This window comes from Berghia stephanieae, chromosome 1 (assembly GCF_034508935.2).
Source record: "Berghia stephanieae isolate SIO BIC M18660-M18661 chromosome 1, UCSD_Bste_1.3, whole genome shotgun sequence".
Taxonomy (NCBI): Eukaryota; Metazoa; Mollusca; class Gastropoda; order Nudibranchia; family Aeolidiidae; genus Berghia; species Berghia stephanieae.
In genome coordinates, this window is record NC_088360.1 from 70,193,100 (window position 1) to 70,262,670 (window position 69,571).

At 36.6% G+C, this 69,571-nt stretch overlaps 2 protein-coding genes across 7 annotated transcripts in view; both read left to right on the forward strand.

The window, feature by feature from the left end:
- The window catches only part of LOC144980708 (uncharacterized), a 30,973-nt gene extending 21,979 nt beyond the window's left edge, over positions 1–8,994 (forward strand). For both annotated transcript variants that reach the window (XM_078928428.1, XM_078928437.1), the window contains exons 8-9: positions 311–361; positions 5,696–8,994. In XM_078928428.1, coding sequence (XP_078784554.1) covers positions 311–361; positions 5,696–7,171 — 1,527 coding nt within the window. In that variant the 3' untranslated portion in view covers positions 7,172–8,994. The remainder of the gene's footprint in view (positions 1–310; positions 362–5,695) is intronic.
- Positions 8,995–30,720: 21,726 nt separating this feature from the next.
- LOC144980722 (E3 ubiquitin-protein ligase MARCHF4-like) lies at positions 30,721–60,259 on the forward strand. Of its 5 annotated transcripts, none has more exons than XM_078928471.1 (5): positions 30,721–30,817; positions 53,055–53,303; positions 53,614–53,836; positions 54,629–54,718; positions 55,283–60,259. In XM_078928471.1, the coding sequence occupies exons 2-5, from the start codon at positions 53,122–53,124 to the stop codon at positions 55,637–55,639; spliced, it is 852 nt and encodes a 283-aa protein (XP_078784597.1). In that variant the 5' UTR covers positions 30,721–30,817; positions 53,055–53,121; the 3' UTR covers positions 55,640–60,259. The 5 variants fall into 5 exon arrangements, with proteins under 5 accessions (XP_078784597.1, XP_078784572.1, XP_078784606.1 ...); XM_078928446.1 differs by lacking the exon at positions 30,721–30,817 and adding an exon at positions 37,618–37,667; XM_078928480.1 differs by lacking the exon at positions 30,721–30,817 and adding an exon at positions 50,023–50,218.
- The last annotated feature ends 9,312 nt before the right edge of the window (positions 60,260–69,571 follow it).

Here is a 69,571-nt window from a genome sequence, read left to right on the forward strand (position 1 = left end):
TTACAATAAGCGGGAAAGAGGAAAAAGGGATGCCCAAAGACTAGATGGTTGATGTAAAGGACGATATGAAAGAAACGGGCCTGGAGGAAGATGATGCTCTGAACAGAATGAAATGCATGAAGATGTAGCATTCATTATGGCAACCCTGCAAAATGCGGGATAAACTGAAAGAAGAAGTAGTCGTTGGATAGCTCATGATCTATGCACTGAAATCGCTGTTATTATGAACTTAGAAACAAATTTAACTCCTCTTTTGTGACCAGTCATTCTCACCTGTAATACATTATCGATTTTTTATTTAATTTCACAGCTCCAACGAATGTCATCAAGAGAACTTGCTGATTATGGGATTGAGGTGGTTGTAAGTATGACATTTCTTTATAATTGTTTATTTATATTAATCAAGTACAGCAGAAACTTGATAAAAAAAAGTCATGGTGTTAAATTTATGAAATATTGGAAATAAAGTAAAATCAGCAGTTATATTAGTAGATATTCCAGACCAAAATTCAGATTGCTATATACAATCATTTAAGACTACTTATCTTCAACTGTATGTTGTTATATGCACAGGATAGAAAATAATATTTACACAATCAGGGCTGAGAATCTTCTGCCTAAAGGTGGAAATTTGTCTAAATCGTTGTTCATTTCCACCCACAACAATCACAACTATACCATTTTTAGTTTTCGTTGAATTTAAAAAAAAATAATTTAAAAACCACAAGTGCTGGGTTGAGACTATTTTTAGAAATACTCGATTATTCTGAGTCCAGTCCTCTGAATCTCTGAGACATATTGATACAGTTGGAGATTTTAACGTAGATTTGCTATGAACCCCACCAGACTTTGGGTTGGTAGCATAGCAATACTCAGAGACTCCCAACCATGTTGTAGACTCTGTTGTCTAACATCTTATTGATGAAGAGTAAACCATGTCTCCAGATGGATCAGCGTTGGCACTGGATGTGACAGAGTGAAATAAGCTACTTCTCCCGATACACCCCCATACAACTAAATCTACCCTGTCTGGAGTGAAGAAATGTGCTTACCCAACCATCTCCCTCATTAATCTACTTCTCATTTGTGTGAAAAATAAGATTGACATACTAATGAAAATGCATATTTTGGTCAATAGAGAGATACATAAATAAAAGTTAATAGAGAAACAAAAACATTATAAAAATTAATTGAAGATCCAAAAAATAATTTAAAAAACAGCTTGTTTAACCCTCCTCCCCCTATTTCCATTTCTCTTTCTTCTTCTTCTTCTTCTTCTTCTTCTTCTTCTTCTTCTTCTTCTTCTTCTTCTTCTTCTTCTTCTTCTTCTTCTTCTTCTTCTTCTTCTTCTTCTTCTTCTTCTTCTTCTTCTCTCTCTCTCTCTCTCCCGAACAATCAATATAGGTTCATTAAACAACGTAATGATTGATCAGAGATTATTTAATGTGAAGAGTGCTTATAGAGTCATTAAATGATTTTAAAATGTTTTATACACGTTTTTCAGCATTAAAAAAAACTTATATGGAACACATTTGCTCTGAAGTCTATCATAATATTAAAATCTCTTGTAGCTGTGACTGAAACATCATTGAATACAAGTAGGCAGTTGATCAATTTTAAAGGGCATTTAATTTTCAGTTAAATAGTTATTCTAGGCCTCTGGTCAATAACATCTCTCCTAAAAATTATTCTTATCACAGTAATGAAGGAATAAGATAATTGGATTAGTATTTAATCTTTGCTGTTGAAAGACTGAAAATGATAATAATATGATAACAATAATAATTATGAGAACAATAATATATATAATGATGGTTATTGTGTTCTTAGATCATTTATTAATAATATGTATATTTCGAAGTAATAACAAACCAAATTGTTACAGTAAGATCATCTATTAAACAACAACATCAGATACTTGTATACAGCATGACGGTTGGATACAGAATGATTTCCAACAAGGTAGCCAGTAAAACACGCTAGTTGTGAACTTACAACGGAAGATGGACGATACAAGTTATGATATAGCAATAACTATGAAAATTTGTGTTTTCTATTTTTGTAGGAAATACTACTCTTAAATCAAAGCCCTATCTCCACTGAGTAAAAATCTTTTTAAATTTTGAAAATCCATTAATATATAACAAAGTTATGCCGTTTCAAAGCTGTCATTTATTTGGATGACTCACAAAGAGAAAAAAATACGGAAAATATGGGACACTTTTTCTGCATTTTATTCTGGTTTGTGCCTGTATCTCGCTTAATACGTGGAATTAGATATTAAAACTTGGCAATTTTATGGCAAAATTATCAGAAAATATGATGAAGACATCAGAAGAGTTCTAACTTGTATAGTTTTAGAGCTGTATGGCTAGGGTCAACTATAATTTTGTTTTAAAATATACATAATATTGATCATTTGGAACTTTTCCGAAGTGTAATTTTGTGTCTACAACCCATACAAATGACACGAAAAAAGCCTGCTAAATTATTATCAATCAGTCCCGTGAGACCATGGTTTATGTTATTTCTAGTAGTTATTTGAGAGAGAGAGTGTGTGTGTGTGTGTGTGTGTTAATCTTCTATCCCTATGACATAACAATGAAACAATACCTTAATTTTTAAAAAGTGCGCGAGGATTTGTGTCATCACTCATCGCGAACAAGGTTGCCAGATGGCCACGTGTGAGGCCAAATATATAATTTTGTTTCTTTTATTAAATTTTATTCATCTATTTTTGTCTCAGTGACATTTATCCTAGTCTCTTCAATTTTCTGTTTGTTAAAATTTAGTTCATTTTAAGTGGGCCAGTCTTAATAGTGAAAGCCATATGATTTTCTATTTAGCCACTTTTGAAGTCGAATTCTGTCAGGTTAAAGTCTGGCCATCTGGCAGCCTTGCCTCGCTCACGTCATTTTCGTGTCGCGCGATGGTGGAGCAGAATGGCCGTCTCCATATTTTCACTCATTGAAATGCAAATTGGGTTGATGTTTTGTGAGAATACGGGAAAAGTACTTATCACAATCCAATGAAATTTGAAATATAAATAGAAGAAATGTGCATATATAACCTTATGAGGGACAAAATCTCTCCTCTTTGTAGTTTTAGAAATATTGTACTCCAAAGAGTAAAATTCTATTTTTAACGGTCTTCTGGTAATCGCACACGAGTTTTGTCGCTTGACATAATCTAAAATGACCTTTTTTCTAACTGTGTGCCAATTTTCAGTCATATTCATCGATAAACAAGGTCGTAATTAATTTTTTAATATAGCATGTACGGAACGGCTTCGTCCCATATTTTGTCATGAATTTGGGCACTTTGTGAGCGAAAAAGAGGCCTAAAGATTTGTGCGGGATAGTCATTGCTATATGATACTTGAATACAATAACTTTTAATGATGATAATAATAATAATAAAAACATGTCCACAACAACATATCTCCTAGTTCCTTGTCCAGCTTCCAACAAGTTTATCATCAATACAACTGAAAAGCATATTAAAATGGTTCTGATTCATCAATAACTTCAATAATTTAAGCTGTTGTGACAAATGCTCACTACCATGTTCAGATGACAACTAATAAATGGTGTTTTGGGAAACTATGCTGTTGTACCTATTTTTGTACCATCGACTAAAACTGAAATACTCCCACTATAAATGTTCGATAACATTGGCACACACACATACACACACACAACAACAACAAAAAATAACATGCTAATGAATGAAATATTAAGTTTATTATGAAATTCTGGGCAGGATGATTGTCTTGTTACTGCCACATTTGCTTCAAAAGCATCCTGTCCTCCCGACTGTTTATTATGGTTTTTAGTGTTGGATAGATGGAGTTGGGTGTTTTACTGCCTTTGTCCTTTTAGTGTCAACTCAAAATATTCTGATGTGTACTACCAACTGTGAGGTTGACCTATTTGGCTGCTTGGATGGACCAAAGGTAGCTATAATCAAGCATAGCATCAAAGGCCACTGAATATGGATCACAAACAGTGATGATAATTTTTTCACAAATTTTCTGATGATTTTGTTATGTCAAGATTTGTTGTGGTTAAAGTTCATTCTGCTAAGTAGTAGTTCCGCAGAAGAATTACCACATATATTGGCACCTGTGTTCAGTTGCATGAAGTTTGGTGACAGTGTAGACAAGACTGGAGTCAAATGTCCACACAAGACCAATGGAGGTCTTGGATGAGTGGAGGCCTGTCTCCAGACCATCCAGGATTAATCTTAGCCAATGAAAATCATAATGGTATCATAATGATGTCAATGTCATGAACAATTTGTTAATTTTTAAAGATCTAGTGATAACAAAAGGGCGGGTGGTTGGATGGGAGCATCACCCTTGAATCATATACCTATGATGTTCGCATGGGTGTACGATCCGATAGTGATGTCGTTTCTTCTTCTCTTTACTAGCCTATCCTGCTTCTTTGGTTTGTGATTGTATTTTTGACAGGGGATATTTTTTTTCTGTAAATCTTCTGCCTGTTTGTTCTTGGTTATTTATAATTTAGCTTATGATATCTTTAGGTTATGATTTTGATTTACATTTGTACTATTTTTGTTGGATTGCTTGTTTTTTTGTTTCAGCGGTCTCTCATATAACCTCAATTGTGTTGATAACAAAAGGCCTTTTAAAAATTTACGATAACTGAATAATGCACTATAAATGCTTCGCCCTTACTTTGAAGTACGAGACCAGTTTCATACATAGATATTGGTCAATGCTTTGTCCTTTCCCCATCTAATGATACTGTAAACATATGAGACTAATTCTGTACCGGGGAAGATGGAAATGAGAAGTGATGTCGCAAGCACTGGCATGCCTGGTAGATAGTTGTTAGTGATGACACCTGAGGTAACCATAATCATATACATTTATGGCAAGCAGTGTTTTGATGATTTTTTTTATTATTATGTTGATAGCTTTTTTTCAATAATCAATAGAAATTTGTCATGAAGAATTTGGGAAGGTTGAAATAAAATAGTATATAAAATATAGAGAGAGAACTCCACTCCATAAGGTTCTGTCCCTGTTTGAATACGGGTTTCCTGATTTCTAGGTTTCTCTGTATTGGTAATAGTTGTTGCAGCAGCTTAAGAATTAATACTAGTTGTTATACGAGCAGTGGTATAAATAATAGTTATTGTAGCAGCAGTACAATAGGTTATATAATATTTTAGCATTGTAGAATTTTTTTTTAAAAGAAGAAAAAAATGGACAGAGTCTGGGATCCCTGTTTGTAAGTAGAAACAATCAGGCTATGATGATATATTGTTGTATCTTGATATATTGTACTGAAAATATAGAGGAAAAGAAAATCCCTCTTGTCTTCAGATCCCAGTCTGTTTTCCACCATTTTAACCACTCTTGAAACATTATGTAGAATTCTCAGTCCATTAGCATCCAGACTACATTCCACCTTGACGTTTTCCTTGGTTTTGAAAATAAACTCAAAGGAATGTCAAAAAAAAAACCCACAGTTTCCTGCTCCACTTAGAAAGAATTTTGTGATAGTTCAGTTTTATCAAGAAAGGATTAGAACCGAAAAGCCCATATAATATGGATCTTTGTGGATTACTTTTGATGTCTTCATGATCTGTCATGATCGAACATAATATAACTATAATGTATTATCATTTTGTTCATTTTTGTTTCTTTTTGATTTCTTCTTAGCATTCTATCAAAGACGAACCATTGGACTTTGATGGGTATTCTGGACAGTCTCAAAGAAACAGCCCAAATAAGCGACTTATGAAAGATGACAATCATAAAGCTAAAAAACAGTCAATGGAAACAAAGTCAACACCAGATATGACAAAAAGTCGAACCAAGAAAAGGTCAATTGCACCCAACCAGAATCAGAATTCATCCGGAACAGATACTGGAGATGAATCAACAGAGAAATTTGTTTCCGGAAGTGGAGGGAAAAAAGCAAGCAAGCCTCCAAGAAAAAGAAAAGTGCTAATGGAGTATATTCCTTCAAGTAGTGATGAGGATGAGAGTTACTCATTACCTGCTGTTACTATTGGACATAAAGCTGTGACAAGTCAAGATTTGAGCTCAGCAACAAAGAGTTATAAAAATCAATCAGGTACAGCAACAAACCAAGGTGAAATAAGATCAGAACCTACTGATACAGAAGATACAAGCAATTACACAGAAGTGTTAGAGTCCATCAAAGTTTATGTTTTTACATGTGGCCATGCTTGTGGGTTATGTAACACAGAAGCATCTAAAGAATGGTTGAAGGAAAGTGGTTTTTACACAGCCAAACCCTTGGTAAGACCTAGCTCTGTCAAAAAGAGTAACCCTGTTTCATCTACTACTTCCGCTAATCCTAAACCAACTACCCCCTTTATGAACAATTCAACCCCAAAGGGAATTCCCCCATCAGGTTCTAACAAAACACAACAAATTTTATCCTTGCCGGTAAATGTTTTACAAAACCTTTTGAGGTCTGCCAAATCCTCAGGGGGTGCAGTTCAAATTCAGTTATCAATTCCCCCAAATCAATCTAACTCTACCACCACCACAGCTGCCCAAGGACAAAAACAACCTTCAGTGCCTGATTTATCAGCCAACAAAAACTCTTCTACAATTCCTCAAAATGTAAGTGACAATGTTAAAATCATCCAACAACCATCTACATCAACTACACTCCCAACTTCACAAACATCCGTCACCATGACATCAACTATCTTGTCTTCTACACCACTTGACCAGAGTGTCAAAACAGTTACAAAAGAAGTCGTGTCAGGAAGCAAGGTACCAGTTGTATGGAACAATATTCTAGAAAAAGTGCTGACTACAAATCAAACTGCTCCTTTAATACAGACTGTTACACCTGAAACAGTGCCAGCTACAAATCTAACGGTCCCTGTTTTTCAGAATGTTACCCCTACAACTGTAACAACAGGAAATTTACTATCACAGTCAGAGCAAGTCCAGTTTGCACCAACACCAATCGAGCAGATGCTAGAATTTCAGAATCAGTACAATGTTTTGAATTCAATTTCCTCCACTCAATCGATGGTTGTAGATCCAATCGGGTCAGATGCCACTCGGACCTTGGTACGGAGTCCAAACGGACAAACATATAGTGTTCTTGTTGATAATGGTTTACCACCAGTTTCTTCCAATGGCTCTTGATTGTTGATGTCAGTTTTGTTCATATTATACTTTCATTTGCATATATTCATTCTATAATAATAAATGTACATTTATATAGTGCTTATACCGAAGCTTCGTAAAAAAATAAATTTCTATTTGTATTTATAGAATTAAATCACATGTCATGAGAAATTTCTGAATGTCGATCATCATATCATTTCACACCATTTCATAACCTCTGGGCTGCACCTTACTGTCAATCAAAAGTCACCACTTTAACATGTTCTGCATGGTCTTCCCCACTTTAGTTCTTGTCCAGTTGAGTGTCACCCATTCTCTTCTGGTTAGTTTTGTTCCACATGGGAGATTTTCCATTGGGCTGTGGATGGCGTCGTCATTGTAGCTGTCCCATTCTGTCCAGGTATAACTCTGTACGTGGCTGCATGATCGGGATAAATACTCTCAGACTCAGATAACATAAAGCTGCAAGGTTGCCTATTTTCCATATATTTACGGAATTCAGTATGTCATAAACCCTCCGTGAATTTTTCAATCACCTGCTAAACGGAGAAAAAATAACAGAATGTCTTTTTACTGGAGTCCAATGCCCCGAAAGGGATTGTTTAATGTGTTTGTGTAAAAGTTCAGTAAATTTTTACCCCCTGAATTGACAACCCTGAAACTGCTCCTTGATTTTAGTCTTTTGGTTAAGATGGTACAGTCATAGAGAGGGTGTCTGGTGTCACTTTCTTGTTTGCATTTTTGTATTTTAGTGAGTGTGTCCCTGATATGTTGTTCTTTTCCTGAAAGCCTATAAACTACTGATAAGGGTGTTGGTTTCAGTGTCCTTGTTATTATAAGGCATTTATTCTTAATTTCAGGATCAACACGTTTGGCATGGCTTGATCTTGACCAAACAGGAGAGTAATACTCAGCCGAGGGGTAGCAGAGCGCTAATGCTGTTGTGTTAGAGTTTTTGGGTCCACACCCCATTTGGTGTTAACGAGTTTTTCCAGTAGCTTGTTCCTACTTTTACTTTCACCTTTTTTGTATGTTTGGTGAAGGATAGGGTACGATAGACTATATGAAAATATGAAAGTGAAAATTTTGGATGAAGTGACATGTAGAATTGTATAGGATTTTTAGTCAGTTCAATGAATCACACAAATTGGTTTGGTTCAATACAGTGCAACCTCTGGGTAACGACACCCCTGGATGGCGACATTCACCTCTGTTTTTTTGTTTTTTTGCTATGTTATTTGTAATTTTTAAAAACACATTGCGACATACATTTTAGTAAAACCCCTGTTTAGCGACATCGTTATACCAATAATCAACAGTTGATACCGATGCTTGATACCCGACCATCTAATCATAATCATACTCTTAACCATTAAAAAACGCTTTTTTCTCCTCTTCCAATGACATCGCTTTGTTACCGACCAATCAGAACACATGTTTACTACACAGAGCATATGGAACCACACAGTAAAAGAAGTGGATGGAAATCTCAAGAGTCCATTAACCCTCCCTTTTAGCTACCTGTCTAATATCAGGCAATGCCGCGTCCAAAGGGGGCAATTAAGGATATTTATGGTCCTCTAATATTAATATGCTGGAATTAGCTGGGAAAACAATAACAGCCTCTTTCACTTTATTGTTTTCATTTGAAAAATCAAATGTTTTTCTAAATATCAGTATCAGTCCAAATTCGATATTATTGTGGTTAATAGCAGGTTGTTTTTGTTGTTTTTTTTTGTTTTTGTTTTTGTTTGTTTCTTTTTTTCTGCCAGATGTGGATCTAATAATTTTAAGTGCTTGTAAATCTTGGTGCACTTAAATAAAAATTTCGGTATTCAAAATTCATCAGTGTTTTGCATGGATTTTAATTAAAACCAAAACTAGACGTCTTGTATTGTATTATCATATTGGCACTTGGTCTTCTTGATTTATTATTGGTATTAGTTTTGTTAATTAAATGGCATTTGAGCATATCCAAAGATATATAAACCGGGATAAAGTCCGGCTCCACGGGCCTATGGCTTTGAAGGGCTACTTTGATATATTGATCATTGATAGCTTTGTCTAAATCTTTTTACAATTCTTCAATCTCCCTCTTTATTGGTGCTGAAGTGACCTAAAAGTGTCACAAGTGAACACTGCAAATTTGCTAAAGATAAATCTATGCTATTACCATGTGCTTAGTTAATATTTTTTTGTAACAACTGGACGTATCTCTCTTGGTATCATCCTGTTGTAGGGTCTGGGTTGGTGCTTGGGGGGAATTCCTCTGGAACTATAAGTATTTCTATAATTTTATGTTCTTTTTTTTTAATGACTTTCTATTCATTGCCTCGAGTGAAGTAATGTTCATGGTTTTGCTTTGGCTCTACCTGGAGAGCTGGGTGGGCTCTTTTGACCTCTAATGTCTTCTATCCTAGATGTTTTCCGTGTTGCTTTCTATCTTTGTCTTGGAATGAGATTACTTAATTTGTCCTGGCACTGGCCGGAGTCGGCTGAGGGGAAAACAGTAAAATGTATAGTATAATTTATGGGAGATGATTTTTTTCCCCTTGTAAATCATCTCTGTTATTTACTGTAGTATAATTTTTTTGTTTGTTTGTTTTTAACATCTTGTTTTGTAAGCATTTGGGTGTATTCCTTTTGGTGTGATCCTGTTCTTGTGTCTGGATGAGACTTTTGGTGATCTCAAGCTAAGTACACTGATGATGTGTGTCATGGTCTAATGAGCGCTCAAGAGCTAACTCGACTACATTCATAAAATAAAGTTACGTATGTACTTTTTAAAAAAAAGAACAAATCATGAGTTGGTTTAATAATAATAATTATAATAATCTTTATTGTCCAAATAGGCAATTATTGTTAGGTTACAGCTCTTGTAATAGGCGAAAAAAAGTAATTAAAATAGTGGTAATACTGATGATAGTAATGATGATAATAATAATAAAATAATATAATAATAATAATAATAATAGCAATAATAATAAGAAGAAGATGATGTGAATAAAAAAACAAATCATGGGTTGGTTTAAGATGATGTGAATATTTGAAAGATGAAATTTAATGAGATGAATGTTCTAATGAATAAATAGCGATCACAGTTACATTGATAACATGACAGTATTACTTAACTTCTGTGATCTTGAGGGTAATGTTGTATGGACTTGTGAGGTCCTACTTCCAGAGGATCAACATCCGTACACGACAATCCCGACAGTATATGGCTGGCAAAGGTGACCAATGAAATAAATAATGGAGTTTTCCACCAAGTCCCGATAGCAAGATATAAATCTTTAAAATATAAATGATTTGAGGAGTGGCGTGGTCTGGCCGTCAAGGCATAAGTTATTGAGAGAAGTGAGTGAGGAAGATTAAATCAATCAGCTTTTATAATAAATGGTTACGTGACAGAAGGTAGAAAGAAAAGTATTCACTAATTTGAAATGAATTCAAAGAGAAGGCTATTAAAGGAATGATAATCTAATATTAGAAGTAGAAGGTAAAGTTTTTCTAAACCTACCGAAATATAACTGGAGTGAGATGATTTCCGTTCTTACTAAAATTAAAATAAAACAAATAAATGTGAATCATCGGTATGTGACAGTGAGCTCTCGGAATCTACATCTGTTACCTATTTGAACCATTCCTCTTTGTCTTACATTCTCGTGTGCTTTTAATAAATCTAGACTTTATTTTTTGACGATCCCATTACTGGTGCTGAAATGACCTAAATGTGTCGCAAGCCCCGTAAAACGCCTAAAAACAAACAACCTGGAAACCTCTTTGTGAGGAGAAATATATGAGAATGAATAAGGTGATCTGCAATCAATATTTATGATTTCTTATGATCTTGTCCGCTTTGGTTTTTTAAAATTTTTCTTAGGTTCTTCTTTGCTTGATCTAAATAATTTTTTTTATGACAAGTATAACATCTCTCATCACTACTGAAATATGCTGAAATGACGCAATAGTGTCACACGTTTAGTATAACCAAAAGCTTCTACCATCGTTGGTATAACCCCTAAAAACAAAGCAAATAGTCCTCTCCAGTCTTGTTTCATTGCTGCTTATAATTATAAGTATAAGCTAGATTTCGACTACTATTGACTCTTATACTTATTGCGGACTAAGTGGTCTTGTATGGTTCGAGGCTTTGGACCTGTTGTCTAGTTTGAGTCACAAGTTCATGGAAAAAGTCTATTTACTCAAATTTTCTCACCAGGGACTGAATGGTAAAGGGATCAGGAAGATCCCGCGTTCAAGTCCTACGTCAGGCACTTTTCCCTGGGCAAGATTATTAACCCCCAATTTGCTCACTTTGGATAACATTGGTGATTCCAGTTGACATTTAGACATCTTGTTTGATGGATTATCTAAATCTAAATATTCCTTAAGCCTAGGCGACGGTATCTAATGGTGCCGTAGGGAAAGGCGTATTTTTTTTCCTTTCTCACCATTCTCAGGTTGTAAATGATGACCTTGCAAGCGACAGCTTTGCCTCTGTTGGAAGAAAAAAATGTAATATCCCCTAATGTCATTCTATAGTGTTGCAGTTGGCTTGGGACTTATTGTAAATCGCTTTGAGCACATATTATAGCATATACTGTGTGCTATATAATATCCTTGGATTAAAGTCTCCTAGACCGTTGGTGTCGTCCAATTTGCTCTAGGTGGTTTGTAGATGTAGTGCAAATACAGCCCACCCACCTTCACGGACATTCTATTCACCCCGTTGCTCTCTATGACCCTTACTGCCTTACCTTCGAAGGCTCTTAAGCGTAAACGCTAACACCTCCTTTGAGCCTTGAAGTGTCCTCTCGCTGGACCACCGTATAGCCTGGGATCTGGAATCGAGAGATTGTGCGCCTGAGTAAAGATGGGTCTCCTGTAATAGGAGAATATCAACGCTATGGACGGCCAGCAGCTTTGATAAAAGCTCATTTTTGGCCATACTCTGACTCTCGATACTGCGGGACAATACGGAGTTATCGACTTGCCCAACACGTGACCATTTTTTTTCTCGCGTCCTCTCGTCTAATCTCGTCACTCCGGAATAGAAAGAGGAGGCGGAGCTCATATGATATAACGCAATGAAAGTTCTGTCCGATGACGAGTGGGGGGATATCACCTCTCCAAAACTTACCTTATTATATGAGATCTTGAGATTCTTATCCAATCATCGATTGCTCGTTTGACAGTTCGCTTGTGAACAGGTAGGAGATCATCTCTTTGATTTATGGGCAGGCGGCTTTGCGTAAAGGCGGTGAGTGTTGTATACATCAAAGAGTACCGCTGACCGATGGGTAAATAGTGGTTGTGTCACCCAAAAGCCCTGCCGTCTCGACTGCAAGGTCTTGTATGTAATAGTTGCGTCACCATCTCAAGGCTCAGGAATTAATTAGTGAGCTGATTCAAACAATGTGGTTTTCAAATTTATCGTATACGTAACCATTTGGAAGCTACAGAGAAAGGTGTTTTTGTGTAATCCCATTCCCCACACACACACACACACACACAAACATATACAAACAATACACATCCCTGGTCATCTATTGCCTATATTATTAATGTTAATATATACATCCCATGCTGATTGTCACTACCCCCACCCCACACCCCCAACCATTTCCACCATCCAAGTACCAGCGGCCTTTTCTCTTTGATTTCGTATCATGGTCTACCCGAAGCCCAACACCTCGATCGTTTGTGGGTCAACCCCCTTCCCCCACCTTCCCCCGTAATCAATTTATAATTTTCTCTCTGTATAGAGCGCCACATGCACAATTATATACTATTGAATGACACTGACCTTGCCCCTCCCCTAACACAAGCCAACAGCAACCCAAGCTATCCTCTATCACGTGACCTTAGATCCGATGCTGCATACCGCTTGAGAGTCTTCACTATCCAGATCTCGTTCATGGTCACGTGAGAAGGCTATATCCGTTCGGGTTCGGCGTTCGGCGTCTCGTTCGGCCTGATTTCGTTAAAAGCCTAATATTAATATGTGCGTCTGATCGCTGACCCCAAATTTTCCAGCAAAAAATGTGCTGGGACGTTCGCTTATTTCCCGACCGCGCCGAGGACCCTGGTGACACATCGCGGGGTAATATTTGGCTAGGCGGCCGACCGCCATTGAGGAATTTGTATTCTGGACTTGATCATGATGCTATAGTAGTGTGGTGCCCGGGATGGCCGAGGCCATTCGGGCACCGGGTTGGATCTCTATTAGTATTAGTCACGTATAAGGGCGGGCCGTTCAAGGCGCCCATTGATAGTTCCGACATACGGGATAGTCTAGTGACGGTCAACCGGAATTACTCCTTTGCCCGCGATATGCCTCAAGCACCCACCACCAACGACAAGGTAGGTGATCCATGGGGGTGGTCCTGGAGAGAGACCGCTATGGAGGAGTCAGTTTCACGTTTGGGGAGGTATAAAGTGGATTCGGATGTCAGACCTGCGTGTTTGTTAACCTACAATGCAGCACAAATCCCTTTCGAAATGGTATTCTTTTTTGCACTATAACACAATAAGCCGAATGCTTGGCAGGTCTGTATCACTGCGTACATAGACACGTTAGTTGTAATAATATCTATTGAAATACCACCTTGAGTGGCGATAAGCCAAATTACACATCTGGAATACAACATTTGCATACAAAGCTGTTTGAGTACAGAATTAATGAGAAAAATCGTGGATTTTTTTTTTGTAACCATTGTTTAAAATATATCAATCTTATTATGTATATATTTCCGTCTTTCTATTTTTTAATTTTAAACTAAAGTTAGGAATTTGTTTTTGGCCAGTAATCGTAACTTTATCAGACCCTACCCAGATAAAACAACAACCCCAACCCCCTGACAACATTACCCCTTGTTCTGAGTTTAAGAACATAGGCAAGTTATTGTTCTTAGGCCGAACTGGGCTTTTATGTTCTGTATCATTCTATTTCACCCAGTTTCAACCCGTTGACATTTTAAATCCCAGCCCATTGACATTCTAACTTCTCGTCAGGGCAAAAGTGGATACCAAATACTTAATAGTATTAGCTAACGAACGAAGTACTGAAAATATTGAGGACTTGGTATTAGTGTCCTTTATTAATCTTTAATATATTGACATCGTCTATGGAGATAAGTTTAAATGCAGAGGTTGTGCTTTCGGCTTTGGAATTAATTTGCGTGTTGTAAAGCCGCCAATTCCATCCCGTCTATACAATTACCTCGTTTACTGCCAATTTGATAACGCATTGAATTCGCCATGAATTAAATCTATCATTATGTCATACAGCTAGTCTACTCAAGACTGTACAACTTATAACAAAATTTTCTGAAGTTAAAAGACAGGTATCGACATCGTTCAAAAATTTTGGATAAATTCAAGCTATTATTGATGGCACTCACTGAATTATCAAGATTATAACATTTTTTAATAAAACTGCTTCTTAAGAGATACAGAAATTTGGTGGGGTTTTTTTGCGCTGCTTATACTATTATGACTAATATACCTAATATTTTGACAAATTGAATACCAGTCATTTAAAACAAATAGTTACTGAGTGCTTACCCACTATTATAGATTGAAAAAAAAATGTAAAAAAGGCAAAACACACGTAGACACACAATAGACACAAACACACACACACACACACACACACACACACACACACACACAAATCAAACAAAAGCAGGGAAAATACCAACAAAAGAAAACAAATAAAAAAGAACAATAACCCCCCCCCCCAAAAAAAAAAACAACAGCAAAAAAAAAAAAAAACAACAACAACCCCCCCCCCCCCCCAAAAAAAAAAAAAAAAAAAAAAAAAAAAAAACCAAAACAAAGAAAACCTGCCGAATCTTCCTCTGTGCCTAGCCAACCCAAACTCTCGAGCAGGTATTTGAATGGGATACTTACCAATAGGAGAACACGACAATTGCTCCTTATAAGAAATCAACCACCATTCTGGAATAAAAATCATATCCCAGAAGAAAAAAAAAAAACAAAAAAAAAAAAACCCACGAAATTAACACACACACACACACACACACACACACACACACTCACACACACATAGACACTTAACTGATTATTTGACTCACAAACAGAGGAGGTGGGGTTTGTGAAATATTTAAGACGATACGGATATATCATGTAATTACGTGGATTCGAATCCAGCTCAGTAAAAGCAAAAACGGAATATTGCCCAGCTTTAGTGTGAAGGGTTCGACAAATGGATGATGCCAAGTCTGAATGTCCTAGTCGGGGACCAGCCACTCCCATATGAGCCGCGTCCAAAATACCTAGGGGTGACGCTGGATCGCAGCCTTACCTATCGGGTTCATCTCGAAGGGGTTGCCCGGAAGATAGAGAAGCGGAATAGTCTTCTGAGGAAGCTGGCGGGATCGACTTGGGGCGCTAGCCAAGCGCTCCTGAGAACATCCGCCCTGGCACTATGCTATTCCACCGCGGAGTATTGCGCTCCAGTGTGGGGTAGAAGCAGAAACGTTGAGAAGGTGGATGTAAAACTTCGCAAGTCGATGCACATAGTGTCGGGAACGCTAGCAACAACCCCTAGAGAATGGGGCCCGGTGATGGCAGCGATCCAGCCCCCCGATGTCCGGAGGGAGACCATTACGGGAAACTGGCTGAGTAAGATCAAAGAGAGAGGGAATGGGGATACCCCTCTCATGCGCATAATGAACGGTGCCCCCGTTTCGAGCCGAAATAAGTCCCGGCAACCCTTGTACGCAGAATCCCTGACTACGGACAGAGCTGCACATACGAGATGGAAGTCGGTTTGGACGAATTCAATCCCTCGTGGGGGCGGGGACCTACACTCCTCTAAGCTTGGTGAGAAGTTGCCAGGCTTTGATACCAGTAAGAGGAGACACTGGGTAGCTGCGAATCGGCTTCGGTCGAGGAGCTGCCTAACGGCCGGTGCGTTACATCAGTGGGGTCTAACTTCCTGTCCTTTATGTCCACGCTGTGGGCAAGAACCCGAAACGGCAGAGCATCTAGTCGAAAGGTGTGTTGTGACGATGCTACCAGGCGGGTTCGCGACGGTGCACGAATGCGGACCGGACTTTGCTGATTGGGTCGATCGTCATAACATAATAGTGTGAACCATAAGAAGCTGCTGCTGCCAAGTCTGCAAAGATAGATCATCATCAAGCCCTACTGCAACCTCCTCGTGGTGTCGAACGGTAACAGGTCAAGCTGGCTAACTGCAGAGGGCGACAAGAATAGGCAATGGCAAACCATTCTTGTAACTTTGCCGAGTTAACTGCATGAATAAGTCCAAAAAGTTAAACGGTGACAGCGTAAAGGGGAGCATGTTTTCACGGAAGACTGCTGCCTCGCTCGGTTGGGAGCGTGATGTTCGTCAGGTCACACCGAACCGTCAGCCAGTTACAAGGCGAAATAAATTTAACAAATGTGACAAAACCAAAATTGGGACATGGAATGTCAGGACCTGTGCCCAAAAAGGAAAACTAAACAACATTCTAAAAGAAATGAAACGGCTCCAAATAAATATTCTTGGCCTGGCAGAGATGAGATGGAAAGAGCAGGGAACCATGTCAAAACAAGAAAACAACATGACATATAAGATCATATGGAGTGGTGGAACCTCTTTCCAAAAAGGAGTAGGGATGATCTTAGACCAAAAATCAACCAAATTTTACAAAGGGCACGTAGCAATCTCAGACAGAGTTTTGCTGGTTAAGCTAAGAGGACCTGTAGTTGACACCAATATTATTCAAGTTTATGCACCAACAGAAGAGGCGACAGATGCAGATATGACAGAGTTTTACCATTCACTAGACAAAGCAAAACGAATGTGTAAATCACAAGAAGTCCTTATGGTAATGGGGACCTAAATGCTAAGATTGGCAGAGGCAGAGATGGTGACATAATCGGACCACATGGACTCGGAGACAGAAATGAACGAGGAAACATCGGGGCAGATTGGTGTAGAACAAATAAATTAATGATTTCAAACACCTGGTTTCAACAACACCCAAGAAGAACCTGGACATGGCAATCACCAGGGACAGAGCAAGGAACCAGATAGACTTTATAGCAGTATCATCAAGATTCAGAAATGGCATATTAAATTGCAAAACCTACCCAGGCGCCGATGTAGACAGTGACCATGTCCCAGTTGTTTGTACAGTAAGGATAAAGTTTAAAGCTATTCAGAGAACAGCTGGTAGAATAAAGAGGGATTACAGGTTATGCAAAGACAATGGCATACAAACAAAAATGAGAGAAGAATTTGAAAATGCACTCATGATACAAAGCCAAAGTGAACCTGATAACGAAAAATGTGAAAAACAATTTGATATATTCCAAAAGTGTGTCAAAGCAACTACAGAAAAGCATTTACCAATAGCTCAAACAAACAGCAAAAAGGAATGGATGACAAATGAAATTCTAAACCTATTTGAAGAAAGACGAAAATGCAACAGAGGGTCTGCAGAATACCAAACATTGAACAACCACATTAAATCCAAATGCATCGAGGCACACGAGAACTATCTAGACTGGAAATGCTGCTAAATCGAAAGAGAATACAAACCCAACCCCCAACAAGCTCACCAAAGAATAAAAGAACTATCAGGGAAAAGGAAAAGCAAAGCAGCAGGAAGTTGTATCCAAAACAAACAAGGGGAACTGCTATTTGAAGAACAACATATAGAAAGCCGATGGGTAGAATACATAGGCGAACTGTACAATGATCCAAATAGAAATGAACCACCACTGAAATTCAAAGAACCATTAAGCGGACCAAACATCACCAAAAGTGAAATTGAACATGCCATGGAACGAATGAAGGATGGTAAAGCAACAGGCCCTGATGAAATATCTGTAGAGGTATTAAAAAGCCTAGGAGATCTAGCAATTGATGAACTTCACATATTATTCAACAATATATACAATACTGGGAAAATTCCAGAAGATCTCTGTAACTCTATTTTCATAGCAATACCAAAGAAAGCAGGTGCAGTCAGATGCGAAAATTTTAGAACTATAAGTTTAATAAGTCACATCAACAAAATACTGTTGCGTATAATTATCAACAGGCTAAGGAATAAGATTAACCCCGAAATCGCAGAAGAACAATATGGATTCCAACCTGACAGAGGGACAAGGAACGCAATATACCTCCTCCGTGTTTTAAGTGAAAGAGCTATACAGGTTCAGACCCCACTATACCTCTGTTTTGTCGACTACAAAAAAGCTTTTGATAGAGTACGCCACGAAGAAATACTAAAACAACTGCACTCCATTGGCGCTGATGAGAAAGACCTCAGACTCATGCAAACATTATACTACACCCAGCAGGCATCTATCAAAATCGGAAACTCTACAGGAAATTCCATTCCTATTAAGAAAGGAGTCCGTCAAGGGTGTGTTGCCTCACCAGATCTGTTTAATCTATACCAAGAAACAATCATGAGGGCATAAATAATATGGAGGGAATAAAAGTAGGAGGTCACAACATAAATAATATAAGATACGCAGACGATACGGTACTCATTGCAACATCAGAAATCCAACTTCAAAAGATTGTTGACAAAGTGGTAGTAGATAGTGAAGCCAAGGGAATGGAAGTGAATATCACCAAAACAGAATGCATGGTAATACAGAAAAACCCCGAAAACAACAACACCTGCAATATAACGATTCACGGCGAGCAGCTTACCAACGTAGAAAGTTTTAAATACCTAGGTTCAATAGTGACAACAGATGGAAGATGTAACCGAGACATACGAATACGAGCAAGAATAACTCAAGCCAAACAGGCCTTCATGGACCTGGGAAACATTTTGAAAAACAAACAGATGTCGTTCGGGATTAGATTCCGAGTCTTGAAGTGCTACGTGTGGCCAATCTTGTTCTACGGATGCGAAAGCTGGACTACAAATGCAGAAACACAAAAGAACATTGAAGCTTTTGAAATGTGGTGCTTGAGAAGGATGCAGAGAATATCGTATACCGCACACAAAACGAACGAAGAAGTGCTAAAACAAACATACCAACAAAGGAAACTAATGCCCTTAATAGTGGATCGACAACTATCCTTTTTCGGACACATAGTAAGGAAAGATAAGAATGAATACCTGGCAAGTTGTGGAAAAATACCTGGTAAACGCGCCCGGGGGAGACAAAGAAAAACACTCATAGACCAACTGAAGGGCTTCACCAACCTAACAATCCAAGAGCTGTTTGAAAAAGCAAGAGACAGGGAGGAATGGAGAGAGATAATTCATGCAGTATCCGAAGCCTGGACCAGGCATGGAACCTAGAAGAAGAAGTGTGAAGGACGAATAGTGCAAGCAACACTATTTGTCCGTACGTACGGCAACCACGGTTGAAGCTATTCGACCTTAAGGACGAATAGGGCTACCGGTGATGCCTCAGTCGCACATGGTTTTTGCCCACACACGTGAGGAAGTGCAAACCGACCGTCATCGGTCCCAGGTACTGCCTCTCTTTTCTATTTTTCGTCTTGCTCAAAATAGTGATTACTTCTCACTAAATTATTCCAATCATCAATCAGACTATGTAAGTCACGAAAATGACGTCTCTCAACTCTTTGTTATTGTTTTAAGTTTAAGGCAGCCGTTTTGGTAATTTGTTCTCACTAAATTATATCAATTAGACTATTAACGTTTAAGGATAACATTGGTGATTCCAGTTGACATTTGACATCTTGTTTGATGGATTATCTAAATCTAAATATTCCTTATGCCTAGGCGACGGTATCTAATGGTGCCGTAGGGAAAGGCGTTTTTTTTTTTTTCTTCTTTCTCACCATTCTCAGGTTGTAAATGATGACCTTGCAAGCAACAGCTACTAAAGTTTTGTGTGTTGGTACGTTGATTCCGACTGGCGGATGTTGTGAGTATTCCACCCAAAAACCATAGCATCAATAACCGTTCAAGGTTCCCGCATCATATGTAGTAAAAGCTATAATAATGTAACGTCGAGAGAGAGAGGGAGAGGAATGCTGTATAGATGCTGTGCGCTTGGCTAAGAAACTCACATTACCATCCGGAAATATAACGGATCAACACACAAAACTATGTGTAACCTTTAACGTTTATAGATGGAACGAAGTTGACGTCACTCAGGTCTTTGTTGTTGTTTTTTTTTTTGCCATCCATGTTTGTGAGTAATTCTTACTAAACTGTATTAACCAGACTATAGATAGAACGAAGTTGACGTCACTCAGGTCTTTGTTTTGTTTTTTTTTTTTTTTTTTTTTGGGGGGGGGGGGGGGGGGGGGGGGGGGTTTGCCATCCACGTTTATTAGTAATTCTCACTAAACTGTTTTAACCAGACAATAAACGTTCATGGTAACACAGAGTTTTGTATGTTGGCCCGTTATACTTCCGGATGGCAATGTTGTGAGTTTCTGAGACAAGCGCACACTATCTATGAGGTTTAAGGTTACACATACTTTTCTGTGTTTGTCCGTTATATTTCCGAATGACAATGTTGTGGTCTTGTGGTATGACACTCGCTTTCGGTCCTGGGTTCGAGCATTGCTCGGCGTACAGTTGAGTCCTTGGAACAGACTCTTTACTCACCGTACTCAGGTGTAAAATGAGAACCTGGTTGTTAACAGCGTTGTCTCTGTCAGAAAATTTTATAATATCGCCTGCTGTTGGTCAGGGGCCCCCTGTAAAGCACTTGAGCACGTTTAGTGAATATTGCACTACGTATATAAAAGCTCAAGTTTGTTCGTTATATCCCGCGGGCGATGTCGTGAGTATTTCACCCAAACGCATAATATTAATGCTTGCAGTCAGATTTAATAAAAATGCAATGTAAACCAGGGAAAATTATCTGTTTTGTGGACAATAAAGATCTTATTTTCAACACCATCATGATCACCATCATTATTAATTATTATTATTATTATTATTATTATTATTATTATTATTATTATTATTATTATTATTATTATTATTATTATATTATTATTATTATTATTATTATTATTATTATTATTATTATTATTATTATTATTATTATTATTATTTATTTATTTATTTATTTTTATTGTTATTGTTATCGTTATTATCATCATTATTATTATATATGTGTGTTTTATTCCACGTTTTTTCCCCCTTTACTTTTTTTCAGAAATTTTTATCTGATTTTGCTGTGTCAGATATTTACACGTATTAAAGCTCAGACTACTACTGCTACGTGGAAGTTACATGGAAATTTGCCACAATGTCTTGTGTCATATTTTGCACATATACTCAAATGCATGAAATTTTGTGACACTAACCTCCGTATTTATGACGTCAGCCTAGAAAGGCTGGCACCAAATGTCAACAGTGACGTTAAACAAATGGTGGTCTTAGATGAGTATAATATGACCCAAAGGGAAGGGGATGAGGCAAATGGGTCGAGATTATTTATATGTATTTTCTCTCTCACAATTGGATTCAATAGTCTTATGTCACGTCCGCCCAGCAACGAGGAGCTTGGTTCTAAACAAAGAAAATCGGTACTTTTTATTCTTCATGCTGGCTAAAACTTTTCACATGTCATGTGATCAGAATGTATAGAAGTAATAATAATAATGATACTTTATTGCATCCCCCCCCCCCCCCAAAAAAAAGGATTTTTTTTTGTACAGACGTGTTATAATTTACACAATAAGATAAATAGATAATGGAAATATGATGTATATATAAACAAGGAGTAGTTCCACTACCAGAGCCGCGCTTTATATGAATAATTTATACACTGTAAAATAGTTAAAACTCTCACTATAAATTGAAAATTGAACAGATTGCAAAACAAATAATTTAATATTTACATAATTTGAACGTAAAAAAGCGAAATAATTATATAAAATGATTATTGTTGTTGTTATAAAGACTGGACGGCTGAAATGATGTTCGGTGTCCCTTTGTTTTTTTTGTTAAAATAGAAAAAGGACAACCACTCCTTCTTGATATAATAACTTGATGGTCTTTGTGGATGATGCTGGTCATTTAATATTTTAGTTATTTTTCTAATACAAAATTTCTCGTATAAAAGATCTACATCGTCAACATCATTTATATAGCATTTAATGGATTTTTAAATATTTGATTTATTTTGTTCCTTTCCACTGCTAAGCAATTGCCTCCCCAATCTGTTATACAAAGTGACAAGACACTTTCGATTACTGCTTTATAAAATAATGTGCAGAGGGTTTTATCTATTCTAAACTGAGAAAGTTTTGATAAAAAATAAGTACGTCTGCACATCTTATGCTTAATTATTTTCAAGTGTTCATCCCACTTGAGCCCGTCATCAATCGTTACACCACGGTATTTGTAGTGAGGAACTCGCTGAACGAATTGGTCCTTTAATTTTAACCGTTCTATCGGTTCCTTCACTCTCCTAAAGTCATTCACTAGCTCCTTTGTCTTCTTATGTAAGCTCTAGGTGGTGGGCATCACACCAAGACACAAATCTATCAATTTCTTGTCTATAAGCCACTTCGTTGCCATTTGTTATGAGGCCTTGGATCATTTGCAAACTTTATTAAAGGTACACTCAGGTTTTGACTTCTACAGTCATTCGTGTATATCGTGAATAATACAGGGGACAATACACAACCTTGAGGAGCACCAGTATAATTTGTAGTTATACAGGAAGATATGATTTGTCCTAATTGAACATACTGTGCTCTCTCCGTCAGAAATCCGAGCACCCAAGCAATTATATACCCACTTGTTTAAATTCAGACTAGTCAATTTTTGAACAACCAACTGAGGTTGCATTGTATTGAACGGTGAAGAAAAATCTGCAAAAAGCAATCTGCAACAGCTCTTTGCGTGATCTAGATGCATATAGATGTTGTTTGTAAACAGCAGAATGGCATCCTCTACTCCATGTCCTGGTTTGTAAACAAATTGATGACTATCGCTCAATGGCAGCAGCCTCTTATGGTTTTCACACTACTATGTTATGACGATCGACCCAATCAGCAAAGTCCGGTCCGCATTCGTGCACCGTCGCAAACCCGCCGGGTAGCATCGTCACAACACACCGTTCGACTAGATGCTCTGTCGTCTCAGGTTCTTGCCCACAGCGGGTACATGTTGGACAGGTAGAAAGACCCCACCCATGAAGCGCACTGGCCGTGAGGCAGCTCCTCGACCGAAGCCGATTCGCAGTCACCCAGTGTCTCCTCTTACTGGTATCAAAGCCTGGCAACTTCTCACCAAGCTTAGAGGGGGTTAGGGAGCGTTCACATATTATGTCAACAAAAAATTGGCATTTTTAGACCCCCCCCCCCCCCCCATGTCATCAATTGTCATCATTGACTTGACCCCCCCCCCCCCCCCCAATATGATGACATCATCAAAATGGACTATTTTTCGTGAAAGTCATGTGATGGTGGCTATTGAACAGAGGAAAAGAGGTAAAAACAACTGAGTGCCAAAAGGTGTGAAATTTGATATATACCTCTTTGTCTCTGTTCAATACTGGTAGCCAGCATTACACGATGTTAACACAAAAAAAAAGTCCATTTTGAAGTTGTAGACATGTTTAGGGTAGTTCAGTTGTTAGAGCGTGGCTGAAGACCTGACAACTCAAGTTGATTCCCATCGCAGCCACATTTTTTTCTTCGGGGGCCCCGCCCTGTCCACCCAGCAGTGAATAGGTGTAGGTGGATCACCTGATCTGGTAAAAAGTAATTTGTGAAGACTGATGTCCTATCCGAATAATAACATATATGTTACTAATCCGCTTCAACTTTTACAGTGTTTTTCTTGGGTGTTTTTATTCTATTTGTATAACCAAATTTATGATGACATAATCTTGGGTATGAACCCCCCCCCCCCCCCCCCCATGTCAACACTTGTCAACATTTGGCAGACCCCCCCCCTCCCCCCCCCCCCCCCCCCCCCCCCCCCCCAAAGTGTTGACATAATATGTGAACGCTCCCTTACGTCCCCGCCCCCACGAGGCCTCAATGGCATAAACTGGTTCCTAATTTTAACAAGAACATGTTTTTCTAAAGATTTCATGACTATTGAAGTCAGTGCAACAGGACTGAGATCGTTCATTGATTCAAATTTTTCATTTATTTTGGAACAGGAATTATCTTTGAAGTTATCCCATAGAATTAAACGAATGAGAATACGTACGAAGCCTAAAAAGTATCCACCAATGAAAGCATTCAGCGCCATTTTGTTGTTGGCTGAGAATGTAGTAATTACCATTCATTCGGTATCTATGTCAACATAACGACACAAGAAAAACAACAAACAATATCAAAATCCACAATAAAATGTTTCAGAACTGTTGCGTATATTTATGGCACAACGAAGCTGTCAAAAAATGAAGTTAGAGAATGTGTGTAATCATGTATTATAATAACCTGTAATGTGTTTTCCAACCACCACATCATCTACTACTACAACCACCACCACAATATCATCACTAACACTACTACTACAACCACCAGCCCCACATCATTATCACTACCACTGCTACTACACCACCACCAGCACATCATCATCACTACCACTACTACAATCACCACAACCACATCGTCATCACTACCACTACTACTGCAACCACCACCACCATATCATCATCATTACCACTACTACCACAACCACCACCACCACTACTACTACAACCACCACCACATCACTACCTCAACTACTACAACCACCACCACAATAGCATCACTACCACTACTACTACAACCACCACAACCACATCATCATCACGACCACTACTACTACAACCACCACCATATCATTACCATTACCACTACTACTACAACCACCACTACCACCATATCATTACCATTACCATTACCACTACTACTACAACCACCACAACCACATCGTCATCACTACCACTACTACTGCAACCACCACTACCACCATATCATCACCATTACAACTACTACTACAACCACCACAACCACATCATCATCACTACCACTACTACTACAACCACCACCACATCATCATCACTATCACTACTACTACAACTACAACCACCACCACATTATCATCACTACTACTACTACTACTGCAACCACCACCACCATATCATCATCATTGAAATATTTTTTTTTTAAATTGAGCTTTATATAGTGCAATATCTACTAAATGTGCTCAAAGCGCTTTACAAGGGGTCCCTGGTCAACATTTAACATGTAGGACGGGACATGACGCCTGTTAGGCGATATTACAATTTTTCGGACAAAGACAACTCTGTTAACGGCCAGGTACTCATTTTACACCTGAGTACGGTGAGAGAATGTGAGTAAAGAGCCTTTTCCAAGGACTCAACTATGCGCCGAGCGCGAGGCTCGAACCCAGGACCTTCCGATCCGGAAGCGAGTGTCATACTACTAGACCACATAGCCGCATCATTACCACTACTACTACAAACACCACCACCACATCATCATCACGACCACTACTACTACAACCACCACCACCACCATATCATTACCATTACCACTACTACTACAACCACCACCACATCATCATCACTACCACTACTACTACAACTACAATCATCACCACCACCACATCATCATCACTATTACTACTAAAACTACAACCACCACCAACACCACATCACCTCACTAACACTCAGTACTACAATCACTACCATTAGGTTTTGGAGCTTTACTTCATTTGAAATAAGGAAACTTCGGAATTGTATTTGGCATTGTGTTTATATATCATAATATAATTCTAATCAGTTATCTATTTAGAACTAGATACTATACAATATGTATGCCAAATACCACCCCAATTCCCCTTTCTTGTGTGCGGGAATTCCTCTTTCGGCATTGAAATTGAGTGTGAGAGAGTCATCACTACACACATAAACAACAGAAACAATTTAAAAACAAGACTATGACACGCAGCCACTCACACACGAGGCTATACTATTTATCCTTTTCTCTATATAGAATAGGACAAGACAAACAATAGCTTGACTCTCGCTACACTTCGCATTGATGTTTGTCGTCTCACGAGTTCAACTCTCGGTCGACCTGTCAATATTCCTTTTTGCCTCGGACGTAATCATTAATAGAATGTTGTGTGGTTTTGACCGTGAAGAAAACCTTAAGAAGTCACATTTATATCATTTTAGAGAGATCGTTTTGAATAATTTTGAGTTAAACGAGCGAGCAGCAACTTGTTTTCATGAACGGCCGATCAGCGCTTGTTTACTATAGTAACGCGATTCCCAGCCAACATCAAAATGGCGGATATTTTTCTCATCGAAGCCGCTGGTTGGTTAGCCAATAAGAGCACCGTACGGTTTCCATTGGGTAAATTCCTTGAGTTTTCCCAATTTCAGGGATCGAAACGCATTGGAGGGACATCTTAAAAATATGTGTCTAAATGGAGGAAAGCTGATGGGCACATTCTTTTTAATAATTTTCCTTTCAATCCATCCGGCCCAGCAGCCTTCCTCTAGTTTAGTTTCGAATATACAAATCTCGTTTCTTCTTCACTGACCTTAATATATTCATTTCATCTTCCAAATTTGTTTGCTGTGTCGAAACGTGAATAAAAATTATGGAACTGTGTTTTCAGTCCACCGGAAATAAAAATATTTTAAAAGGACCAATTATCGTCTATACTTATCTTAATCGATCGTGACAACTTTGATACTGAGCCTATTATAGGCATCATCAGAAATGGACAGGCATAAAATTTATAGCAATTCAACGGCTGAATAACATCATTTACAGTGTTTTATTTACTCTCAGGAAATCCTGATTGAGAGTTGTTCGAAACCGGGTGCCTGAAATAGATCTCAATTCTCGAAGTCGATTTATCAAACATTGACGATATTCTTACCGTGCCTACGAGATCTCCATTGGCCTGGCCAATTTGGCCAAAATTGACCACACAGGGAATAATGTTTCTACAATTAATTTAAAATTAACATTTACATCTATTTTTAATTTTTCCTAGTCCTTTAGAATTTTTTTTTTTTTTTTTTTTTTTTTTTGTGATTATCAAAACCGATGAATTTTCCAAGGAGATCATAGTATTAGTATTGCTTGTCCAAGTAAGGTTCTATTTGGTCACTTTTCACATCGATCACTGGCCTCGAGTACAGCTGTTCTTCGAGGCCTTCCACCTCTCCCCTCCCCCTCGTGCAGTCTTGACTTTGTCTTCTTCCAAGATCCTTTTCTTTCAAAATCATCCCTTGTCCTTTGAATTGTAGGGCTGGTCTATTGTTCATCGTCTATCATGTCTTCTAAAACTGCATTTTTTTTTTTTTTTTTGACTGGCATCCCATTTTTTCCTTTCTACTAGCACTAAAATGACCTCAATGTTTTTTAAGCGCCATCAAACCTTTAAAAACAATAGAGTCATTAAAAGAATGTAGAGTCATCTTCCTTGCTGCTCACGTCGGTATTGTCTACACCAAAAGTGTCCCAAGCTGTAACCTTATAAATAAGGATAGGAACCAAAATAAAAAATAAAAATCGAGTACAAGTAGCTACAAAGCAGTCCTTCTCTCTCTCTCTCTCTCTCCTCTCTCTCTCTCTCCTCTCTCTCTCTCTCTCTCTCTCTCTCTCTCTCTCTCTCTCTCACCCCTCTCACTTCTTCCTCTTCTGAGCTTGCAATCATCATTATCATCACTATATATATAATATATATATATATATAACTCTATCTCCAATCTCTCCCACCCCCACGTTCCCCCCCCCCCCCACCTTCTTTTTCTCTTTGACGCTCCCTTAAACACATTCAAGGCCCTATAACTATAAAGATGTTCTCTATTTTTCTTTTATCTTTTTTTTGGTTTGTTTTTGTTTTGTTTGTTCATTTTTGTTTCGTTTTTCTCCGGATTCATATTGTTACGTACAAGAAATACACAAGGCAATACATTTTGACGCCTCACTGTGTTCTAATTAAATTAAAATAATAATCTTAAAAGTGAGTAAAAGTAAATCATCTTTTTTACAAAATTAAAAGTCGATCAAACTTCTCGAGTCACCAGGAATGGCGTCAACGTGTTGAACTTGAAAATTTTTTTTTGCCAAGGGAGTACACAGGCGTACCCGAGGCCAGTGATCGATGTGAAAACTGACCAAATAGAACTTTACGTGGGCAAACAATACTAAAACTATGATCTCCTTGGAAAACTCATCGGTTTTGGTAATCATAAAAATTATAACGGACTAGGAAACATTAAAAATAGATATAAATGTCAATTTTAGATTACTTATAGAAACATTATTCTCTGTGTGGTCAATTTTGGCCAAATTGGCCAGACCAATGGCTATCGGGCAACCATGGTATCGAGAATTGAGATCTATTTCAGGCTCCCAATTTCGAACAACTCGCACTCAAGACTTTCCGAGAGTAAATAAAACGCTGTAAATGATATTATTAAGCCATCAAATTGCCATAAATGTTATGCCTATCCACTTTTGATGATGACTACCTTACAATAGGCTCAGTATCAATGTCGTTATTATCGATAATTGGTCCGTTTTAAATATTTTTATTTCCGGTGGACTGAATACACAGCTGTGTTTTCAGTCCACTGGTGGACTGAAAACACAGTTCCAAAAATTATTTAGAGTTTCAATAGGATTCAATAGTCGTAACGTTACTTCCTTCTAATGATAATGACGCATGGTAACTTAGTAACACTGGCTCTAAACTATCGGAACAATGGCGGACGCCCGTATGAAATATTTCTCCGGCGAGTATAAAGCGTATCCAGAGGGAAAAAATCACACACATTTGATCATGTTTTGACTTTTACACATTCTGATCACAAGACATATGAAAAGTTCTAGCCAGCATGAAAAATAAAACGTAATGATTTTCTTTGTTTAGAACCAAGATGGCCGCCGTTGCCGGGCGCGTGACATCAGACTACTGAATCGTATTGATGTGTTTTACTTTTTTACTGACGCTTTTTACACGCTTTCTATAGATAGTATGCGCTTGGCAAAGAAACTTATAACATTGCCATCCGGAAGTATAACGGACCAACACACAAACCTATGTGTAATCTTGAAGGTTTTCTTGTCTGGTCAGACTATTGAATCGTATTTCGATGTCTTATGGGCTTTGGATTATAGTTGACAGCAGTTTTAAGCCCCCGCCACGTGTCCTTTGTATTCCCAGAAGAAGAGCATTTTTCAATCTTATTTTTGTACTTGTCTCTACAACTAGATATCACTTTCTTTATCTCTTTTTGTTTTGTTTTAAGATCTTTTTTGTTTCCACTAATACAGAGAGTTCTCTTTTTGGTTTAATAAAAGTTTTAGATCTTTTGTAATCCAAGGCTTGTTGTTAGTGTTAGGATATATTTCTTTTTTACAACACACCTACTGTTCACACACTCATTCAGCGCATCCACACTATCACATGGTTCGATAAAAATATTCCAGTCAGCGCATTCAAAACAACCACGCAAACCTTCACACACACACATACACACACACACACACACACACACACACACACACACACTTCCGTTCCAGGTACACTGTACACTTTTCTTTAGGTTGTTTTTACACGTTTAAAAACAGGGCCCAAGTTGGGGAGTAGCAAGAGCATGCAGTGGTCAGATAAACATAACGAGACACGGGGTGAACATTTATAACTATTTTTAACATTACACAGGAAGAAATCTAATGGGTTTGTTGGGGGGTTTTTTGTTTTGTTTTTTTTGTTTTTTGTCCCTTGTATCGCAGTCCACGTTTTGATAAAGTCCCAGGAGAGTGAAATCATTACATTGGTTAAAATCACCAGTGACCGTTAATACGGCGTCGAGTAGCTTTATCTGAATGTCCTGTATTCCTTCCCTCAAAATATTTTTGGCATGATCAGATTTTAAAAAAACCTGGAAAAACTATGACGCTGTTTCATTACAAAGGAGATATTATTTTATAAGCTACAAGAACAAAACATTACGTTAATACTTGCCAAGTGTAATTATAAACCTTTATTGGTTAAGAGACTGACCCAAGTCTTTAAACAATCAACGATACCACAAGTTTCCAAACTTACGTCTTGTTTTTAGTTTTTCACTCGAAACCCACATAATATGGTTGTCTATAGTCAAACATAATCAGACATTTCACTTAATAGATTTTACCATGAAAGCAATAGGTTTATCAAAATAAATTATGGTGCCTGTTGGAGTAAGTTGGCAGAGAAAAACAAGATTGGATTTCATTGAAACTTCAACCACATAAGTGAACTCGCAAATTCACAGAGAAAAAAAATAAAAATAATAGAAGTCTTTAAAAATGTACACGTCGGTTAAAGCTAGAGCCGAGTCTCGACCAAACCCATAGCACACAAGAGACACTAGAGTAGAGGGTACTATGGGGAATAAGATTCAAACTCTGGCATGGCTTCTTGATTTCGTGTTTTCAGGTCAGTTTATTCCTGCGGTTTGTTGTCAAACAAAAACTCACCAAGGAAGAAGGCGTGGCCTATGTTGGTTTGCCATGCGCGGAGTGAGTTCATTACTTTGTAAACAAAGTCACGTGACTCTATGTTGCCGAACTGGCTCGAACGGGTTAGAACTAGAGACGGCTGTCATCAACATTGGCTTTTCATGAGAGGGAGCAACTCGCCGAAGACATTCCTTGACACATTCTCGGTAAGCATTGTAACAATAACATATAAGATGGCAATAGTTCGGCAATGTATCATAAACTTAGGTTATATTCAATCGTCTTAATGAGTGAGTGATGTGTTGCGTCAACATTGTATTTCTGAGCAAGAAATCAGCTGATCGCTGCTCGCTGCTCTCACTCTCACTCCCACCATCCACTCACGATCTTACAACTGAATCAAAATGAGTCTATCAATTATCAAGCATAGCAGCCGCAGCTTCGGGATCTTAGCAACAATTCCTATCAAACAGTTGATGAACAGGGGAAAAAATTAAAAGAAGTCAACTAAACACAAGCTAGTCTCACTAATCGCATAAGATTTCTGCTGTTTTGAATATATGATGAAAAGGGAATATAATATCCATATACGATAATAATATATGTTGCGTAGCACCCCGACCGATTAACCAGTCAGTCCATTTGGCTTTGGTGATGTCGCTCCCCTTTGTTCTTCCTCGGAAATGAAACTTGAAATTGAACACTGTACAAGTCTTAGCGTAGGCATTTGCAAAAAGCAACTGTATCGAGCTACAAATGGCGAGAATTTCTGTTCCTCGATTTTGAAGGAGAAAAATTGGAAATTTTATTAGATATTTAAGTTTAAGTTTAAGCAGTGGTTCTACTCTAATAATACTCCTCTACTATTATTATTATCAATCTAGATATCTAGAGATAATAGTAATGAGTAATGTCACGAGTGGTCACTGCACGGCGTTCCAAAAAAAAAAAAAATTGAATGTTTTATTATGTTAGTCAATCGGGCTGCTTCACATTCAAGTTTCGTCCCAAAGGATCTTCCAATGGATTTTTGTCTATTTGGAAGGTATCATGCACCTGGTTATTGATTGCCATTCTTCAATCCTTCAATCCAGGTCGTAGGAATGTAATGTAAATTAAAATTTTTCTACTAATTCGTGTATCCAAATTGTTTTCCATGTGTTTACATTCATTGCTTAGCCGAGCCTATGTCAATAGCTTCTATTGGTTTCACGCTCACATGACTATATTAATGAAGCTCTATCCAGATGGCAAATTCGTCCATTACCGAGACCGCATATCCTCGTCACAACACAATGCTTGACTAAATGCTTTTCGGTTTCAGGTTCTCGTCCACATGTCGATTTGCCACAACCCAATCCTCTTCTTGCTGGTTCTGGTACAGAAGCCTAGCAACTTCTCTCCCAGTTTTCAAGTAGTCCCCCAAGGACTGAAATACTAATACACTTAATTTAATTATCCAATCGAATGTCTGTCGTTAAAGGTGACAGCTATTAAAGTGAGCCTGACCCTCTTCTTCTTAGCACTTTGATAACTCCAGTATGGTGGCCATCGATAGACTCGCTGTACTCTGAAGCTCGTTTTTAAAAACATTTTTTAATGGCCTTTGACTGTTTTGGTCATTGTGGCGATATTTTAAAACTCATGTGGCTAATTTTGATATCATAACCTTAAGGTGGCGTTTTTATGCACCTCCATTGGAGATGTATGAAAACGCAACGTTTTTTAATGCACCTCTATTGGCCGTGCTGGTTAATTATCAAAAATGTTGCTGCTTGAAGCTCGAAGGAAAATATAATAATGTTGAATTGTAAGCTTCAATTTATTAGACGAAAACATACTGTAGACATTTCAGGTTTCAAAGGTAAAAAGAAACATGGCACACAAATACTGATCACAATGACCAAAATATAAGTAAATAATAATTTTAGAAAATTAAAATCGAAGTTTTTTAAAACATAAAAAGTTTCTGAAAAGCAACAACAACAACAAAAAAAAGAAGAAGAAAACAACAAATACAATAAAAAGACAAAGACTGATGATAATATATTATAAAATGATAATCAACATGTACATTTGCATGTCGAAAACACATTGAATGGTACCAGTACCAATGTTGTTCTTTTAAATATAATTATAATTAATAATAATGAAAATAATAATAAATTAATTTAAAGTGTTAAAAATAAAACGTCCAGCAACTATAGCAAGAAAAATTATTTCTTTCTCAATAAAATAGAATTTAAAAAAAAAATTGTCCACAATGGGAATCAAACCAAGTACCTTCAAGGCTAGATTCTGACAGCTTGTCCATGGTGCTACGGAGCCACCTGACTGTTCATAACGTTTAAGGTCTTTCTAGAACATTATTTTACCTTCAATGCAACGTCTATTTCCTGGTTTTAAATTTTTAAATCTTTATTTTTTATTATTATTATTAACAAAGATGTACAGATGTCACAATATAAATTTTGCCATGTCCAAATACAGAAACACTGATTCGCGTGGAATGTGCATGCGTAATAGAGGTATATAAAAACGATCCGTTGAGACACACCATCAACAGAGGATCATGAGAAAACTACACAATACAGGCCTGTAAATCTTCTGACAATTGTCGGATTTCCAACAGTCCAGTTTCGCTAGATAAATTCTGTTAAGTGCTGACATTTAAAGAAAATGAGGTATACACATATTTCTTCAACTATCTATCTCCGATCCTATGCTTTCTTTGTTTCCGCTTGAAAGTCAACCGGAATGATGAATGTGAAATAAATATTTTTCTTCGAAAGGTAATTGACTGCTCTGAGAAAAATTTTTCTTGCCTCACGACCATGATTGTTTAAATTTTTCTCTTTTTCCTCCTTCACACACGACCACACCTTCCTCATCCTCCTCCCTCTTCTTCTTCTTCTTCTTCTTCTTCTTCTTCTTCTTCTTCTTCTTCTTCTTCTTCTTCTCCTTCTTCTTCTTCTTCTTCTTCTTCTTCTTCTTCTTCTTCTTCTTTTTTAAAAATAAAAATGAATCCAAATGTATGAAAGAATCAGCTTAAAAATTTTACACAGACAGGAGCGAATATAAAGCAGCTTTTCGTGTCAAACTCTACACGTCCTTCAAAACAGTAGGAATTGTTCTCTTTCTTTCATTTTTTATTTAAAAACATGTCCATTGAGATACTTATTGTTAATAAAGTACCTTCACTGAAAATTTCAGTAAAAAATATGTTTGCGCTCAAAGTTTATAGGTCCCACAAATTTAGCATATTTAATTAGCATTGGAAAAATAATCCATTTTCGATTATTTTTAATACACAAGCTCACACATTCTGGTTTGTCAGACCACATCTCAAACTTTATAAGGTCTATTTTAATTTTGAAAGTGTCAAACTGAACAACTGAATGACCCAGATGCATTAGTGCTTTTGGTGCATCTATATGTAAATAAATATTATATTATTAACATTTCCAAGTGCGTTGGTGATCGCTTAAATACCTGATAATTTGGTACAACATCTCACGAACTCTAAATACCCTCTCCTTATTTCAAAGTGGATTTTGCCTAATTTGAAGCTTTGGAGACATATTTAGGCAATAATGTACACATACAGTCCAAAAAAAAAAATTCATCCTGTGTTTGGGACAGGCTTGTTTGACATCTAGTAACACTGTCCCACTTTATTGTCATTCATTCATTACATTTTTTTAATAAAGGTAATTTAGGTGGTGATTGTGACTTACGTTAAGAAAATCTTTTTAAGTCCCATGTGAAGATCAGTGATCTGAGAGACACTAAAAGTGCAAACAAAATCCAAGTCTATCAATTTTTCCTTGATTAGACCTAACCTGAGGCATCATAGTGTGCATTTTGTGTGCCAAGAAGAATCACATACTACACATCCAACCTGAAGATCTCCAATAACACCTTCCGATTCACATCCAGCAAATTTCTCATTATCTTTCTCCATTTCTATCTCAGCTCATCCGTCACTTTCAGCTCTTAACAATTCCATTATTTTATTTTTCAGTTATTTTGTATTGCTGCTTTCCTCATCATCTCTGCTTTCAATTCCTTATTTCTTTTATTTTCTTCTTCTTTCTGTATGACTTTATATCTGGAGTCCCGTTTCGAAGATGAAGGTACTTGTCTTTTTGGGCTCTTCAAGCAGGCCAAAAAGATTTTTATGGAGAGAAGTTGCAGAGGGCCATATCTCTTCTCTCTGGGTTGAGTATTTTCTGCATTGCTGCAGTATATGCTCTGCATCTTCCTGCTCCTCACCACATGAGCTGACCAGTGACTGTCAGTTTGTGCATATGCTTTTTAAGTCTATTGGAACAGGATTACTTTTTGTTCATGTCTGGGCAGTATATGGTAATCATTTAAACGCATTGGTGTTGTCTAAAGGTTCTTAATTACAGTAGAATTACTTTAAACCGAAATTTTGGGGACCTTCTAAACCATTTCGGTTTAAAGACATTTTGGTTTAAAGTAAGTTCCCGTGTTGCAATGTTTTTCAAGGGTATTAACTATTAAAGGAATTTTCTCATTTAATCGTATCACGGGTTTCCCGTTAAATGAAGTTGTTGAATAAATGCCGTCTTCGTAACCATTAATTTAAAAAAAAAGAATTTTGTGTGTTTTAAAAATATTTTTGGGGGTTTTCGTTTTCAATTCAAAATTGTTGAAAGAGTTGAGTTCGGGATGCCGTGTAATTTACATATCTCCGTCTTGATCAACTTTTTTTTCATCGACTTCACATAGTATTTTGATTTTAAACTGAAACGTGTAAGCACAGTGCTTTCTTTTAGACAACTTTTAGTAAAATGCAAAGCTAAAATAAGATCGAAAGTTCTTGTGCGATAATTGATAATGAATGATGCGCAGCTACTCAGAGGTGAAGTGAAATGGAAATGAAAAGGCGTGTCAATGCTAAGCTGTCTACTTCACATCCCTCTTTTGTTGAAAAACCATTAGGTATAAGGCCTAATTACATAGAACCCTCCCCCCCCCCCCCCCACACACAATTTAAACAAAGTGGAAATGAAATGGCATTTCAATGGTGAGTGTCTACCCCCCCCCCCCCCCCCCCTCCTTATCGTCGTGTTGAAAATCCAGTCAGTTCCAAAGCATCAACACACGAGCGAGAACATCTCGCTTGCGTTATTCTACACCTCAACTCCCCCTCTTTCCTCGTTTTTCGCCTGTCAGTCACCCACTGTCTTCCTTTTCCAGTCTGTGCGATTGTGGTGTTGGCCAAGCCCAAGTGCAGTGATTGAAGTGTTTTTCTCCCCCCACCCCACCCATCACTCTCATCTTATACTTACGCTCTGTTTAATTTCGTCGGGCATTATTACGTGTGGCCTCCTTCCGGAATTTTTGAAGAAAAATATAGAGAGAAAAAGGGAAGGTGCTCTCAAGTTGTTTCGGTTTAAAGAAAGTCCTGCTTAGAAGTATTTCGGTTCATCGTAAGAATTAGTACAAAGATAATGAAGAAACTCGTACAATTTATTAAATTCTTTGCGGTTTAAGGTATTTTTCGGTTTAGCTTCTTTCGGTTTAAAGTTATTTTACTGTATGTGTTTTGTCTCACTGAATTGATGCGGTATGTTTTGTTGTTCCTACTGCTCTATAATTTATGCATGTAGCACCAGTTGGAATTACAAAAGCAAGGGAGATTTCTTTGTCTTGGATGCAAGCTGTTTTTTGGAACTCTTTGTTTGTGTCACTTTTGGAGCTCAGGTTGTGTATTGTTCTGTGACGTCTTGCATTTTGTTGATTGGTGGTGTCGATCTGATGGCACCAGTAATGATGTTTAGGGTTTGTCTTTATTTTTATGTGTTTGTGATGGCTGTCAGGAATGCATTTGATCCATATTCCAGACGCGGGTGTACTGTTCCACAATTCTTCTTCTTCAAGTACCAAGTCTGTGCCAGTGTGCCAGACATCAGTGATCATGGTACGTCATTCATCTCTCTGATCAGATAACCTCAGAAAACTAATATTACTAATCTCTTTCTTTGTCACCCAGCTGTTCAAACTATTCAAATATGTTTTTCGTGGTCTACCTTTATTCTTTTTATCTTCTATCTTTCCTGTGAGAGCAAGATGTTCAATACATTTATGTCGATTTAGGTGCCCTAAAACTGGCATTTGTCTTTTTCTTATTGTACGAATTAATAACCTTTTTAGTTTCAGCTTGCTCTAATATTTCTTCATTAGTTTTCTTCACTGTCCATGAGATTCTTAACGTCCTTCTAATAAACCACATTTCTGCTGCTTCCTGTTTCTTTCTAATGTCTTCTGTAATTGTCCACCTTTCACAGTCGTATAATAATACTGACCATTTATAGGCCTTCAAAACCCTATTTTTGTTGTCATTGAAATTTTGTGGTTTTTAAAAATTAGATTCATTTTTATTAAAACTAGGAACAATAAACCTGTTGTTTTTTTTGGTATAATTTCTGAACCTCCCCACTTTGTTCCAGCAAACTTTTCCTTTTTTGGACCTTTTCCCCACTTTATTTTTTCTTCTTCCTTTTTGGTGTTTTATTTTCCTATTTCCCCAGTTCTTCAGATATTGGTAGATCTTTCGCAGGGATTAAACCGGCGATCAAGATAAACAGAAATTAAGAATGTATTCTTTTAAATAAATCGGGTTGGGGGGCAAACCTGTTCTGTACCGCAAATGTTAAATTTTTGCCAATGAACATATATTGACAAATCTAAAAAAATATACAACTATTTTTTACAGATTGACATCGGGTATAGATGCATTTCAAAGATTCTTAGTACACATATGCCTGCATGTGTGTCCGTCTGGACAAATGTGTGTTGAACTGTATTATCTTTTTTTCTGTGTCATGTTATCTCTGACGCATGATACTTAAGTACCAAATGCAGAGCATCAACTGGACTTTAATCCTCATTGGGCTTCTTTATCAATTTTTATAAATTTAAATTTTACATTGTTAAAATGTTATTATTGGGTTCTGATTGTCCTAAAAGACAAATGTCTTATGTAATTATGTCTGATTTCAATGGAAACTGTTATTATGCAAGGTATTGTCTTAGTGATTTCAATGTGGAAGTCATGATCTCTATTTTAACGGAATGTATGGACTATATTTTTGTTTGTTTGTTTTGTTTTGGTTTCAGAGATGTCTTTTATTATTATGAGATGGCAAGTGAAATGTTTGTTGTGGATTGCATTGAATGGTTTTCAAATGTAATAGTTCGCTTTATGAATAGAATTTTTACTCTATGAGCTTTGTTTGAAATTATGTTGTCACTGCGAATTTGAAATGAACTGATTTGTAGAAAATCTGATCGTTATTATTTTAGCATAGCATTATATATTAGAGTGTCCTGACCTCATATTATTTTTACATTAAATACTTTTGCTCGTCTCCTCTGTCTGGTTAGAGGTTATATTGACCATATGACCCACATTCTTGACCCGAGGCCATAGTTTTACCTGGTGCCATTCAGCTAGCATAAGCTCTAGAAAGACCATTTGAGACTTACTTGGACTTGGGTCCAGTAGACCACTCGATAGGACACCGAGCATTCAGGGGTTGGATCTGGTAGGAAGCACGACTTGTCTAAAGGGTAGTAGTAGTAATTTTACGAATTTTAGACACATTTCATGGCCAAATACGAAATTTTATGGAAAATTACGAATTTTTAATTCTAAGTAATGCTTAAATGATAATAATAATAATGATAAGAAGAAGAAGGAAGAAAAACAACCACTACTACTACTACTACTACTATTGCTACTATTACTACTACTATAAATGATGATAATAATAATAATAATAATATTGTGGTTGTTCATACAGAATTTCAGAAATTACGAATTTCCTTGTCAAATTACTAAAAATTGACATTAAAACTACTAAATTTGAAGTTTTCAATTTGGCAAGTCTGGTTTCATAACAGTGAGACCTCTGCGCCATGGGCCAACTGGCCCTAAAGACTTACATTGAGATATTGATAATTTTATTTTTTTTCTGCTTTTATGTATTCGTTTTAATCAGTTTTTGTTTGATGTACATATTTTTTAATTTGTTTTTTATTATGATTTTTTGTCTCTGGCGTTTTTGGTGGTGGTGTGTGTATTATGCACTTGGGTTGTTATTATATGAGGGTGGTGTGATGATGTCTTTTATCGGGGAACCTCCGTTCTTCTCGGAATAAACCAGTGACGCACGATATCGGTCGCTTGTTTCATTTATTTTCACCTGTTGCAGCGACCGTTTTTCTTTTACTACATTCATATGTATCTTCTCCATCTTAAAATTTGACAGTAGCCTACTAAACTAGGATCACATCCTCAATTCTATTTATATGCGACCTAATAACCTAGTGTGCAACAAATGATATGTGAAGAAGACTGACTTGAATTTCTCAGTGCATTAACCTGATTTTCGATTCTGTGCGTCTATGTTTTAAACTGATCAAATTGAGGAGAGGGTCATCCCCGTACAGAAAACAACGGTCATTATTACGTTGTTAATGGCATGTCTACGTCATTGCGACTGGCCTTCTCTACAGTACAGGGTGTAGGTATAATATTAGTATTAGCATGGTTTCGATGAATCTCTCGGGTCTTTATTTCAAGGGAGTAAAAGCCAACTCCAGTCGTCGTGGTATTGTTATTATTATTTGGTGGCGTCTTTTACACACACACACACACACACACACACATATATATATATATATATATATATATATATATATATATATATATATATATATATATATATATATATATAATGTAAATTTTCATTCACATTTTTTGCCGAGACGACTCGTTTCTGTGTTTTTCCTTTAATTCACACTTCTTCAGTCGGCATAATCCATTCTGTCGTGTCCGTAGAAAACTCCAAACTGAAGAAGTGTGAATTAAAGGAAAAACACAGAAACGAGTCGTCTCGGCAAAAAATGTGAGTGAAAATTTACATTAAGCCCCCCATAGACGCCGACATCCGCTGGTAGCGGGACGGATGACCTATCGCTTTGACCCCATCCCTGCGTTTATCGCAGATGATTTTTGCCCACATACGGGGAGATATTTTTTTTAGGCGATCGGCGATCGGGGGCGTGGCAGTATAAAAAAGTGGACAATTTTTTTCGGATTTTCGCTGTTTTCACGTCGGATTCGTGATCAGCGTCAAATTTACAATAGGTTTGATACTAAGAACTGTGTGTTTACTCCAAAAATTGGTGAAATTAGAAATACATTTTAATTAATAGTGAGGCTATGTGGCCGACAGAACCGATCCCAGTTACTGTCTGTTATTCTATCTTTCGTCTTGCCACAATAGTGATTACTTCTCACTAAATTATATCAATTAGACTGTTGAAGGAACGAAATTGACATCATTCCACTCTTTGTTATTGTATTAAGGCAGTCATTTTGGTAATTAGTTCTCACTAAATTATATCAATCAGACTTTTAACGTTCAAGGTTACTCGTAGTTTTGTATGACGGTACGTTATTTCCGACTGGTGGATGTTGCGAGCATTTTACCTAAACTCATAGCATCAATAACCGTCCAAGATATTCGCATCATATGTAGCAATAGCTATAATAATCTAACATGTCGAGAGAGAAAGAGAAAGAGAGAAAAATTTACTTGCGCTATATATACCGCTATATTCAATAAAGGTGCTCAAATCACTTTATAAGGGTCTTTGGCCAACATAAAAACATGTTAGACGAGACATGACTGTTAAGCGATATTGCAATTGTTTCCCGACAGAGACGACGCTGTAAACAGCGAGGTACTCATTTTAACAGTGAACAAGGTGAGAGAATGCGAGTAAAGAGCCTTTTCCAAGGACTCAATTATGCGCCACTCAGAGCGGGACTCGAATCCAGTACCGTCCGATCCAAAGGCGAGTGTCATTTCACAAGATCACATGCATAGCCGCACAAAAAAGTGATGAGAGAATAGATTCATATGTATTGAAGGAGGAGAGAGCGGATGGAGTGAGTAAAGTTCTTGGATATTTATAGAAGGAACCAAATTGACGTCACTCATCTCATTGTTATTGTTTTTTGACACCCATTTTTATGATTAGTTCTCATTAAAATATATCAGACTATAACGTTCAAGGTTCCATGTAGATCTTTGGGCTGGAGTGATATTTATGGCTGGCGGACTTTGTGAGTATTTTAATTTAACACAGAGCATCAATAGAAGGAATGAATTTGACGTTAGTCAACCCGTTGTTATTGCTTTTAGACAGCATTTTATAATTAACTTATCACTAAGTTATATCAATCAGACAATGAACGTTCGCGTTTGCAGTTTTGTGTGTTAATATGTTATACCCCGATGGAGATGTCGTGAGTATTTTTTCCAATACGCATAACATCAATACATTTGCAATCCGATTTAAGTTTAAAAGCAACGTAGACCACGGAAATTTTTCCATTTTGTGGACAATAAAGATTTTTTATTTATCGTCATTATATTATTATTATTATTATTTATTATTATTATTATTATTATTATTATTATTATTATTATTATTATTATTATTATTATCATTATATTATTATTATTATTATTATTATTATTATTATTATTATTATTATTATTATTATTATTATTATTATTATTTATAAAACAAATCGACAGTGTTCCCGTGGCAGGTTAAACGGGTACTCCTCGGGACTACTCGCATTCGCACCCCCCCCCCCCCCCCGCCCCCCCACCACCACACACACGCACACAGCTCTTTTCTTTTTCTTTTTTTTTTTTTTTTTTGGGGGGGGGGGGGGGGGGCGTTGTTTGTAGATTATAATTCAAGGTTACAATGCCCACCCCATTCCAAGGCTTTTTGGCATCTGCCAATCCCAAATGTCTTGTGTCAAGGTCGACCGTCATGTCGCGTCAACGGGTGAGGAGGAAAAAAAAAAAAAAAGAACTGGCATATTATTATATCATTACATTGAAAATTATGAAAACTATTTTTTATTTTGTATGAAATCCTTTATAAGTTTTACGATGAACAAGAACGAAACTTTTGCCATCTACCTCTTCCTGGCGCAACATTTATAAAAATATTATTTAAAAAAAATAATAACACAGCATTTATTTGGCGCAATATCCACGTGCTCAAAGCGCTTTACAAGGGGTCCCAAGGCAACAGCAATATTAGACTTGAAAGACGAGACATGACGCCTGTCAGGCGATGTGACATTTTTTCCCAACAAAGACAACGAACGGCCATGTTCTCATTTTACACCTGAGTACGGTGAGAGAATGTGAGTAAAGAGCCTTTTCCAAGGACTCAACTCTGCGCCACTCAGAGCGGGTCTCGAAACCTGAACCTTCCGATCCGAAAGCGAGAGTCATACCACTTGATCCATCACAAAACAGGGAGGGGCACTTTTCTGTCGGCCACATAGCCTCAATATTAATTAAAATTTATTTCTAATTTCATCAATTTTTGGAGTAAAAACATAGTTCTTGGTATCAAACCTATTGTAAATTCGACGCTGATCACGAATCTGACGTCAAAACAGCGAAAATCCGAAAAAAATTGTCCAATTTTTTATACTGCCACGCCCCCGATCGCCGATCGCCTCGAAAAATATTAAGCAAAGCGGGCTGTGCGGGCGATCGACCGTACCTAGGTTTATCGGCCAGGTATTTGGCCACACACATTGCGTTTTCACCCCGGTTTGCCTGATCGTGGTTCGGACGCCTATCAAAACCGTGCGTGTATGGAGCCTTTTATCTATTAGCTCTAACCACCATTACCGAGCACTTTCGTACCTACAAGTACCCACCAACACTCATAAATATATATATATATAATATATATATATATATATATATATATATATATATATATATATATATATATATATATATGAGCCAAGGTCAAAAGGTGCCAATTTTTTTTCTCAAAATAAAAGTGACATAATAATCCATTTATGTTTCTATATGTGTAGCAAAAACCCTGTGCTTCATGAATCAAAGGCCCTTTAGATAACTTTCAGGTCTAACGCAGCATAATATCGTCAACAATACCTATAGGTTGCTGGTGTCACCTGTGACCGGTGACACCAAAATGAGACAAAAAACTCTATAACCAAATGATTTTTGTTGAGTATCAAACTTTATTTAGTAAGTTATGGACAAAAAAACACAATCAACAACAATCATAGTACAATAATATTACCAACTATTGGAGAAAATGTTGCTTTTTGGTGTCATCGGTCACAAGCAACATAGGATGCAAATATAATATTTCATAAAATTGTTTGTACATTAACAAAAACAACAATATTGCATATGTTTATTACCAGCAATGTTCATAAACTTTTGGAATAAAATGTTGGGAAATAATGTGACCAAAGCATATCTTATTTAGCGGCATTGTGTCACTTGTGACATTAGACCGATGACACCATTACTTATGTCACAAGAAATACCAAATTGCAATTTCGACAATATATCATTAATTTCAGTCAAACCAGTGTAATAACCACAGTAAAATATGGAATATAATAATATTTCAGAAACCAAAGACTTCAAAAATATAAATATACATGGATATTAGAGCATCTGAATGTGACTTGTGACATAAGATTGGTGACACCATAACTTATGTCACAAGCAACACCAAATCACACTTTCGTCCATAATATATCATTATTTTCAGTCAAAAAAGCACAATAACCTACTCTAAAATGAAATTCAATAATATTTTAAGAAACCAAATACTTTCAAATTGGAAATATACTTAGCAATTAGTAATACCATTGTTGCTATTACTTTGGTCAAAATCGGCACTAGAACTCAATTTTGCCTCAATAAATCAAAAATAGCATCTGAACACATGTAATATAGCCTGTTTAAATGTAATTCAATGACATTTCAAGCTTTGAAGAACATGAAAACAGAAATACATTAGAAACTTCAAACTTAAGTGTCACCTGTGACATTTTAACCAATGACACCAATGGTCACAAAAAGTACCAGAAGTCACACAAACACTAGATAAATATCAGCCATGGTAATGAATTCATGTAACCATACGGTAACCATCACCATACTGCTCAAATCTGCTAGTTTGTAGTAATTTAGTGTGTTAATAGTAAATCAAATCAGATTTCTTGACAACCCTTCTTTTATCTGGATTCGTCAAAAGCTTGAGTTTTGTCTTTTTCTTGATTGATACAACCCTGAAACATAAAAAATTAGAATTACAAGGAAATAATTAATTGTGTCAAAATCACAGTCTTATGTGAGATGTCATAATATCATATTTGTAAATAGAATAACAGCTGAAAACATAATTTTTTGGTGGCACTTTGTAATATCCAATATCAAGTGTTGCTTGTGACAATGTAAAATAGCGATGACACCAAAGTTAAACTTACCTTTTCTGCCTGGAGCCACGCTGGAAAGGCAAATGAACGCGCTGCACTTCAAAGACTGGTAAGAAGGGTGGATCCAAATTGCGAATCGCCATTTAACGAAACAAACTTCCACGTGTTCACACATGCCGTGTTGCTTGTGACAAATGACACCAAAACCAATAAGCCTCAATATCGGCAAAACGGTATACATTTACTCCAATATTTGAGTTAAGATAGTAAATCTATGCTTTTTTCTCATAATAAAACATTTTATAAACATTAAACATGGGCTTTAAAGTTTCGTGTCGAGTCTTAGTATTGTGCTGTGTTTGATGACACCAAAGGTCACAAGCAACACCAACTTTTTTAGAACTCTATATGAAACTTAATCAGATATGTAATATACTGCAATTGCGTTTAAAAGTAAAATTTGACTTTATACAATTAGTCAAATTTCAATAAAGGGGGGTAAAACATCATATTTAATTTCTACATGATTTCTAAAAAGGTGATGCGTTGACCTCGTTTTAAGCACATGCCAAACAGCATTCAAATTTCACTTTCAAGTTGTTTATTTCATATTCTGTTGAACAGAGTATGTTGAGCTATCTCATATTATCTCTTCTTTATATTATCAATTGATTACAAGCATTAACCCAATGAAAACAGCCCATAATTAAGTAAAAATCAAATTTTCTTAACACCGGTATCAGGCGGGCACCTTTTGACCTTGGCTCATATTTTTATATATATATATAATATATATATATATATATATATATATATATATATATATTAATTTATATTATATATATATATATATATATATATATATATATATATATATATATATATTCATTATTTCACGATTTGTGCTGTGTATTTTTTAAGTGAACTTGTGTCCTCGACGACTTTTTTTATTGTTTGAGCTTTTGAGAACAACTCACCTCTCTCATACTTTTTGTGTACGTCCTCTGACAAAAATTGTCGTGTCAGATCGTTGAGATCTCTTTCTCATGTTGTAAGCTGCTTAATTGACGCGATCCTCACATGGTCTTTTTTAGCCCTCTTTATCGTGGTAATATGCTGGAATATTATTAAATTGTAAGTTATTTTACAAGTGATTAGTTTCCTGGCATGTAGCATTGGGGAATAAACCAAGTTCACTGTTTGCCACTTAGACGTCTATGTCTTTCAGTATTGGATCCTTCAGTACGACAAAGGCCCGATTGTGTTTTGGTTTGGGATTTTTTAAATTTTTTTTTTTTATTTATTTTTTTTTTTTTTGGGGGGGGGGGGGGGGGGGGGTCAAGATATTGTACTTTGTACTTTAGTTAGTCTGGCCTGATTAAACAGGCAGGGCGAGTTGATGTTGGAAAATGTTTGGGATTGCTTTTGATTCTGCATAAACCTGATTTGCCATGGTCTAAATCGTGCTTTGAATTAACTTCGTTATATTTAATTATATATCCATACTATGACCAATATTTTTCATTAATCATATAAATTAAGATTCTCTAAAACTGCAAGCCTTTTGAGTCCGAATCTCGGATCTCTGCTACTTTTTGATACTGGGATATTAACTGATTATACTGTTACACGACTATGCTTTTCCAGACATTCAAATGGTTGCAATCAACCGTATTATTCTGTGTTTAAGTACTCAATCGGTGGGGTTTAAGATCACAAGTGCAGCAACAATAACAGACATTTGTCTGGAAGAGTTTTGGTTGATCCTGAATTCCTTTTGAGGCTATTTCTGGCTGATTTTACCGACTTGTGTGTGGTTCATAGTTGTGAGTATCTAAATCTGAACTTATATTTGTTGTGAATTCCAATGTCCAATAATTGTTCGTCGCATTGCGGTCAGGGATCACTTAATTAGTCGTTGGTTTGTAGATGGACGATCTTTAATGAAATGGATAGGAATTAATAATAAACGAACAGTCTTAAGTCCTACTGCTACTGAGAAAAACGTGTTTACTTCTTAATAAGCGGTTTGTAGTAGAGGAATGAACTCGTTATTCTCGTGTTGTTGGTTATTGACCTGGTCATCGGATAATGACGTCTTCCGTTTCAGAGATTGTAGATAAGCACGTCCGATCGTGTTGGCAAATATAGCAACTATAACAGCGGGCATAACAATAATTTCGTTCGAGCATGTATTGTTTTCATTCTTGATATTATAAGTGAGTAATCCAATTTTATATATATATATATATATATATATATATATATATATTATATATATATATATATATATATATATTATATATATAGTTTCCCATCATTTGGACCAAAAGTGGTGGTGGTACTACCACTAGTAGTAAAAATTATAAAGCATGATAAAATATCACGTCTTTCCGAGTACTCTTTAGCGTAAACTATTAGGCTCTAGATTGGAAAATGAAAGTACACTTGGTTCGATTTCCAGTGAGGACAATTTGAAAAAAAAATAATTTTATCGAGAGATAAAAAAAAAACAACACATTTTACTTATTGTTCTTTTTAGATATATTTTTTTATACTTAAAAGTTTTATTACCATGTTTTTGATTTATTTTATTGAAATATACTTTGGTGTTTATTATATCATATTTTGTACTACCTTTTCATTTTAATCTCTACTTGTTTACCACGTTCATTTTTGTTCTTTTCCTTTTTTTAATATTTAAAAAAAAAATCAATTTAAGAACAAATATTTATTTATTTATTTATTTTCATTTTTTGGTCATTATGTTCAGTCTTTGTGTATCCTTTTTTTTTCGCCTTTGTTCTTTAAAAATTGTTATTAGGTAATTAATTACTATCGTTATAAAATAAAAACTTACGCCGGTAATCACTTGGCAGCGTGTTAAGTTACAATCTAAAACAAGCATTTACACGACCAACGGCGGTGCAGAAAAACGCCATCATTAAACTTGATAAACTAGATACTTTTGTAATCACTAGAGATTGTTGCGAGGGATCACGACCGTTTATTTTAATGTGGGTTTAGTGTTAGCTTTTATATGAATTTTGTATTGTGCATCCACACAATTTTTGTACTTTTTTTTTTTTTTCAATCTTGCTGACAAATTACTCTTTTGGGGGCCGTAGAATAGAAAACCCTTTACATCGATTCCTTTTCTGGATCAACCTTGTGGTCACTTTGGCCTTTTGCGCTGTTCGCTGTCCTAAATATTTGTAATACACATACTTTTAGGGGGTCCCGATAGCTCAGTTGGTAGATCACTTGCTCCACACGCAAAGGGTCCAAGATCGATCCCGGGTGCAGTTGAGATTTTTTTTTTCTTTGCCCGTCCACCCAGCAGTGAATCGGTAGCTGAGTTTGTTAGATTTGGCGAAGCGTACTTTGCGATAGACCTGTGTCCTATCCAAAGGATAGCTAGCAATTGCTATTGTCCGTTTAACGCTGTAGAACCCATGATAAACTCGGCTCTGAAGGACTTTTAAAATTTTTTAATACTTTTATAACAGCCTTTAGGTCTGGTATTCTCGTGTCGTGTTATTAATAAACCAATAGTAATATGCCGTTGTCAGTTTGAATTCATTTATTAGTATTATTCTTCTTTATTCATAGTTGTTTTATCGTGAAGTGAAATGCAGCTTTTGTTTTGGGATGGTTTGTTGCCATTTTCTTGACAATGAGCCATTTACTTTTTCAACGTCTAGCCTTGTGCTCGGCTCGGTTTACCAATAGTATTTATTTATTCCTCGTCATGTGTTATTAATTCCCATATAAGGTTTTCATTTTATTTCTTTGTGCTCTAGAAACCAGTCCATAACTATTACCAACAAAGAGGGAAAAAGAGGTCATGATTCTGTTGCCAATGGGCTTATCTCTAGAGAGAGAGAGAGAGAGAGGGGGGGGGGGGGGGAGGGGGGGGGGGGGGTCACCGACCTCGACCGTAATATTGCTCGGTCATGATCACACCTCGGGTAGAGTTTATCGTTCCGGACGGGATTTACTGTCGTGATATTTCGGGCGTCGGCGATTTGTTCCTTCATCCTGAAGTTTATTAATGATTTTATTGTATGTATGTATACAACTGCCTTCGTTCGCTTGATCTATCAACAATAATATTATAATATTGATGTATTGCATTTACTATTTTTTTTTTTTAGCAGAACAAAAAAATACTCAGCCGAATATTCCGTACCAACACACAAAACTGATTGCGTCAGATGAGTTACGTGTTTAACCATAACCGTTAATAGTCTGATTTATACAATTTAGTGAAAACTAATCATAAACATGACTGAATAAAACAATTAAAAGCTGATTGGCGTCAGTTTCGCTCTATCTATAGTTTACATTTATCGTGGAAGGATCCATACTCCCAGCTCGATCTCGTCTTTTTATTACTTGCCTTTATCATTTCGGTTACGTATGACCTCATTTTGCGATCTTAATGTTCGACGTAGCTACACATTTTACTATTGACGGTTCGAGCGTTAGTAAGCATTTACCAACAACAGAATATATCCTGTCATTTAGCCCTTTGGTCGCTTCTGGGTGGGGTTCCCAACCTCCCATAATGGGCATGGAAGTGTAAGACCACTCTTCCGGAGGACTGAATACATGTATTATTGGTCGATGACAAGGGGGGGGGGGGGGGGCATTTGCCTATTTTTAATAAATTATACGATAACACGTAATTTTCAAAGAAGCATTGTAAATTGTATGTTGATTGAATAATCCGGGATTCGCACTATAAGATAACAGTAAAAATACATCTATGTTAATAGCTTGCATAGCAGAGAGAGGTCCGGGAGGAACCATCTATTGGATATCATTTAACGAGCTTATGCCACAATCATATTTAGAACATTATGCTATACTGCTGTTTTAAACGTGAATAGTGTTATCTTATTGGGAATGGATTGAGAACGAGTAATAACAAACACAAGGGGGGGGGGGGGGGGAGTGTAAATAGTGTGTCTTGTAAGAAAAGGTAGTGATAATCATGCAATAGCAACAGGAGTAGTAAGTAAAAGTAGTATTTGTAGTGTTGGAGGTCGTGACAATAATATTATTATAGTAGTAAAAGATTATGATCCTGGAATGGTATAATACATATTTTAATAACTAGGCTTACAGAATGACATTTGTCGTCGACTTTCTCTGCTTACAACTTGTTGATGGCATATTCTCAATAACCTCTGTCACATATTTTATCGCCTAATAACAGGCGTACTCGCACACTTACACATGACAGTGACAGAGAGCCTCCAGACTTGATGCCAACTTAACACAATAATACTATTCCCCGCCTGCATGTGTGCTCTGGTTCTTCGCCCCCATTCTTGATTGTATGTTAGGTTCTCGTTTCTTTCTGACATAATATTCAATATTGCAAAACAACGCTATCTATCGATCGTGATCGTGTGGCTGATTGCGTCAGATGCGTTACGAATTGCTAAAGTTAAAGCTGGCATTTTACTTTTCGTTTTGTTTTGTTTTTTGTTTTTTTGTATGTGTGTTTTTTTGTTTGTTTTTTTTTGTTTTTTTTTTAATGGGGGGGGGGGGTGTTTAAAAGAGATGGTTGGCTGTTCCCAGGGAATTACCTGTTTGCTGAATTCATTGCCGTTGAAAGGACATGTTTTCAACACCATATCTGTCAGCATTATATATAAATAAGATGTTTACTTATTATATTATAATAATTATTATCTAACAGGCTCTCGTATTTGATACGATGATCAATTTTGGCTATCAATCGTGGAATACATTCTTATTCATGGGGGAATAGTTGTTTTGGCCCAACTTTCGAAGATAATATTCTGTGAATTATTGTGATTTACCAATTCATTGGATCTGGGTTAAAAAGTGGTCGATGTTGCACACACAAAAACCCCTAAAACTTGACGTTTATATAGAGCAATATTCATTCAGTGATGAAGGCGCTTTCCAAGGAGTCCCTAGCCAACAGCAACACTTTCCATGTAGGACGAGACATGAATGCAGTCTCGAGGTTGTATACAAACAGGAGAAAATTTTGTCCTTTGAGACCCGGAGTGTGATATTGACAACTAAGTGGCAATGTCGGTTCGTTTGTTTCTCGACCTTGCGCAACAACTAGACAAAATATAATGCATATTTTAATCAGGCGTGTGTAGCCAAGCGAATCCGGACCATCCTAAACGGCAACCAAACGTCGGCTCGGTGAATTCTATTTTCGGCACGTTGGAGTTGGATATGTGAATATAATACCGACCAAGTAAGCCTTATAATATTATTTGCAACGCTTGGATATGGATAATTATAAGAAAAGTTGAAAAATGTTAATTACATTATAGTAATATCGGGTTTTCCTCAAATCGAACTGGGTATATGATTTGTATAGTTCACTCCCCCCCCCCCTTTCCCCCCCCCCCCCCTTTTTTTTTTTTTTTGGGGGGGGGGGGGGGGGTTAAATATATACGAATTCTAAAGTATGACACTGCTTGGAATTTCCCATTTTATATGTAGCAATGACGTAATAATTTTACCCCGTTGTTCTATCTAAATATTATTGTGGTCGCAATCGCCTGAAAATTGGATAGTTTCATGAATACTTTGATTGGTACTGACTGTCAAAATATGCCCTCTGGTTGAATATGAATTACACAATACGGGAAAGGCACTCTATCATTAATATATCATTCATTCTTGTTCTATCAAATGTAGTAAGTGGTTATTCTAATTACCTGGATACATGAAAATATATTTATATAACTATAACAAGTAATGTTTGTTGTTCTGAATTTGTGATGCAGTATTAACGTTCAATTTTGATTTTGCCCAAGTAATCGGTGGAAATCAAATGTTTCACATCGTGGTTAGGCCACATTAAACCATTTTGATTATAATAATGATAATTCTACACCTGTGTAAATTGCCATTGTCTAAGTCAACCAATTAGAGGGCGACGGACTTGCCCTAAAGTATCATAGATGCACATGTTATGTCTGTAATGGAAGCAAATAATAATAAATAAATATTTCGATTGTACTTGTGACCGTGGGTGATACATCGCTCAAGTGATTATTTGATTTTCAAAGACACTTCAGTAAGCATGAGCTGTGATTACCACTTTGCTGTGAGAGTATGATTATGAAAGGGAGGGTTTTGATGTCTTTATTCATAGATGCGTAAATTTAATCCAACCGACGAGTTATGCACGTCTGCCCATCATTATTGTACTCTGTTATATTAGACGTCTGTGTATTAAAAAGACATATGGCATGTCTGCTCACCACTATTATTGTCAAGTGGTGTTCTATATTTATTACATAGATGGATTAAAAAGACATCTGATGCTTTATGTTCTGTGTTTTTCGAAATAATTCCAGCAACTGTGGTTACACCACATAAGTTAGCTTTTATCAGCTGCTTTGTTTCATTACGCACTGACATAAAGATGCTGAGGCGCGTGCCAGGCCACCGACGTCGCATTCATTCTGTCCATTGGTAATTAAATTAATAATTAAAATAATGCCGTATGTGTATTAAATTTGTGCGTGTATGTGTTGTGGAATTTGAGGGGGGGGGGGGGGGGGGCTCTAATATCGTGCTCTCCGCTCTAATAAAAGTACCGTGTAATATGCACCATAGTACACTAATCTTGGCAACAGGCCAATGCGTGTGTGTTATCTGAGAAAAGATTCATCTTAAGGAATGAATGTGGTGAAAGGGAGCTCGTATTCTGTGATTCCTTCTTTACACCTCTTTCACTGCCATTTATATTTTCATTGGACACGTACAGAAGATAATATTTGTCAGTTTCATTAAAATCTATAATTATCAACAAGGTTCACTTCAAGCATATGTTGCAGTGGTTAATTACTAGTTATTATTCATGGAAGGAAATATTGATGGTTTCAATGTGTAACCCCTTCCCCAATATCTCCTGTTTTTAAGTGCCAATTACCGTGTATTTTGTTGCTGTTAGAATTTGGTACGGAAGTGTCAATTTCTAATTAACGCACTAGTTTAATTCTCTAACTTTCTTTTGGGAATGTCGCGTGCTATAAAGATAAGGAATTAAGAAAAAGATAGGGAAACGTCGTTGACCCCCAGACGCCTTTCAGACTGCCCTATTTTGATAAGTGCATTCGAAATATGCGAGGCATGCCCTTGACCTTTATCTTTTAAGTTTTGTCCGTTGTCTTATCCGTACAGGCATGTAGTCCCCGTCCGCCAATATATGTATAGATGGAAAATTTACACCTCTTTTCTGCAGTCTTGTGTAAAGTAAACATTGTGAACTAATCGCTTATAATTAAGAATTCTTCAATGTTTTGTTTTTTTCTTTTTACACTTTCCATTTTTTAAATTTGGATATTTAAAGATTTTACTTGTTATATCATTGTCATGTGGAATTGTATCAGTGGGTTGATTATTGTGCTGTTGATTTGGTTCCAGATGAGTTGTTATGAGATATGATAAATAAATACATAAAACTTAACCCTGACGTATTCCCCCCACCCCTTCCCTTAAAAAAATATCCCCTTTGTAACGGTTACGTGATTTTAAGTCAGTCTAAATCTGCAGCTGATATAACTGTGTGTCGTCCCCTTATCAATTTCTTAGCCAGATCAGTCAAGTGGTGAGATTATACCCTTGACATTGGCCAAATGTGTTCACGGTTTGTCTGGAAATTTCCTTCAATTTTAATGACCTACTGTTCATACTGGTTGTTCAGCTATCATTCGTACTTTATCTCTTATTTTGCAAAATGCTAACTGGCAACAGTATCAAATGTCACCATGTAGCTGGCGTTGTTGCAGACATATTGCCAAACTCAGATTGTTGTGAATTTTGTATTCAGTTTGTTTTACTCGTTTACATGGCATGTGAATTCAAATAGTTACTTTTCCCCAGAAGTTTGAATTTAAATTTCAAAAAGACTGATTATAACAAAATTTATCATCAATTTTATGGATTCACAACAAGAGGAGAGTTGTTTTTTCTCTCCTAAACATACATACATGCGATGAAGCAGATATACAAATATTTGTTGGAGACTTATTATTCTAATTTCTCTGTTTTCTCTCCTTTTTTTTTTTATACAGCTCCCTGGAGCGCAGGGTTGGCAGTGAGGTTAGCAGTGAAGAGGAAGACGAAAGAACCAACAGCAACATGGAGATGGAAAAAGAAAAGATGCTGGCACTGCTCCAGAACTTTACCACAACGATTGATGCGAGCAACATGAGCATCACCAACATAGAATCCCTGCCACACACTCGAATTCATAGTAGCAGCAACCTACACTCCATTGCCAACAGCACACGGAGCAGCACCGCCAATATACCCCAATCAAGGTATGGGTCTTTTAAATGTTTTCCTACATCAAGCTTTTAAAAGACTATCTGTTTCAGTTGATGGTATCATAGATAATGAGACAATGAATTGTAATCAACCCTGTGCGTGATGTCTTTTTGAATTAACTACTTTACATAAAGGGTCTTATCTATATTTTGAAATATACTGAATCTGTTTCTTAGTGAAATGTCAGTTTTGCTGTGAGGTTGATTCCAGCGAAATGTCAATTTTGACATATTTGCTGTGGGGGGGGGGGGGGTATTATTTATTTTTTAAACTATTTAGTTTTACTTTCTTTTTTTTTCCCAGCTCCTTTCAATTTGGCAGTATCAACAGCTTTACCGGCAGTGCCAATGTAACTCCACTCCCTTCCAAGAAATTCCCAGGACCCCCTGATTCAGATGCTGGGACTGACCTACTCAATATCTGCCGCATTTGTCAATTGCCAGGTTCTGATTCAGGAGATGACATTCTATTCTCAGCTTGTCGCTGTAGTGGGAGCCTTAAATATGTACACGATAGTTGTCTTTTGGTATGTTTATTTTATTTATTTACATATTTCATTTATTCGTTCACATTCCTGCCAACTCTTTCCTTTTTTAGCGGAATCATTTCTATTTTCACTCTTCCATTATCTGTAAACTTCTGATTTTTAAAAAGTGATATTGATTGGGGGGGGGGGGGGGGGGGGTGAAAAATATCTTTAATGATTGCCAAAAGGGAGCTAAGTGTTGCCAGCTGTGCCAGAATACAACCTTTATGTGGTTGGTAACTTTGAGATGGGATTATCCATTTGTAACTTATTCCTATTTTATTTTTTTTTAATTTTAGTTATGATTCCACTTTTAGAATGTGAAGTTCTAGATTCATTTATTCACTTACTTACCTACTTTTTAATTTATTTATATAATTGGTGCTGTCAATTAACAAGTACAGTATTTTGTTTTGCTTTATTGATTTATAAACATGGTCATATAGTGTGGCATGATGGTTAAGTGGTAAGTGACTCATCTTGTCACAAATGTCAAGAGATGTTACGCATTGTCAGTGGCCAGATGAGTGACAATGATTATGGAAAGTTCTGTTCCTGACATTGGCAATTAACACATATTACCTCACTCTACCCAGATGTGACGGATGTTGTAAGAATGTTCATGCAATAAGGATGTCTTACAGCCGACTGGTTGTTTAAATGAAGATAGATTTACAGATACCAATTAAGTTGACAGTTGTTTAAGTGAAGAGTGAAATGTAGCAAATCTTTTTTACTTTATTGGTCTGTAAGATTGAATTTGGCAGTGATCCTCCCCTTTTAATTTTTTAGAGATGGATTGAATACTCAACCCGCAAGACAAAGAAACCACCGATGTGTGAACTGTGCCACTATCCATACACCAGGCATAAGAGATTCAAGGTTTGTGCTATTTTTTTTATCTCTTATCTGGTAGGTATTAAGGCATGGTAAGAGTTAACAAGGATTTAAACCATCTATTTATTTATTTATTTGTTTATTTATTTAATATATCATTTATCAAATTATATTTGTTGCTTAATAAAGTAGATTTCCATAGTTCTAATGTCACTAATTAGATATACAATTGTCCTGTAATGATGTTGATTTGTAAATTTTATTATAATTCCTATGTTCAGATGCAGCTTTATATAAAATAATGTTCTCAGTAGTTGCTTGGTTTTCAAAGCAACAGCTATTCCCCTCTTTCTAGAAACTGGGACAATTGTCATTTAAATTGATACTGACCAAGTTTACAGAAAATTATTTTTTTATTTTTCATTTTGTTTTTCTCTAAATTATGACTTTTAACTGATTTATCATGATGATGATGAGAGGTCATGTCTTCGTATCAAATTGTTCTACATTTCTTGTGAAACACTTTAGAATTTGAAAGTTGTGAATAAATTTTGTTCTCAATTATCTGATTTTTAAAATGTGTATTTTAAAAATTCTTTTTCATTTCAGTTTAGTAATTGGCGTTGGCCACGAGTATCAAGGCGTGACAAATGCTTGCACATTGTTTTCTTGCTGACTCTGGTCATAATGGTGGCATGTGCCGTGGCTACAGTCATGTGTTTTCTGTCGGACAGTGGACAAATCTCTCAGACCAAATCACAGTTGAGTGTTGAAGAAGTGATCACCCTCACATGTGGTGTGTTGTTCTTTGTGTCATTTTTCCTGGCTATGACTGTGGAGATTAGAGCGAGACACACTGTTTATCGCCTTGTACAAAAGTTCATAACACAAAACACGGAGTGGCAGATTGAACCGTATGACAAGGATAAGGATCCAAATTGTCCCAAGCCTTATTTGTATGTGTAAAAATTGAAGACTGGAGTTAAGGATCTCATCCCCCTCAAAGAAAGCATGATAATTGGTCTTTGTCAGGTTTGAAAGATTAACATTGAATGGGGAAAATTGTGATGAAATGTTTAAACTGTTATTCTGAGAAGACTAAAAAAGTGTTTTTTTTTGTTTTTTTTAATTTTTTTTTTGGTGTGTTGAAACATAGGGGTACAAATGCACCTTTCCACATCAAGAATGGTTATGAGATTGTCTCAAGTGAAATGTGATATTTCATGGATTTTGCGTCATGAATGGCAATGGCTGTTTCGTGTCTTCATATGTTGTGGTCTACAATATTGAATTTAAATTGGATGGAGTTTATACACTCATAAATATTCCTGGCAGCCAGGAGCTATGATTGGAAAACTTAAAATTGTTATGATTTTTTTTAAAAAATGTTTTATTGTTGTTCGTTGTTATTATCATTATTATTATTATTATTATTATTATTATTATTATTATTATTATTATTATTATTATTATTATCACTTTTTTAAAAAAATTCTTTTGTTGATTATTTTTTATCACATGAATTTACGACCCATGGAATTGCTGTTTCCACACTAAGGCATGTGTCTTGGCTGCATTGGAAGGTCATTGTTTGAGCTATTCGTTATTGTTTCTTGTTGGATTACATATTGCTATGGAGGTAAAAGTAAACTGAACCAGTGTTTCCTCAGCATGTTGATAGAATATGGGGATAAATTGATTTAATGTGTATGTGTGTATGCAAACGATCAAAGGAGATGGAGGAACCAACCAAAAAGTTTTGCTGTTAGTTCCTGCTCTGTGGCTGTATTCCTCACTTTGCGCTCTGCAATCTGTAGACCAAGGCAATAGAAAAGTCTTTAGACTTACTTCTTATGAAGTCTAAACAAAACCATTTTCCAAGCCAGTATGTTGTATTCTATACCTCCATCCTATTCCCAAAACTTCTCACCTCATAAGAGCTGAATTTCCTCTTTATCGCACCAGACTTTCCATTTTAGCCTATGGTTCCCCTTGTTTTGATACGTAATCAATGCTCTTACATTGCACACCATGTTGAATCCACCACGAATGAACAATTAATTCTTTTCCATTTGGAAAATTCTCACGATTATACTCATGTGCAACTGTTTTTAACCATAGATCTACTCATTTGTCTGTTATCCATAAAGTCATGTTTTACATAATATGTTACTTATTTCTCAACAGCAGTAAGGAGGCTGCTTTTTATTTTTCTCACTGTCAGTCACACAAATGTCAATGCCATATATAAATAATTTTTTAAAGATCATATCTTTGTTAACTTCAATGTTGCTATACTTTCACACCCTTTTTTTCCGACATCTTCTTCCTGGGCTTCTCCTTGTACAGACAGACAGATGTATGATACCAGATTGTTATATATATATATATATATATATATATATATATATTTATATATAATATATAATTTCACAAATCTTTGTTTCTAATGTGAATCTATTTTAAGGAAACTTGCAGTACAACAAGATTGCCCAAAATTTGTTTGCTATCATAGTGCGGTACCCATGTTTGAAATAGCTTTAGTGAAACTTTTCTAAATAAAGGCAATATAGAAAAGAATGTGACTGGAGTAATGTTGATGTAAATAAGTACCTCGCGTAAACATGAAAATCGCTCACTTTTGCAGCAGCATCAAGAACAGCAACTTATACCCATTTGTCTTTCTCATCTCACTTCCCCATTCCCCATATGTAAAAATTGTAACAAGTTGTGAGTTGTTTGATGTGTGTCTTGTATATACTGGATGAAAGAAGTGCCAAATGAACTTGGTGGATTGTATGCAATATTTGGTTAAACAACTTGAAAATATTTACTTTTTATGAATGAATGGCTAAAGTTGTTGATTAAAAGCGATTAACAATGTCAATTTTTAATGAAAATATTAGGGAGCGAGCATCATTGTTTTAGGTCTGTGATATTGTTCTATTAGTAGTTATGTCTGATTTTACATGATATATTTTTAATCCTCATTTTTGGGAAAGGGGGGGCGGGGTCTTTTGACAACATATTGTTCAAAATTTCATATCTGGTCCTTTTTATCATGATGCTTTATATGCTTTTGAAAGTTGCAAAAATTGTTTTTGTCTTTATTTATTGATTTATTTAATTTATTTTATTTTTTAATTTTTTTTTTAAAAGATTGGAAAACTAAACGTTTCTGGGCCATAATTTACTTTCCCATTATTAAAAAAAAGAATAAAGAAGATTGACTCAGAATGTGATCCTTAGGTGATTGTCATGCCGGCATAATATAGAAGTCGTAATGTAAATAATGAAAATATAATGTGCATCTGGTGTGCTTGTGTCACTTTTCATAATTGAGCTTAAGTATTACACAAATCGTCAAGACTCGATACTAATACCAACTCTAGATATCAGTTTACATATCTTATTTAGGTTACCAATTTTATTGAATCTATTCTATGACAGGCAGCTGTCCTGATTCATCCTTACTATGTAAGGGTATTTTTAACCGAGTTCAACAGCTCATCATGTTACTTACATTGTAATGTATTGAGCCTCCACACAGATACAGTCATTCAATTAAGTGAATGAAAATGTATTTTGACAAACGGTACACTCATAAGCTTTCATATATCTTCAAGTGGTGCCATTTACTTTCCTTCTAATTTTCAAGGTTCTAATGTTTGCTAAGGTGGAGAAAGAACAATCTCCCAAGACTAGGGAGAGAGCGTGTACAATTACATCTATCACTTGAAGTTGTGTTTATGTTTATTTTATTCATTCATCCACACCTTAAAAATGGATTTATCAATTTTTCCCCTTGCCGTTTTAAAAATATTTTCTAAAATATTTTATTACTATTATTATTATTATTATTATTATTATTATTATTATTATTAGTGTGTGTGTGTGTGTGTGTGTGTGTGTGTGTGTGTGTGTGTGTGTGTGTGTGTGTGTGTGTGTGTGAATAGAGTCGATGCCAAACCAATAAGATGACAAGTCAAAGTATGAGTATGACTTTTATCATTGGAGAGGTATTGATTTTGATTGAGGTAAATTATATTTGCAGTGGCGGAGTTTTCGTGAACAGTTTTCAAACATGGGTTCCAATACAGGATAATCAAGTTGTAACCGCAATCCCTTTTTTTTAATATAGACTGTAAGCATATTAAACACTTATTTTACAAAGAAAAAAACAAACTAATTTTGTAGATTGCTCTGTAACTATTCATCGCTAGCAGTTTCCTGAATCAAATGTTGAAATGTGAAATTATTATTATATATTCATTCATGTAATGTGATCTTGTTACATACTCATTAGTTAAAGAAAGCCGTTTTATGGCTTTTTGTTCTGTCACCAAACCATTTACCTCACATATTACCACACAAACACCACATTCTCATAATTATAACTATAATCAAATTGGCCATAAAACGATTTTCTACTATTACACAGCTTATATATGAATGGTTCCGTTTTAGTTAATAGGCTGCTGTCATTCCTGAAAAAAAGGCATTGTGTGATATCAAATCATCTCTCGCTCTCATTGAACAGTTGGAAGTTGGGAGTACAATCTTTTATTTTTAACTGGGTGGGATTCCTGACCTCCCGTAGTGGGCAGGGAGGCACTTACTGTGTCTTCTATCCCCGTATATCTGTTTTCCAACATGCTTTCTATCTTTGTCTTGGGATGAGATTACTTGGTTTTGTCCTTGCCATGGCCGGATACCCTGGCTGGGAGGGAAACAGTCAAATGTATGAGTTTTGGGAGATGATATTTTTTTGTCCTGTAAATCATCTCTCTTATGCCCTGTATTATAATTTGTAAACATTTAAGTGTATTCCTCTTTGTGGGAACATGTGCTTGTGTCTGGATGAGGCTTTTAGGTGATCTCAAACTAAATACTTTGATAGTGTGCTCTTGGAATTTACATCTGTTTCCCATTTGAACCAATTTCCTTTTTCTTGGGTGCTTTAATTGTAATTCTATAACTTTTTACTATCCCATTTTTCTTCCTTTTTACTGGCGTTGATATGACCTTTGTGTTGCAAGCGCCATAAAGCCCTTAAGACAAACAAAAGTTTTATTTTTAATCAACGAATGTGAAGCACCTTAAGACCATAAATTCACCCTAAGGCCTACCTCTCTCTCTCTCTCTATCTCTCTCTCTCTCTCTCTCTCTCTCTCTCTCTCTCTCTCTCTCTCTCTCACTCTCTCTCTATCTATCCAGGTATCTGCCTCTTTATGTCACATTTTCTCATCTCTTTTAAGTTTAGATTTAAGATTTGTAAATTAATTGTACAGATATTTTTCTCGTCGTTATTGATATCGATAGTTTGTGTGTTATTTGAAATTATGAACTTGTATTTTATTAATGCTCCTGTGTCCCTTACGTTTAAATAACATTTTGTCAAACACAATTAATAATGGCCTATGCATACTTTGACGGGGTATACAGTTTCATCTTATGCATTATCCTTAAGCATAAAATGTATTAATGTTTGAAATAGTTATATCTAAAATAATACGTCATCTATGAATAATTTGATGGCAATAAAATTGTTTCTTCATTTGTTGAAAATAAAATTTCGTCATAATACATCACTGTTTTTTTAAATTAATTTTTTTTTAAAATTTAATATATAAATCCCCCGAAGCATATTGTCTTCTTTGAAAGTCTTGTGAAAGTGGAGACAGATGGATATACTGGGTGGAGACTTCTGATTTCCCATGGTGGTCGGAGAGGTCACTATTGCTGTGTCTTCTATCCCCATATATCTGTTCCAACATGCTCTCTGTCTTTGTCTTGGAATGAGATTTCTTGGTTTTGTCCTGGCCCTGGTTGGTAGGGAAACAGTCAAAATGTAAAGAGGTTTGGGAGATGATATTTTTTATCTTGTAAATCTTCTCTCTGTTATGCACTGTATTATTTTTGTTCTACACTAGTAAAAAACCCGCAATTTCACGGGGAAAGAACTATTTTCATTCTGGATGGGGTTCCTGACCTCCCATAGTGGCAGGGGGGGGGGGGGTACATACTGTGTCTTCTATCCCCTGTGGTTGTGGTAAGAACTGTTTTCCAACATGCTTTCTGTCTTTGTCTTGGAATGAGATTACTTGGTTTTATCCTGGCCCTGGCCGGAGTCCTAGCTCGGAGGGAAACAATCAAATGCATAGTTATTGTTTTGGGAGATGATGTTTTTTTCCTTGTAAATCATCTCTCTGTTATGTATTATTATAATTGTTATTTTCAATGTATAATGTAAGCATTTGAGTGTATTCCTCTGTTGGATTTGTGCTTGTGTCGGGATGAGACTTATAGGTGATCTCAAACTTAGTACATTGGTGGTATGCTCTTGGAATCTACATCTAATCCCTATTTGTTCCTAGTTCCCCTACGTCTTACTTTTTCTTGGGTGCTTTAATTGTAGTTCTATAACTTTTTACTATCCCATTTTCTTCCTTTTTACTGGCGCTGATATAACCTAAATGTGTTGGAAGCGCCATAAAACCCTTAAAAACAAAACAAAAACAAACAACTATTTTCATTCGATATGGTACCCACCATCATTTAATGAGGGCAGATTGGTAAACAATGTTGTCTGTGTAACTTGGTACATCCTCTGTTGATTTTTCTGTGGGGCCCAACATGAAGTGTAAGCCACTATAGCCTCTGACCCGTGACACAGCAGCATACAGTTGTCCGTGTGTGAAAACAGGTTGTGGTAAGAACATCAACTGCGAAAATAACCTGAAGTAGCAGACGTGAGCAGAGTTGAAAGACGATCCTGGGATCGAGAACTTACCTTACAGTACAGTACTCTGGTGATCATGTTTTGATTGTTGATTGGTAAAACTGAGAGTTTGTCCATAATTCAAAACTAAGTAATAAACACTGATCTATGCTTACATGAAAGAAAATGGGGTTTTGACCACTTTAATCCTGAGGTCAAATGAAAGTCTGAAGCAGACGCGAACAGTATCAATTATTCCATGATAAAATGTCTACTTTTGGTTTGTTCGGGCAAGAGGCTAGACAGATACAATTGACAGTTTTGCCGATAACGTTTAACTAAATATTTCCCAGGGCAATAATTATCACATCGATGGCATAAAAACGACAGTAATATTAGTTGATGTTGTTAATCGGTGAAACTTATTTCAAATTTCTGTAAATCCGAATACCTTAAAATGTGATCAAGTGAATAATATTATGAATGCCACGATTTGCTGAAAAAAACCAATCGGACAGCTCCTCGCTCAGGAATTTATGTACTTGATGTTTATACTGGACGGATAGAGTTGAGGGTGTGGCGATAAGTTAAACCTGGGTATTATCCACCCGAAACCATCACATTGAAAGCTTCAAAGGGGCAATAATAATACTTGATGTCATAAATAGATGAAAATTTAGTGTAGATCTGAAATCCTTAAAGTAATTAAGTGAATAAATTATTTCGAATGCAACGATTTGCGTAAAAACGCCAAACTGTCAACTTTTTACAGTCGAAATTGGTTGTTTTTTGAGAATGTTAGTGTCGTCGGTACATATTTTATGATATCTGTTTGACTCAACGAACTTTCAAACATACTTCAAAATTATAAAAGAAATCAAGTTATCTGTTTATCTATCTGTAAAGTAAAATACATTTCTAATTTTCAAATCTTTCAGTAGCGTTGTGCGCCGTATACTTTTTTTTATTGACTCAAATGGCACAATGTTCTCCATAGGGCTATATTTTTTTAAAAGAAATGATATAATTTAACATTTGAGTGTGTCAGGATGAGACATTTAGATGATCTCAAACTAATAACATTGATAGCTTGCTCTTGGAATCTACATCTGTTCCCTATTACCCATTCCCCTTTGTCTTCCTTTTTCTTGAGTACTTCAATTGTAATTCTAGAAATTCTTACCATCCCATTACTGATATATGTCCTAAATGTGTTGCAAGCGCTGTAAGGCAGGGAGGTACATACTGTGTCTTCTATCCCCGTATATCTGTTTTCCAACATGCTTTCTGTCTTTGTCTTGGAATGAGATTACTTGGTTTTGTCCTGGTCCTGGCCAGATACCCTGGCTGAGAGGGAAACATTCAAATGTTTGGTTAGTTTTGGGAGATGATATTTTTTTCCTTGTAAATCATCTCTCTGTTATGCACTGTATTATGCGTTCTTTATATTATATATGATTTGTAAAACATTTGAGTGTGTTCCTCTTAGTGGGGACCTGTGCTTGTGTCTGGATGAGACTTTTAGGTGATCTCAAACTAAGTACTCGTACTTTGATAGTGTGCTCTTGGAATCTATATCTGTTACCTATTTGAACCAAATCCCCTTTTGTCTTCTCTTTTCTTGGCCACTTTAATTGTATTTCCATAACTTTTTACTATCTTATTTTCTTCCTTTTTACTGGCGCTGATATGACCTTAATGTGTTGCAAGCGCCGTAAAACCCTTAAAAACAAAACAAACAAAACAAGCGCTGTAAAACCCTTAAAAACAAACAAAAACAATATCCCGTTATATCTATTTTCCCTTCCCACGTTGCTCTCTCTTTGTTCTGGATTGAGATTGGCTTTTTTCTCTCCTTGTCTTGACAGGGATCTTTAGCTGAAACGAATGAATGAATATGGCTGCACAGTCTCTATTGACGCTTGCCGTGAATGTGTGCGTCACTTCAAGTTTGTCAGTCTGTTTCTTTTATCCAGTTAGTAATTTGCCTCCATAAATCTCTGTCTAGTACAAGTGTTCTTAGCTTTAGAATGTCATCACGTGTGTTAAGTTACGGTGCTGAGGCAGTTGGATGTTTCCTTGTGTTGTTGAAATCAGTTCTTCGGTTGTTTCTAAATGTATTTAATATTTTTTGAGATCTTGATTAAATGTTGTTGGAAGTGATTTGGTGTACCCCCTCTGTATTTGGATCCAATGAGGTCTGTGCTGGAATATTTTCATCTCGTCGGAGCACGTTTCCGAACAGTTTCCATCTTTGTTTCTTTATACGCGTACTGACAAGTTGTCCTAGCTGAAATAAGGCATTCAAGGATATCTGTTTTATCCATGCAAATATACTGTATTTGAGTTTATCTGTCACGACAGGATCCTTTGCTGAAATTTGAATCATTAGGTTTCATCCGGACCAGGCCTGAATTTTCTTAGTGGGATGCGTTCACTGTGGCAGATTACCAGTAGCGATGTCAGTGTGGAGTTGAAATGCTAGCTTCAAGGACACCACTCATGGATCGACTTTTCAATTCTGTTGGACCATTCCCCCTTTTTGGGTGGGGTCTTTGTGGGCAGGAGGTCACGCTGTGTGTTCTATCCCCAATATCTGTTGTCCGAATTGCTTTCTGTCTTTGTCTTGGAATGGGATTAACTTAGTCTTGTCCTAGCTCTGGCCGTAGCCCTTGACTGGAAGCGAAACAGTCAAATGTATAATTATAGTTATGGGAGATGAATTTTTTTTCATTGTAAATCATCTCTCTGTCGTGTAGTTATTTTTTAAAAATAATAATAATAATAATAAATGGCATTTATATAGCGCTTTACCCCGTTGTCACAGGCTCTAAGCGCTTTACAGTGATATAAAACAAAACATATTACAGTGAGACAAGTGTGAAGGAAACGTGATACGAATTCAATTTAACAACAACAAAATATGAAAATAATATTGCTACATTATGACGTAAAAAGATAAAACTTTAAGCGAGATTTGAACGTGGTCAACGAATCCGAGCATCTCACATGTGATGGGAGAGAGTTCCAAAAATGGGGGGCCGAAAATTGAAAAGACTGTTCACCTATTTTACGCAATGGCTTAGGTTTGACAAGGATTGATTGGTCATTGCTTGACCTCAAGTTTCTATTGGGGACATATATGTTTAGAAGGTCTTTAATATAGGAGGGACTGTTCGTGCTCAGGGATTTGTAGACAACAGTACAAATCTTATAGGCAACTCTTTTTTCAACAGGAAGCCAATGTAACTCACGGAGAAGAAGAGTTGCTGACGGGTATTTTTTGTTATTACGTACAATGAGCCTGGCTGCGTTATTTTGAGCAACCTGAAGTTTGCTAATTTTGTCTTTAGCTAAATTCGCCCAAAGGGAGTTACAATAGTCCAATTTAGATAAAACCAGGGAATTAATTAAAAGTTCTGTTATATGCTTCGGTATTAAATTACGAATTTTGCTTATTTTTTTTCATTTCTATGTACATAGATTGTATGGTGTTATTCACAAGGCTTGTCATGGAAAGATCTTTATCAATGATGACGCCAAGGTTTTTTGCTTTATTTGAAAATTCTATCGTGCTATTTCGAGAGTAATAGGTGATTTATTTACCTGTTTAAGGATACTCGGCCTTCCACACATTAAAATCTCAGTTTTACTATCATTTAATTTTAACTTATTGTGGTACATCCAAGATTTAATCTCATTAAAACAGCTCGTAATTCGTTGTATTAAGAACTGTAAATTACTAAGAGGTGCTGAATCATATATTTGCGTATCATCTGCATAAAAATGATAACTCAGATTGAATCTGGATATCACACTGGAAAGGGGCCGTATATATACAGTAAAAAGGACAGGGCCAAGAACAGAGCCTTGTGGCACTCCAAAATTTAGTAAAACTTGTTCTGACTGAACACCATTCACCACGACAGTCTGCCATCGATCCTGTAAATATGATGTAAACCATTTAAGGGCAATTCCTTTTATGCCGAACGTATTTTCTAGTCTTCTTAACAAAATGTCATGGTCAATGGTGTCAAAGGCAGCTAAAAGATCTAAAAGGCATAATACATTGATATTGTTAGCATCAGCATTACATATCAAGTCATTAAAGATTTTAAGAAGCGCCGTTTCAGTACTGTGTTGATGTTTGTAGGCTGACTGAAAGGGTTGTTCCAAACTGTTGTTCTTAAGATGAGATGTTAATTGTGTAAGAACTACCTTCTCCAAAAGTTTTGACAAAAAAGGTAAATTTGATACAGGACGATAATTGTTTAATATATTGTGGTCCAGTGATGGTTTCTTCAGAAGTGGTTTGACGAGGGCACTTTTAAAGCACGATGGAACTTCGCCAGTCAGTATGGATGTATTTATGATTGATGTAATGGATGGTAATAATGTATCGATGGAGCTGGCCAAAAGCTGTGCTGGTAGGGGATCAAGGTCGCAGGATTTAATGGGGGATTTTTTATCAACTCGTTTATGAAACTAGGTGAAACTGGTTGGAACTTGTCTAAAGGGGTACCACAGAATGTATTTGTATCTATAAATGGTTCATGCCGATCTAGTTCTGAACGAATTTTATGGATTTTGTCTTTAAAAAAGTTGACAAATGTGTTTGGCAAGTCTCTTTGATTGGTTGTAGATGGTAATGAAGTGCATCTTTCACGTCCAAGTAGATCATTGCAGATGTTAAATAATTGTTTACAAGATTTAGAAGTTTCGAATTTTGAAAGAAAATACGTGGTCTTTGCCTTTTTTATTGTTGTCTTCCAGGCACGAAATGCGTTCTTGAATATTTCACGATGGATCGTAAGGCCTGATGTTTTCAGCAGTCTTTCTGCTCTCCGACACTTCGTTTTAGCTTCTTTAACGTCCGACGTATACCACGGAGCATACTTGCGGTTGGTGACGGTCCTTGTTTGGAATGGCGCATGTTTGTCAAGCGTTTCGATGAGACAACTATTCCACTGGTCTGGAGAAATCATTGAATTTTTAGTAAGTTTTGTTTCTAAATCGCCTCTGAAATTGTCCAAATTAATGCCTTTAATGTTTCTGGTTGATGTCGTGGTGGTTTCTTGGCATGGTTTTGAATCGTCAAGATTGAAAGAAATGAGGGAGTGGTCCGAAAAGGGGAGATAATCGACGGTGGCGTTGGTTTTTTGGAACTCTGAATTTTCTACAATTACCCAATCTAAAATATGACCAGCAGAGTGGGTTGGCGTTGTTACGATCTGGCACATGTTGTTCTCCGATAGTGACTCGTGCAATTTAGCGGTGCCTGTGACGTTGTCGAAGTGAAAATTAAAGTCGCCGAGTATAATTGAATGGCCAGGACGCGTGTGTTGTAAAGTTAGCATCTCGTTGATTTCCTTCCTAACATCAGGTAATTTTATTTTGTTTTTCTTGTTTGCTGGCGGTCGGTAGATGCAGTTGAAGTTGTATCTTGTATTCTGGAGGGATAATCTAAGATCAATGGCCTCCATTGTTTTGCAGCGCATTTCGAGGATTTCCACATGTTTTGATAATTTTGTTTTATAAAATACGCCAATGCCACCCCCTCGCTGATCTTTCCTTGGATACGATCTAAATTGGTAGCCAGGGGGTGTCATAGCTTTTTCAACTGGGTCGTCTCCAGACTGTGAGAGCCATGTCTCTACTAAAAATAGTATGTCGAAGTTCTTCTCCGTTAATAAATCGTTTAATTCTTCGGTTTTGTTACGGCAGGACTGTGCATTGAGAAGACCAATAACAATGTTATTGTTGTCGTTTGTGAAACTGTTTGTGGTCGGTACAGTTACAAGTGTTGGTGGTGGACGGGGGGTTGTGTGGGGGCGGGGTGGACGACGAGTTGTTACCATTGAGATGTTATGTTGTTTCCGTTTGCCTCCCCGAGGCCTGTTCTTATTAATATTATTGTAAAAAATCGGATCACTTGAGTTAAAAATCACAGCTGGAATGTGACGTTGTTTACGTTTACCGCCTAATATACAATGTTTTGTAAACATTTGAGTGTATTCCTCTTGGTGGGGACATGTGCTTGTGTCTGGATGAGACTTTTAGATGATCTCAAACGAAGTACACTGATAGTGGGCTCTTGGAATCTTCATCTGTTCCCTATTTGAACAATTCCCCTTTGTCTTATTTTTTCTCGTCTGCTTTCAATTGTAAATCTATAAATTTGACTATCCGAATCCTTCCTTCTTCCAGGCGCTGAAATGTGTCAAAAGGGCGGTAAAACCCTCAAAAACATAAACAAACAAAGCCATTCCCCCCTTTCCTTAATACAGATGTAAATCTTTCGGCTTTTCTACCCTTTTTCTACTAGCGCTGATAGAATGATATAAAAGTGTTAGTTTTAGATATTTTCTCTTCGTAAATCATCTCTCTCTTTTGTACTGTTATTTTCATTTCTGTTTTGAGTTTAATACGTTGTAAGCATTTTAATGTTTTCTTCATAGTGGAATCCTGTGCTTGCGTCTGGATGGGATTTTCTTATGATGTCAAATTGACCACATGGAACTTATTTTAAAAGCTGGGTTGATAGTTGAAAGGCTTTTTGTGTACTCTAAATACATGTATTTTTGGTCATATTAAGCATAGTAGTCGCATTCACTCCCCCGTGGTTGAACCATCAATGCTATCTTAATTACTCCCTTTTGCGTGGTAAAACCATATCTGCCTCGTTGAAAATGTAAAAATTCGTAATTTTTCGGAGATACAAATTGTATTCGCTTTAGTTAACGTTAAAAACCAACAATTTACTATCACAAGGATTAAATAACGCTTCGAAATCATTATGTGGTATGGCATCAACCTTCATTTTCAATAAGTTTTATTTAATGACTTAAGAGATGCTCATGATCTTCTGAAAATGGAGCCAAAATTTCGTATTCCTACTAATTTTTGTAATAGATAGTTCGAAGATGACGTCACTCAGGCCTTTGTTATTGTTTTTGCCATCCGCGTTTGTGAGTTGTTCTCACTAAACTGTATTAACCAGACTATAAAAGTTCATGGTTACACAGAGTTTGTGTGTTGGTCCGTTATACTTCCTGATGGCAATGTTGTGAACTCCTTGGCCAAGCGCATTCTATCTATAGAACCCAACCGACAATAGCATCTTAAGCATTTCCCTGGATCCACCAACCAAGATGAACTGCTTGAACTGCAAAATGATTTCGAATTATCAAGTGTCAAGATTTCTGGTTGCGAGCAGCTATTTGTTGCAAATTTCCTGCACTTTGGAAAGAGGCTAAATTGTTTTTCATCGCTTTTCCAACGCCATATCTGATGGAGAGGGGTTTCAGAGTTGTAACACACATTCTTTCAAAGTCCTGAATCGTCTCAACATTATATATAGAGGGGATCTGCGACTACGACTGACATCCATGACCCCAAACATTGACAAGCTCATGGACGCACACCAAATTCATCACATTTGATGACTGGTGCATTCTTTTTTAGTGCCATTGATATGTGAGTGAGTGAGACCGTATTTTAGAGAGAGAGAGAGAGAGAGAGAGAGAGAGAGAGAGAGAGAGAGAGAGAGAGAGTGTGTGTGTGTGTTTTGCACAATAATATCGCACAAAACTATCTTTTTGTTTGTCTGCCTTAGTCATTTTTGTGTTGATGGTGAAAAAGCGGGATTGTGTGTGTGTGTGTGTGTGGGGGGGGGGGGGGGGGGGTGATCTATACCATCCACCACCATCGGTGCAGAATTTCTCGATTAATCGAGATTTTGTCCAGAACTTTAGATTGAGTCAAAGACTGAATTCTTCAAACGTTTCCTGATCATTGGTGATTTTAACATCCACTGCAACTCGACAAGTTATCACCACACTGCTGCCACGAGGGCAATTCTAAATCACCACAGTCTTATCCAACACATCCAAACACCGATGCACGAGAAAGGCCATATTATCGACTGACAGTCGAAGTCACCAACCTGAAAGTTACAGACCACTGCGTTTCGGACCATTTCACCACTAAAATACAACATCGATGTGCCTACGCCAAGGAGAGACAAAATAGAAATTACACCCCGCAATCCCCGCGCCATCGACATAGATACATTCAACAAAGATATCAAGGACGAGTTTTGACTTCAAAAGATAATGACGAGAATTTTTCGACTGTCCTCAATAACACCCTATCGACAGTTCTGGAGAAACACGCAC

What these genes read in the sequence shown, in the direction of transcription:
- LOC144980722 (XM_078928446.1), top strand. Translation starts at nt 37,618, where the DNA reads ATGTCTTATGTAATTATGTCTGATTTCAATGGAAACTGTTATTATGCA. An exon ending in TACACGATAGTTGTCTTTTG is followed by an intron (nt 53,837 to 54,628) that starts GTATGTTTATTT and finishes TTAATTTTTTAG; the next exon opens with AGATGGATTGAATACTCAAC. An exon ending in CCAGGCATAAGAGATTCAAG is followed by an intron (nt 54,719 to 55,282) that starts GTTTGTGCTATT and finishes TTTTCATTTCAG; the next exon opens with TTTAGTAATTGGCGTTGGCC.